Raw genomic sequence first — 61,078 nt, forward strand, 5'->3', positions numbered from 1 at the left:
CTGGGCCTGCACACACCCCGGCCAGATCTTCTCCACCCGGGCCAGTGGTCGTCGGGGGGGCAGCTCCACAGGGTACAGGTGGAGATTACACACCCGGAGTGGCACCTTCCCATTCCGAATACGTGCCACCGCCCGGGCCACACACCACTCTTGCTGGCCCCCACGATAATCCTCCACCAGGACTTGGTCCCCGTCTCGCAACTGACCCCGGGGCACATCTGCCCATACCAGTTCTTCCGTTGCGGGGCGCAACACCCGTGGTCCCTCCGTCCGCAGCCGGGCCGCTTGCTCCCGGGTCGGTCCTTCCTCCACCACCTCAAGACGCCGACAGATGGAAAAGGCCTGGTCCCACACTCGCCGGTCACTCTGCGGGAGGGCAGATCGAAACACAGACACGCGAGACCCCCCTTGGTTCTGCAGCACCTCCCAGCAATGCCTGATCACATTCATACCCAAAATCCCATACGGGGCCGGGAGGTGCTGGTCCTCCACGATCACCACTCCCCGCTGGGGAATCTCCACCCCAGCGACCGTGAAGTCCAGCACCACATAGCCCACGTACGGGAGGGACAGTCCATTCACCGCTTTGAGGGCCAGCCATGGAACCTCCGCAGCCCCCTTAACCTCAGCACCCCTCACACACCGGGTGAAGAGGCTATGGCTAAACAGAGTGACCTGCGAACCTGTGTCCAAAATACATGGGACCGGCCTTCCTGCAGCCAACACCTCAAGCACCGGGCTATCCCCCACCAGTGCCTCCCGCAACCCGGCTGGCGCCATAGCCCGGTCCGCTTCAGGCCGCACCCCTCGGCTACTTGCGGCGTCCGTTTCCCTGGGGCAGTTCCTCGCAATGTGCCCCACTTCCCCGCAGCGTAGGCAGATTGGCCGTCCATGTTCATCCCACCGGGGCCCTCCTAAGCCCAGGGAAGTACGACCCCGCCGGCGAGATGGGGGATTGGACGCGGCAGCCCCTACTGAGGGCATAGCATCTTCCCGAGCCTGCCTCAACTCTGTCACCAACACCTCCCTCAATCCTCGCATCTGCTCCCGTACTTCGCGCTGAAGTTCCTCCTTCAACGAGACCCGCAGCGCCTCCACGTCCGAGGGGGAGCTTGTGGTGGGCCCTGGAGCGGCGGCAGTGGAGGGCAGGAAGGTTCGTCGTACTTCCCCTCCCTCCAATGTCCCTCCCGCCAGATCTTCCTTCTCGACCTCTTTCGCCTCACGACATGCCTCCGCAAACGTCAGCCGACTGGCCCGTCGAATAAGCCGCTGCAGCTCCTTCTTAGCTGAACCAGCTAGAAGGCCTGCCACCAACTGACTCCTGAGGGTGGCATCGTCATCCTCTTCCCGGGCAGGTTCCTTCCTTCGCCACCTGGAATGACATTCGCGAAGGCGGAGAACAAATGAACCCACCCCCTCCCCAGGCTGTTGTTGACAGGTAAAAAAATCAGCCCTCAGCTTGGCCAACCCGGTATCCTCCCCATACAATCCCTCAAGAAAGGTAAGAACCTTATCCGCAGTGTCCCTTTCCTCACTTTTGAGCAATTCCACCTCCCGCCTTGCCTCCCCCTCCAAGGCACTCAACACAAAGTCTACCTGTTGCACCGCCGACAACGCTTGAGCCCGGATGCCCACCCCAATGGACCGCTTCCATTCCTCGAACCTTACTTTAGCCGACCCATCAAAGCGGGCCATCCAGGCCCCCCCTAAAAACCAGGGAAGTGCCCCCGGCAACCCCTGCGCCGGCTGTACTGCCCCGTCCATGGCCTGCCCGAGGAGATCCTGCCGACTACGCCAAAACTTACGGTGTGGTAACCCAGGGTAAAAGGCCCCACCCGCCGTGTACTGTTATTTTTGCACTGAGGAATACCCCTTCGGATCTCCTGGAGCAACGACCCCGACAAGGCAGGACACCAAGAATGTTGTTAGTTTCCCACAGGTTTATTTGGGCGCCCAAGGTAAGTACACCTTCCTTCCCCAGCTAACAGGTAAGACCCCCTGTGTTAATCACTCCCCCACTGCAAAATAAGCATTCCACTCATACCGAAAAACAAAGTGATTCACACAACACTCCACCCCACAACACTGCAGCCTATCCCTTGAATGGGCACTAAAGGAGGACAAGCTCACCCAAGGACAGGAAACAATACTTCCCCCAAATAAACCTATTGAATAAACACATACACAACATTTTACAAACAAGAAAAAAACAAAAACAAACTCAGTCCTGGGCCCACACGCTGCCCCGTGTGGCCCACAAAAATAACCCAAAAAAAATAATAAATAGATTCCGGCTTATCTGGCGAAAGTCCCTTCCAGGCAGCGCCACCACAGCCCGCCCGATATGCACTCTCCGGACGCTTGCTCCTCGTTCTGTAGAATCCAAGCGGCCGCCTCCAACAATCCAGCGCTCCGCTGCAAATTCGCCGGCTCTTGCTCTCCGCGCCTTCCTTCGGCACCTTTCCAGCGCTGGCAACCTCTGCTTTATGACGAATGCCCCATCGTTGTAATCAGCTTGGCTGTACCGCTCGCTCACCTCCGTGTCGCCTCCGCTGGACTGGAGTCAGCCTGAGAGCGCCGCAGCTGTCTGTCTGCTTCCCCTCCAAATATTCCGGCTCTCTCCCAACGGGGACCTACACCTGGAGGCAACCAGCAAATCACAGCGGCGGCTCCCGGCGGCGCCGCTACTCCTGCTGCTGACACCACCGCGCTCCGTGACTCAGTCCATGGTCTGCTCGCCGAAGCGCCGGCGTCCTCCCCAGCACTCGCCTCTCAGTCGCCGCGAGTCCGTCCTCGTAGCCAACGCTACCCGGTCACCTTACCCCCCGCCGGTCTCCACCATACTGGGGGCAGCCATCTTTAAACAACAAAGTCCCACCTTCCACCCCCAATCAGCCTATCCCAGCCGATTGACTGCCACCCAATGGGTAGCACAAGATCCCCATAACTGTTCACAGCGCTGCCTGGGGAAAATACACCATACTAAAACCAAAAACCCCATAATCAAAGAAAATAAAAAAAACAGAAATACCAATTCCAAAACAATTAATCAACCCACTAATCACCCCAAAATATTCCCCGTCGTGCCGACCACGACATTTACTTATATGACTCATGATTCTTATTAAATCTGGCCAGCAGATCAATCTTCCGTTTTCCACAGAACAAAAAGTGGTGTAACATTATTCTGCTAATAAGGGCTGGCAAGTTTCACCGCCACACCTGCCATGTTAGATGATAATGTACTGGTTAGTAACTGGGCCTTAGCCAGGAATTTTTAAAATACCAAGGTCAAAACTGTTAGGCCTTCCTAGGTGCGTCTCCTAAGGGATCATGGTTATTGGCATTGCAGAAAAAATACTGAGGACTTCACCTTGGTGTCCTCAATGCTAGGTAGGGACATGGGGCAGTAGCTTGTAAGCCATTGCTGTACAAGCAACTTCTTGGAGCCCCAGAATTGTTGGACGGAAATCATCGGTACACTCCACAGCGGTGCAGTTATTGCCGTTGATTCAGGCTTAGCCATGCAATATCGGCCACAGTTCTTTTTTTTGTGTGTGTTTTTGCATGAAACAAACCTTAACGGAGATGTATTGTCTGATTATCAGATCTATGGATCTTATTGGTGATTGCCTTTGAATTGATTTTATTGCTCAGCCTTCATATTTTTGTGATACTATAGTATTTCACCCGATGTTGTACCTGCATGTGGCTATGGGAGGTATTTTGGTGCTATTTCATTGTAATATTAATTTTTGCAGGAATTTTGCGCACAGACTTTGGACACTAAATGGCAAAGTGGAGATTGTATTTTCTTTTTATCATTTTGAACAGTTTTGACCTTGGTATTTTAAAATTCCTGGCTATGGCCCAGTTGCTAACCAGTACACTTTAGTCAAATATCGCTGGTGTGGCAGTGAAACTTGCCAGCCATTATTAGCAGAATAATGTTACACCACTTTTTATTCTGTGGAAAACGGAAGATTTATCTGCTGGCCAGATTTAATAAGAATGGCAAAGTGGAGATTGTATTTTCTTTTTATCATTTTCATTTTATTTTTTGCCGAAAATACCTCCCATATGCGGCAGCCTGTGTTCTTTTATCAGGCCAGTTCTAACGTGGGGTATCCATTTAAAGGGGTATAGTTTGTTGGTTAGCAGTAGCTATAGACTATTGCAAATCTATTAGTCTGGCATTCATTAGTTGGAAGCATACATCTATAATTCACTGTGTATGTCTAAATATTGTGATACTGCAGGACTGGTCAGCAAAGACTTAATTATGCTGGTTACCAGCATGCCTTGCTCCACACCGCAGTTGTGTTAAATGGTCATTTAATACGTGTGCATTTTCATTGTAAAAAGTAAGTGTTATAACCATTGAATGTTTCACAGTGGAGTATATGTGTGCTAGTTAGTGTCTGCCCCAAGTGTGATTGTTGGTTTCCTTGTCTGTGACACTGCTGGTTGCCACTGGAATTTGTTTTCACAGTTTTGTCATCTCCTGTATTTAATGCATTTCTAATTCACAACAATGTCATGGTGTTTTAGTTTCTAATTTTGGGATTATCTTTTACAGTTTGATGCCAATTCTAAAATCAAACAGTAACACGCCAATTTAAACCTCCTAAATCTTCTGATTTAAAAAAAAATAATCAAAAAACAATGGTTAACATTTGGCTCTGGGGACCAAGTTGCATAACCGGGAACTACCTTCTGATTGGTCCGTAAGGGATTGCGCAAAGTGTCTGGGAATGTTCACATCGCAATAAAAAGCGATGCTGCAGTCAAACTAACCATCCTGAAAATTGAAGATTTTCTGTATTAAAATTTGCTCAACAACACTGAGAAGATGAATGTAAGTATATATCTATATATTAGATTTTCGATACCTGCCTTTCCAAATTAAGTCTGTCATACAAATGATTTTGTGGGAATGGATTAAAACTAATCCAGCTGGATTTGAGCTGGATTTGAAGGATAGAAGAGCTTCTTAAAGAAGAAGTAACAGGTCTGTGAGGGCCAGAATTCTTTCCTGTTTATAGGTGCTAAATACTTATTTTCTGCACCATTATACAAATAAATTCTTTAAAAATCATACAATGTGATTTTCTGGATTTTTTTTACATTCTGTCTCTCACAGTTGAAGTGTAACTATGATGAAAATTACAGACCTTTTTTAAGTGGGACAACTTGAACAATCGGTGGCTGACAAATACTTGTTTGCCACACTGTATATGATCTACAGTCTAGTTCACACCAATCCGTGTCTGGGGCTTGGACCCAAAATGCTATTTTCTGAATATTTACTGCCCAGTAGTAGCATCTAAGGTTAGGGAGGCCAGCCCACCTTCTGTCCTTTGTTGCTGAAGATATTCTTTCCTTATTCTAGGAGTATGACTGCTCCATTTAAATCTTGGTATTAATTTATCTAACCCTTGGAAAAAGGATTTGGATAGGGTGATCATTGGATAGGGTGATCATTGGATAGGGTGATCATTGGATAGGGTGATCAGAAGGCACTGAAACAAAAACAAAAATCTCGGCAGGACATTCATTTTGATACAGTTTACTCTTCCTGCTAATGTCAGGTGTAAGATATTCCATTTTTGGAAATCAGATTTAAGACGGGTAATGAGTGGAATAAAATTTCCTCCAAAAAGATCTTTAAATTCACATGTAATATTAACTCCAAAATATTTAAAACCGCTATTTGACATATGGAACGGAAGGTTATGGTCTGGGATACATGCCGCAAGTTCATTAACTGGTAAACATTCACTCTTTGATAGGTTAAGTTTATAGCCCGAGATTAAACCAAACGTTTTTAACTGTGTAACGACTTTGTTAATACATGAAAGAGGGTCTGAAATATAGAGTAAAGTGCATAAAGTGATAGCTTATGCACCATCTGTTTACTCCTTGTATCGTGGGTGTAGCTTTTAGGGCCAGAGATAATGGTTCTATTGCCAGTATAAATAAAACTGGGCTATGTGGGCAACCCTGTCTCGTACCCCAAGATGAAGGAAAAGATGCTTTTGGAGAAGAATTAAGGAGCTGGATCCACTGCTGATACGTATTTTTGATGAAAACACATTTTTATTCTTTTGGACTGATGGTGATATTCTCGTATCATTAATACATTATAATTAGCAAGACACTTCAATAACTACTTCTGAAATGGTCTTGAACATTATATACCAGACTTCTTTGCTCACTATCATATGTCAGATTCAAAAACGGTAAAGTCAGGATAGCGATAATTAACCAGTGCTCCCTCACTACGTACTAGCGAACATAACATGCAGCTAGAAAAGCTGGAAAATTAAATTTCACAGTCCATTTTAATCTAGGCTTGTTGGGCCTGTCATAATACTACTGTACGTACAACTAAATACTCTAGATAACTTCTGGGTTGGCTGACTGGGTAACACTGCAACCTCATGTGTCTGGGGTTGGTGGTTTGAATCCTGCTGTGTATGTCAGCAGTTTGCATGTTGTCCGTCTTTCACGTGGGTTTCCTCAGAATGCTCATTTTTTCCTTTCACCAGCTGACGCTGAGAGACATGACTGTGCTGCAGACAGACCAAATGACGATCACAGGGATTCCCAATGCCAACGCCGAGAGGTGAGTCATTTCCCCTCCTATTGCTTTGAGGGTTCAGCCTATGATTGGCTTCCGTCTTTCCCCTACGCTGAACTGTCACTCAGAGCTATCTCCCCCCCTCCAGATTCACCATCAATATTGGCCACGAGGAGGGAGACGTTGCCCTAAACTTCAATGTCGACTTTGTCGGTAAAAGGGTCGTCATGAAGACCCTGCAGGGTGGCAGCGGGAGCCATGAGAAGACGTTGGAATGCTTCCCCTTTGATAAGGGGCAGGTGTTCAAGGTGAGGCCGTCTGTGTTTGTGTCACCAAGGTACCAAGTTCCATTCCTTCGTGTTTCATGTTTTGTTGTCACATGTATTTGGAAGAACATAGTAAAATTCTTCTGCCACAGTTGCAGGGGAGGGGATGGTGCAGGGGGGGGGGGGATTGGACAACAGTGTAATACAGGTCAAACAGCAGGAACGTGTGGGGGTGGGGGCTGGGGGTGCCTGAGCCCTGAACTATTTAATGTGAATTCGTGCATGAAGTTTAAAGGTACTGAGTCCCTCTTTTTAACCTTCAAGCACCTACTCCTTAAAAAGTCTCTGCACAACCCAGATGAACAGCAATCCAATTAAGATCAAGACATGAGCAATCTCATAAGGAACTCCATCACTTGTTTGTTTAAAGACTAAATTATTTTAATCATTAATGATAATAATTTAGCTTAATGCACCTCACTCATTCGTAGAACCATTGTTTAATGAGTCCACTTGTCATGAAAGAAACTCGTTAAATTCTTGCCAATTCATGTTGTCATAGTGGTTATAACATACCATTGCCGTTTTTCTTTTTAATCCGCTTCATACATTGGGATGTATACCTGGCTTTAACCTGTGGTTTTTTACAGAATATAGTAATATTGCATTTCAAAAAATAAGCAAAAACAATCTTTAAAGATAACAGAATAGCATATTGAAGCTGTCTTTTGCGGATATCTAACTATTCGTCGAGGAAAAAACGGACCTGTTCAATCATTGCAGCTTCGTGTTATCATTGTGACCTCTAGTGGTTAAAATATAGCATTACATCGTATTCCTATGTATTCTCCTGTACAGTACAGTACACCTACTTTATTAATTAATCTAATGGCCCTCTTCTGCATGATATGTATTGTTTGCAGATTACTTTTATATGTGTTTCCCCACACCTCTACACAATAGCTCAAATATGGTAAAAATATAAAAATATAAGGTATATAGTGATTTCAGATGTAAGATATGCCTTCTTTTCCCCTGGATGGCCAGGTTCCATGTCAGATTCCCCCAAACATATTTAATGTGTGGTTTCCAGCAGATTTTGTGGTCTAACATCACACCGAGGAATTTAATTTTATTTACCCTTTCTATGTTTACATTATAAATACATATTTTACTTCCATATTTCTCTTATAATTTCCAAATAACATAAATTTAGTTTTATCTAAATTTAATGACAATTTATTTATATCAAACCATTTTTAATTTTATTTATTTTCTTTGTGATCACCTCCAAAACCTGCTGCACTTCCACCCCAGAACAAAAAACACATCAATACATTCTGTTATTTCTTCTACCAAGTCCATCAATGCCAAGGCTGTCGATCTGTTATTCCTAAATCCATGCTGGCTGACTGTCAACAAATAATGTCTCAACAAAACTATCAAATCGTTTCATAAATAGTTTTTCTAATATTTTTGAGAACTGGGAAAGTACTGATATCGGCCTATAAATAGTAAAGTGGTGCTTATCTCCTGCTTTGGAAATGGGAACAATTTTTGCTATTTTCATTGTGTTCGGAAAAAACCCTAGTTTGTAAAGACAACTTAAAAATATACATTAAAGGTTTTACAATACCATCAGTAAAACTCTTGACTGTCACCATATCAATATAATTCCAGTCTGTACTGGTTTTATTCTTAAAGCCCTTTACAATATCATAATTTCTTTCTCTTCCACTGCTCTTAAAAACATCGAGCTATCATTTCTTTCAATATAATCTGTTGTAGCCATTTCTGTCCCATTAACCTTTATTGCCTCTGCCAGTCGTATATTTACAAAGAATGTATTAAATCCATTTCAATGCACCACAACTGTTGCTTATGGTACTTAGTCCACCCCGTTTGAGTTTCTTCAATGAATCCCCTGGTATTTCTGGCTCTTTCATACATGCCTGAAATTTCAAGTAATAACGTTAAGACTGTAGTTTGTCACCGTACTGCATGTTTTTAGGTACTAGAGAAAGTACTGTACTTAGTGAATCAGCACCCGAATCATCTCTTTCAGCAAACATTTTCCATCTCACATTTTTCATTTTTATTCTTTTTTTCACAGGTAGTCATCAGCTTCAGCAGTGAGAAATTTACTATCAAGATGCCTGGTGACAAAATCACAAATTACACCAATAATTTTGGTGCTGACAAGTTCAGGTTCATCCAAGTATTGCAGGATCTCAAAATCAAGGGCTTCAAAATTGATTAAGCACGTCTACAGGCACTGGATCTGCCCTGTCTGGCTGCTGATTGGCTGTGATCTGTGCCCTATCCTCTGTGAAGCTTAACCATGATGCTTATTGTTAACCCTGCTAATGCAGTAGTGACTATACCATGTGTTCCTTCTTGCTATTTGCCTCTGTTTGTACAAACACTGTGAACCTGCACAACTTCCCCAGCTGGCAGACATTTGAATCTGAAAATGTGAAAATTATTTTGACATAGGCCTGGACGATATGGCAAAAATTTATATCACGATATATTTCCTAATTTTGGTCGATACGATATAATTCCGATATCGATATGGACAATATTAAAAAGCCTCAGGAAAAAACTGCCGAGGACACGCACAATGGTTGTCTGCAAACTGAATTTGCAAAGTCTATAATACCTCCAGGCTCCTCCTATTAAAATTATATAATTTTTTTTTTAAATAAAAACAGTACAAAAAAAAAAGGTTCACTTTTTATTTGTATTTAGCCTTTACAAACAAGAAATGTGAAATAAACTATCAAATAAATAAAACTCTCAGACTCAGCTTATTAACAATAATATATTTCCATTTAAACTAGAACAGGCTGATTATTCATATACAGTCGAACCCGGTTATGTCGCCGGCCTAGGGGGTTGCCAAAAAGCGTCGAGATAACCAATGATCGAGATAACCGAAAACCAATATGGCAGCAATATATTAGCATGTGCTTGAAATGTATTTATGTGCGTTAATAACTGAGAATGTACATGCACGGGTTTTTGGCATTGCCGCGATTTGTTTGACGCGATCGGCATGCTATAAATATGTACATACATCGGGGCCGGTTCTAGACATGCATATATGAGGGGGCAGACAGAAATGTGAAGGGGGCACATGGTGGTGACAAAGGCGGGAAAGGGGTGGGGTGGTGCTCTGGATAACTGTTTTTGTCATGTAATTGGATTGCACTTTGTCAGGCCTCTGCCCTAAGACCTGTCCAACTTGGGTGTCCCACCTGAAGGCTAAGCTTCTGCTGGTGTAGCTCTTAGGGTCACTGAGGCACGCAAAGCCCCTGACCACAGTAAGGTGGCAATCCCTCACGGGGAAAACTGAAAAGTAAAACAAAAAATAAAATAAAATATTCCTCATCAGATTAAAAACAAGACATTTACCTTAATTGGATGGCCTATATCAAACATATTTGAACCCAACAAAACACTTTTCACTATTGCCAATATTACCAAAACTAAAAAGGGTAGGCTAAGTTATGAAAAAGAAAAAATCAATTCACCGAGTCTTGAAATATAAAACTGAAAAATAGGATCGGTCAGGGTTCATTTCACTACATGTTGTACTTGTTATAACTATGTATGTGACGAATAAAGAATCTTGAAATCACAACGAACAAGTCGCTCAATGAGAATGAATGACGTAACCGACTGGCTAAGCTGCTTCTAGCGCCAAGGTGGTTCAAATGGTACGATCCACACTAGGGGTGTCTAAAATCGTTTTACATAAAATTTTCCTACAAGGTGAGGTTCCTTCTTAAAAAAAAAAAAAACAACAAGGAAAATGTTAATACCCCCCCCCCCCCAAACTGCTATTTTTGTCTATTTGGGGGGGGGTCTTGATCGGGGGGTACTGGGGGGTACAGTACCCCCCGATCAAGACCCCCCTAAATAGACAAAAATAATTCGAACCATGATCTCACTAGTCACTATGATTTTGACGAGAGAGATTGCTGTTTCCTCCAAACCTCCCGCAATCACGCAGCTCATTTCGCTTTGCCCTGCCTACTGAGAAACTGGCTCATTTGCATACTAACAGTGATTGGATGTTTAGCTGGGGGGAGGGTGAGTGGGGGATCTGCCGAGTGCTGCGTGAGCCCGCGCACAAACAGAACGCGGAGGGAAAGAGCGAACAAGAAGTGAAACTTATCATCTCGTTTGTGCCTTTTTCAGTGGATTTTTCAGCTACTGTAGTAAATCTTGTCCATATTCAGTTTGTGGGTAATTATTATTTTCTTCCTCAACTTCTAAAAGTTTGATTTAAGGGGGCAGGACGTTTGCTTAAGGGGGCGTTGCCCCAGCGTAGAGCCGGCCCCGACATACATGTTGGCTAACAAAAGGCATACCACCAACTAACAGCAGAGATTTACCAGTATACAATAAAAACCACCGTCGTTTCTTGATACAAACCTTTAATTATATTCTCCAACATTGAAAACACAAAGATCGCTCACAAAATCACAAAAAACCTGCGGGGTGTACTGTAGTTCGTTTTCACAAAAAGCTAACCAGTGTCAAAATTAAATTCACGAGTCATTTCCCTCTGACGCAGCTCTGAAAAGTATCATACACGTGGTTACTATGGTTTCTTTACAAAGTCTAAAATGCTTTGTTGCTTTTGCTTTTAACAGTCTGCTTGAAAACAAATGCTTCAATATTATTTATGCTGTCTAAAAAAGTTTTACCTGGATCACGTTTCACAGCTGCGTTGTTCAGCAAATTACCATGCAAATGCGATTTGAATACGCGCTGTTTAGCACTTGTGATACATTTTTAAAGCCGGTGAATATATATAATATTCAAATGTATATCGAAATATCGGAAATGTGTTTAAAAATCGTGTCACCGTTATCGAAAAAAATTATACCGCGATATATATTGATATCGAATTATTGTCCAGCCCTATTTTGACATTTCAGATGTTTTAATAAATCTCTCTGCATTTTGCATTGCTTTCATTCTGCAATCAGTGGTGATGTCTGGTTTTATTTTGCAGTCTCCAGCACATCTCTAACATATACATACAGTTCAGCATTGAATACAGGTACAGCAGCACATCAGTCAGATTACATGATTAGAGAAGGAAATAGAACAATTTCAGAGACGTAGGAACCAAAGCAACTAGATAAACTGTTCCCAAATCCGTTAAACTAACGTTGCACAGTCTGGTCATGTCTTCACCTATACAGTGGTACCTCGGTTCTCGAACTCACTAGAACTCGAATTACTTGACAGTCGAACAAACCAGTTTGACGTAGAACTCGATCTGAATATCAGAAGTCAAACCCTGAACGCCGACCTAATATAAATTGTACGCGCCAGGAAATGAGTCATACTACAATGCAATTCTTACTTCTTCACACACTGGACGATTAACCAAATAAAGCAGCGCAACATTACAGTAACTAACAATAAATAAACCACTAACTTACGTGTACTATTAGAGCATTCATGTCATTTATTTAAACTTTATTTTACCAGGTAAATTATCTGAAAACCAGTTCTCACTGCTGTACGTGATATTCGGGAGAAATAGCGGATTATGCATCGGAACTGCCTGGGATACAAACGTCATGCGTGTAATTAAACTCTTCAGCCAATAAGGGCAAAGGTGTGTTGTCACGGAGACGGTTCCAGTTTCTACAGCCGGGTGAGAGATCGCGATGCATCTAACCGTAATGCATGATCAGAATGCGTTGCTTTAAACCAGCGCTGTAAGCAAGTCGAACGCACCCAATGACCGGACTGGGGAAACAAACTGAAACGCGGACTTAATACAGAGGACTAATGACAACAACCAGAAACAGCTGATCACATGGGGATGCCACACGAGGTTAACGAGGGGGCGTGGCACACGGAAGGAGCGGACGATCGGGGCAGGACAGGGGTAATGTTGGGATAAGATCTTTATCGTTTTGGCAGCCATTAAGAAAATGCTCTTCTTGTTTTATCCTGTTCATTTTGTGTTTAAATGCTAAAAAAAAAAAAAAAAAAAAAAAAAAACATATTTAGGTGTAATTTTGGATGGCCGGGAACCAATTAATTGGTTTCCATTATTTCTTATGGGAAAAATTCGATCAGAACTCGAACTTTTTAGGATTCGATCCGGAGTCCGGAACGGATTAAGGGTCTCTACGTTGCATTGCTTAAAATTCCTCTTCTTGGTTTGCCTGGCAGCTGACTGGCACCACATCTATGGCATTCCCCTGCCTAATACCGGGAACAGGGTCCAGCCCACAGCCCCCCTGTAAAACTTAACGACATCACCAAAAAGACAACGCCACCCAGGGTAACTGCATTTTCTCCTGCTGTACCAAACCATAGTGCGCTCTTGGATTAGATGTATAACACAGTCCCAGTGACTCATATGGTGAACACAGGTGCTCATCCCACTACCAACACCAGTGAAACAACGTCTGCAGGAGCAGGCCATGACAGGCCTCGAACCCCAGTCTCTCACGCCAAAGGCAGCAATATTAATCTAGGCTTTAGAATCGTTACAATAGTATCAATAAGGAATCTAAGAGCAGTACTAGGCAATTTTTGAACAGAATTAAACAGCTAAATGTAGAAGAAAATGACATCTTTATGCAAGTGCAACACACAGTGAATGTGGGTCTGCTGGGAGATGCTGTATTTGCAGACTATACCACCTAGAATTACTGTATCAACAAATAAAACATAATGAATAGTAAATTTTAGTCTCTCCTTGTCTAACTCTCTCTAACTCTTGTCTCTCTCTCTCCACTGATAATCTTCTGCCTCAATTTCAGCATTATGTAAAGGATGTGGTAATACAGTTATTATAATAAATTTCTATTTTACATTTGTACATCAACGCAAAATGCTAAGCTCTACTGCCACCCTGTGTTGATTTTACGTATCACGTTTTACTCTACTGACCGCACTTACCTGTATGTCTTATGATATTTAATATGTCGTAATAACAGTATAAAACAAAGAAAATTGTAAAAGAAATCCATATTATGGAAACCCACATTTTTTTAAACGTGTTTGTAAATTTAACATTATTCATCATGCTAAGCATGTATTTCAACCCCTGTATTAGCTTAGTCATATCATCTTGTTTTGTTTGACTCATCTGCCGGCCCCTGGAGGATGGGCTCCCCCTTTGGGTCTGGTTCCTCCCAAGGTTTCTTCCTCTTAGGGAGTTTTTCCTTGCCACCGTTGCCTTTGGCTTACTCAATGGGGGGTCCTTACGAGGCAGAAATGTAAAGCGCATTGAGACAATGTAATGTTGTGATAATGCGCTATATAAATAAAATTGAATTGAATTGAAAATATATGTTGCTAGATAGAAAATTCCCCTCATTCTTCCTAGTTCTGTCACCCAACGAACCTAAATACCATTACAGCGCATGTGCGTAGTAGCAGCTGATCTTGCATCAGCGGCGGTCCGGTATGCTACGTCATCACGCCCACACAAACAATGTTGTTTGTGACTTTCGGTAAATGTAGTGCGCATGCTGATCGTACGTACCACGAATGCATTAACATCCATGTAGAAGTTAACAATTAACTGGAAAATGGCATTTACGCCCAAGGTCTAAAACAGACGCTAAGCTCTGCTTTGAAGAGATGGGCAACTAAGCAGTGTGCGAAATACGGGGGGGTCCGACCCATGAGACCCCCTGAAGCCTCAAAAGCAAAATTTTAAGGGGGTCTCAAGATCGGTATTGTGCAACAATAGGGAGATGGGGACCCCCCCGAATATTGACGGGTATTTCTCACACTGGAACTAAGTATTCGCTAAATAGGGTATACATATAGTAGACATGTGTGGTATAAATATATTTTACGCCAAAGGGGGCGTGGAAATTCAAAATATTACTATTGACAGTAATAAGCATTACAGTTTTGACCATAATACTTCATAAGCTCCACCATCACAACTCCTCATAATCATTCTACCAATTCTACATAAAACATTAACAAAAATGTATATATACTCAGCAAAAAAAGAAACGTCCCTTTTTCAGGACTGTGTATTTCAACAATAATGTTGTAAAAATCCAAATAACTTTACAGATCTTCATTGTAAAGGGTCTAAACAATGTTTTCCATGCATGTTCAATTAACCATAATCAATTAATTAACATGCACATCCGAATATCACACCTACGTGACAGGTACAGGATGGCCACAACAACTGCCCGAGTCACACCAGGAACACACAAGCCCTCAGTCCAGCCTCTCTCAGCCTATTGCGGACAGTCTGAGCACTGATGGAGGGATTGTGTGTTCCTGGTGTGACTCGGGCAGTTGTTGTGGCCATCCTGTACCTGTCACGCAGGTGTGATATTCGGATGTACCGATCCTGTGCAGGTGTTGTTACACGTGGTCTTCCACTGCGAGGATGATCAGCTGTCCTTCCTGTCTCCCTGTAGCGCTGTCTTAGGCGTCTCACAGTGCGGACATGGCAATTTATTGCCCTAGCCACATCAGCAGTCCTCATGCCTCCCTGCAGCATGCCTAATGCACGTTCACGCAGATGAGCAGGGACCCTGGGCATCTTTCTTTGGGTGTTTTTCACAGTCGGTAGACAAGTCTGTTTAGTGTCCTGTGTTTTTAGAACTGTGACCTTAAATGCCTACTTTCTGTAAGCTGTTAAGGTCTTAACGACCATTCCACAGGTGCATGTTAATTAATTGATTATGGTTAATTGAACATGCATGGAAAACATTGTTTAAACCCTTTACAATGAAGATCTGTAAAATTATTTGGATTTTTACAACATTATTGTTGAAATACACAGTCCTGAAAAAGGGACGTTTCTTTTTTTGCTGAGTATATATCTTGCTTCTGTTTGTTGTCAAACAGCATAAAGACTGTGGTTGGTTATAGTGTGCCATGATGCATTTGTAAGAGTTCATTACAGCTGCTAGTAAAGCAAGGATACATTCACATCTACAATGTGTTTATAGCTAGCTATAATATGTTTGAAACAGGTGTAAGTGACGCACCACAAAATGTACCCCCCTAAGGTTGGTCTGGGGTGGGACAAATCCAGGCTGAAACTCAGTCCCACTCCGGCCCTGGTTCACTGGTGCAGTCCATCCATCTTTGAACCACTTATCAGTACTCAGTGCCTATTTCAGGTGGCACTGAATACTAGGCAGGGGAACACCTTAGAGGTAGTGCCAGTCAGTCACGCTCTAGTGCCAGTCTATGACACACTATGGGCAATTTACAGATGACATTTCTTTGGCAAACAGAAAACAAAGTACTATTTCCTGCAATTATTTGTTCTCCTGTTTGCTGTATGGCAGAATGTCCCCATTCATCCACTCCCTGGCTTTGGATCTGTGCACTAATGACCATGTTTACTAAGCTCTCAAAATATGGAAATGAGTGTCATAATTACATGTATACATTTCCTCAGCAAGTGGTATGCAGCCTGTTACCTGAGGGTAGCCTAATGCTGCTGGTGTATACAGACCATGCTGTATATTATCATTCATTCGTCTTTGTTTGTTTCACTTATCCAGTAAATGTAGTCTGGAGCCTGTCCCAGGAAATGGATCACAAGGGACATGAAACACTTACTGATGAAGAAAACGAGGCTCTTTAGGTCTGCAGACAATAAAGAGATTCAAGAGGTGAAGGTGGAAATGAAGATGCAGCTTAGCAAGGGGACAAAGCACATCAGGGACAAGCTGGAGCACTAACTACAGTACAAGAGTGTGAAGGAGGTATGGCTTGGGATGAGAACCATCATCGGCTACAGGCAGGCTGGATACATTGTGTTTGATGGGAGCGCAGACAGTGCTGAAGAGCTGAATCTGTTCTTCAGCACAATGCCTCTCACTGGTCAGTCTCCCCTTCCCTCCCTCAACACTGCCAGCCACAACTTGCCAGCTGGGGTGGGGGGTGTGGCTGCACAAGCCTGAGATCCTGCTCAGTTGTTGCCTACAAATAACCATAAGTGCTCCCTGCCATTATGTTCACATATTATGCAAACCAAGTCTTGCTAATTGAAATTTCTGACCATGGTGACAGAAAATAAACATACCAAGATGATGAATTTTGAGCAATGCAAGGTAGAGGCCCTTCTGTCAGAGGTAGAGACATGAAAAGTGTTACATTTGGAGGCCTAAGCACAGGAATAACAAAAAAGAAAAAGTACGCTGAATGGCAGAATACTGAGGTTAAGTCCATCAGCTCTACCGAGTGCAAGGTACCAAAGAAGAAGGGGTCAGATCTGAAGATAGAGGTGGAAAAACAACTTGCTTAACAGGCAAGGTCATGCCAAATGTGGGACAACCCACATCTTTGCCCTGAGGATTTGAAACATATTTTGCATCTATATATTATAGGGGATGTTGTGCAAGAGTATTTGGGAGATACCAAACAGCGTTATTATATTTCTTGAGAACTTGCAGGAAAACAATAAAATGCATGTGCAATCATTCTTATAACAGGAGGAAATATGATTCCAGCTTAAAAGCCACTACTCCAGCCAAAAAGGTGCGGACCTTGCTTATACTAGCTGCTTATGTTAAACTATTGAAAAGATTGTCAACAACCACCTTGTTTGGTACCTGGAGTCAAACCACCTCCTGAGTGACTCCCAGTGTGGAGTTAGACATGACAGGAGTACACTTGACCATCTTGCTAGTTTGGAAGCCTATGTATGGAACACCTTTATTAAGAAAGACCATGTGAATCTATGGTAGAGAAGCCTTATGATATGGCATTGAAGCACAGCTTATTGAAGGATCTTCATCAGTTGGGTTTTAGGGGACTGTTGCCTGTCTTTCTATTGAGATTTATATCTAACCGCTGCCTTAGCGATAGAGTGAACATTGCCCTCTCTGATGTTCATAAACAAGGCTTGGGAGTATTCCAGGGAAGCATTTTATCATTTACACTTTTTAGTGTGAAAATAGACAATATTTCAAACGTGATTGGAGCTGGTGTTCCATGTAGCTTCTATGTCAATTACTGTATGTCTGCATTTGCTACAGAAGGAATAACATGGATGCCGTTGAATGGAACCCTCACTTAATTATAAACAGGATGCACAGTTGGTCAGATGTTATTGGTTTCAGGTTCTTTAAGACAAAAAGCACTCTGTACACACTTCAATCAGCTAGCAAATTACATACTGATCCAGATTTGTTTGTGTAAATAAGTTATGCAGCTAAAAATATCTAAACACAAATTCTATATCAGTGTGTGTGTGTGTGTCTGTCTGAGAGAGAGAAAGAGAGACAGAGTGAGAGATTGAGACAACGAGAGACTAATTAAAAAAAAAACACCACCTACTTTGGAGCCAATACAACGGTTAGAGACAAATCCTTGAGTATTCTGGGGTGTTCCCCGGATGTTGTCATAACCAAAAAGTGACTCTGCTCCCAAGTGAAGCTTTATCTAAGGCTCCTTCAAAGGTAGAGCAGGCCCTGAGTCAGTGTCCACACAGGCCAAGAGAAGAACAGGAACCAATCATGTATAACTGGTCACCTGACTTTGCCCCCGTCATCACATCCTAGCAGACCCCCATCTACTGTGTCTTGCACTTGCATAAAATGTAGTTTTTTACACTTAGATATTTAATTTTGTTCAAAAATTGCCTAGTACTGCAGTTATATTCCTTATTAATACTATTATAATGATTCTAAAGCCTAGATTAATATTGCTTCCTGTGGCGTGAGAGACGGAGGTTCGAGGCCTGTCATGGCCTGCTCCGGCAGACGTTGTTTCATTGGTGTTGGTAGTGGATGAGTACCTATGTTAACCACCTGAGTCACTGGCACTGTGATATACATCTATGGCAAGAGCGCAACATGATTTGGCATAGCAGTGCGCAGTACAATTACCCTAAATGGCTTTGTCCTTTAGGTGATGTCGTTAACTTCTGGGGGGTGGGGGGTCTGTGGACTGGACCCTATTTCAGGTGACACTGAATACTAGGCAGGGGAACACCTTAGATGTAGTGCCAGTCAGTCGCAAGGAGCACACAATGCCACACTTTCAAAAAGAACCATATGGGTAATGGGAGGTAGGGGGGCCTGTGCCCCAGTAGAGCTTCATGTCTAGCAAAGATCCTGCTTCATGCTGAGCATGGTGTATGGAATCTGGGATTTTAGAGCAACATTCAGTGCTTTGAATGTGAGAACATCACACAACCGCATGGACACGCCTGTTTCAATGAACAAATTAACCAGAGTGTTTTCATGTTTCTTGCATTCATTGGAGCTGGTCGGCCATATTTCAAAGCTTTGGAGAGAAGATGTCAGGGTCTGCTGCCTCTGTGCCGGTAGTATACTATCAGACCTTTTGCTTGCACTGGGCCTCTTTCTCGATCATTCTTTATCCATGTATGATTTGTACTCCTCTCGATGATGATGATAACTTTGTAAATGTACTTTGAGGTTGGTTGGATTTTTCCTTTGATCTCTATACTGCATGGGGTACGATCTGACATGACAATAACTTGGCTTTTTGAGGTTTCAGGATTATATTCAAAATAATCCCACACAGGGCTCAGGCGCTCCCTACCAGCCATACCGACTTCTGTGGAACAGAAGTGCGGCCAGTTTGTAAAATTCACAAACTGCATTCTGACTGGCTGATGAGAAGCACAGTCATACAGACATTTCTTCAGTCTTTTTGATCATGAAAAAAACAACTTTAAGAACAGCTTTAACTATTTTATTTTACAAAAAAAATGCATAAATCAATGGTTTTAGTGATAGTCTCTGTTTTTGTGTATGGTAACCCTGTTGATTACGCTCACAACTCCCTGCTCCTCTCCCCCACTGGGTTACCCCCCTTGCAGTAGGTGTTGTGTCACCAACCACCCCTGTGTATTTGGGACACCAACACCACTCAGATCCCGAACGCTGATGACTGAATGAGCAATGAAGTTGCCATGCTCCATTCGGATAGCCATTCAGCGCTTCCATCGCCAGGCCGATAGGCGGAGGCGGGATGCACCTGTGTTTTGGCTGGGAAATGCAGTTCCTGAGGTCCCTAGGCAGCCACCACTGGGTTGTTGGGGCTGAAAGAACAAGGAGCTTTAACAGCAATCACACTCAAGAAAAAAGACAGGAAACAACAGGACCGCGAGGGGTCTAAGCCAAGGCAGGTGAATAATACTGGGATTAACTAATGTACACAAGGTAGGTAAAGCACATAAAGTCCACAAAGAAATCCATGAATAAGGCACATGGCACATACTGTATAAAACTCTCAAAGACACAGAGGGACAGGGCAAGGGGAGGCACATATACAGACAGGTAGCAAGGGCATAACCAGGGACGGGCGAGAACCATCACAGTTAACTCAACACTAGAAGCTTAAGAACAACTAGGAACAGGTGAGAGTAATAAACAATTAACAAGCACTAACGACTAGGAAACGGAACAGGATGACCAGCGACACCTGCTGACCAAACAGGGAAAATGACAGCCAGGACAGGACAGAGACCTGATGATATGTACTGTTTGGCAACTTTACCAATGGCCTGCAAAGAGAGAGAAGGACCCAGCATGGGCACAGGTAACACGTACAGTTATTTCTGAGTCACCTGTAGTGTGAAATGGAGGCTGGGGGAAAGAAGTAGCTCAATCTGAAAATTACCATCAAAAAAAGGATTGCAGCCCACGGATCCCACATCCGTGCCACAGGGGGTGGCCGAAGCACCATGTCAGTATCACCTCTGGATGGTAACATAGCTGATGAAAATGGGTGAAACAGGAATCATTCCAGATAGTGACACTGACATTGCAGCTCAATCATCCATGGATGAGGTCAGGCCATCAGAAATAGGGTAAGATACTTTTGTGTTGGGTTTAACTGGAGAGTAATATGTGTCATACACCACAGTAGACTAAAAGGTAATTATTACTGAAAATGAATTGTGTTAGACACGTCAGTTGTCTTATAAAGTGCATATTTAGTGACAGTGGTATTTTACTCGGTCACTCCTTCATGTTCGGTCATGACCAATGGGTAGCCTATCAGAGCCTCTTGATCACCCACTGACTCATAGAGAGAGGCAGTCTCTAATTCAGAGTTTGTTCTTTAGGGCCAGGGTAGTTTCCAGCCAAACAGTTGCTTGCTTTAAGCACGCCCTAACATGCTTCACTGGCTCTCACTGGCCATAGTTGAGTAGGGACGCAGCTTTCAAGTCACAAGCGGAAAAACAAAAAGAATTAATCTGTGCAGGGAAGTAAACATGAGTGTATGGTTCCTGTAAGGGACTCATTTCCTGGGAAGAATCATTCGCGAATGTCACAGCATTAGTTTACGCAAAAAATTATTCAAAGGAAACCATGTGTTTTGAGTTTTGCTGGCAAGGAACATTTATTTAGGTTAAGAAAATCAACAGATATGAATTACAGTAAATGTGACAATATGTATAAATTCTTATAGATTATATTTAAGTAAGTGAACAATTATGTATAATGAATTCATCATCTCAAAGAAATCTAGTAATATTTTCATATTAAAATATCTTCAGAAGACCAGCTGGGGAAGTTGTACAGGTTCACACTGTTTGAACGAACAGAGACATATTGCAAGAAGGAACACATGGTATAGTCACTACTGCATTAGCGGGGTTAACAATAAGCATCATGGTTAAGCTTCACAGAGGATAGGGCACTGATCACAGCCAATCAGCAGCCAGACAGGGCAGATCCAGTGCCTGTAGACTTGCTTATTCGATGTTAAAGCTCTTGATGTTGATATCCCCAAATACTTGGATGAAGCTGTACTGATCATCACCAAAACAATTCGGGAATGATATAGGGTAGTCATCAGGGATTTTAACATGAAATTCATCACGGTTGAAGGTGATTGTTATCTGGGGAAAAAAGGAATTAAAATGAAAAATGTGAGGTGGAAAATGTTTGCTGAAGGTTATTCAGATACTGATTCACTAATGAGCTTCCTCTGAAATTATCCAGAATGACCTCCTATAGGTATACATATACATAGGCTACCCATTCGTTTCAATACCTTTATGCTTATGCAACTGAAATCATCAGCTAAAAAAGTTCCCCTTGGTTAGTAGGTTAGATAAGCAAAATTTTGGAAAATATTGGGTGGGTCAAACACCACTGCCCCCCATGAGTAATGAAAATGGTATTGCCCATTCCTAATATTGAAAACTGGTGGTTTGCGAAAACAATTGCTTTTGTTAAATTGACACAGTTTAAATATTAATAAATCCATATAAAAATATTTAATCTTATAATTAAAGGTATATCAAAGTACAATTTATGGACTAATACATTTAAAACTAAAAAGTTGTCACTGGTACTGCATGGACATGTGCAATTATTAATAAAAACAAAAGGTTTATGTCGCATTGGGTCCCGGAAGTGATGGCTAGTTTCGGGTGTGTGCGTGAAATTATCAGGCACACACATGGAAGTATGAGCATTTTAATATTTTGCCATTGTTCCATCAGGGGTTCCGTAGATTTTCCCTAATGCCACAAGGTGGAATTCTTTACAGTGTTGCCAACTTAGCGACTTTGTCGCTAGATTTAGCGACTTTTCAGACCCCCTTGACGACTTTTTTTCAAAAAAGCGCCTAGCGACAAATCTAGCGACTTTTGGACAAACCTTAGCAACTTTCCAAATGTCGCCAGTACTGTCCTGTAAGCGCGAGGTCTTGCTTTCCCGGTACAGTTACTCATCTCCCTGTGTCTGCTCTGATCAGTGAGCGCTAGCTCCGGCTGAAAGGAGCAGCATATTCCCGTGACCACACGGCAGCTGACATAGATGTGAATGAGCTGCGCATGTGCAAACGGTGTTACCACGGACCAATCACTTACCTGCTTCTCCTTTGCTTGAAATAAAACTATTTAATTTGACCGTTTCTTCTTATTTTTTCTTCTGATGCACTTATATTACTCACTGTCACAGAGCTTAAGTTCATTCCAGTTTCTGAACTCGTCTGAGATCGTTTACTGAGCTACATCTGATTGACTGTACGTGATTCTACTTACTCATACACAACGATAAACTTCATTAAACTTATTAAAGTCATATACACATAAAAAACATATATACGTATAATATAAATGTGTGACAGAAAATATGTAACGTAATTGATAGTTTTATATTGGACACGTGAGGAAGGATTAGGGAAAACACGCAGAATGCAAATATGACGTAATTACGTCATCAATATGCAAATATACGCATGATGTCATCTAGCGACATTTGGCGACTTTTCCAGCAGACTTTAGCTACTTTCCATTGAAAATAGTTGGCAACACTGATTCTTTATTTATGGCATTTGAGAGCATAGATATGGTTGAGAGGATAACCTCGGACACAGCGACCTCCATCCCTGCGTAGCCGAAGAAAATCAGAGAAAATTTCTGAAATTTGACTGATTACCAGTGAGACTCTAGGCGGCAGCACCTGTCCAGCATCTCAGTTCTCGGGATTTCCCTTGTGTGCGTTCAAACGCAGTTTTCCGAGAAGCGATTAAAATTTTCGAATATTGCTTCAATTGACCGTGAACACTGACTGACGTGCCTTCCATTCACAGAAACCTGTTCATCCCTAATCATTCAGTAAGTACTAACAGTGGAGACGGTATATTGTTGTTGGATGGACCTGAAACTAATTATAATTTTCACCTTAAGAAATATTGCAAAAGACCTCCCAGTATTCCAGTTTCCTCTGTTTGAGGCGTTTCTAGCAGCCAGTTACGCTGGGGTAAGGCATAGGTGAACATGCATGGGGATAAATGGGAAAATGATGCAATGCTATATTTCAACCACTAGAGGTAACTTCACGAAGGTCAGCTTTTTCCTTGAAAAGTTTGATATCTACAAGAGTCAGCTACAATATTGTTATCTTTAAAGATTTTTATTCCCTACTTTTTCTGCAAATTTAAATGTATTATTCTTCTTTGTGAAGAACCAGCAATACAACAAGTAGATTAAAAGGAAAAACAACACAATGTATTCTTTTCACAATACGAAGCTGTAGTTTAAGTTAATTTCTTCCTTGACAAGTGGACTCATAATTATTCTACACAGGGGAGCTTCATTAAACCTAAGTTATAATTATTAAAGTTTTTTATTTAACATTTAAAACCCCTACATATTTCATTTAAGGTCTCGTATTATTTAGAGTTTAAACAAAACAAAAGAAGTGATGTCATTGCTCATGAGATTTCACATGTCTTGATCTTTATTGCATTGGTATTTGTCAGGGTTGTGACTTTTTGACGGGCAGATGCGCAAAGGATGAAAAGGGGAAACTTAGTACCTTTAAACTTCATGCACGAGTTCACATTAAATAGTTCGGGGACTCAGGCACCCCCAGCCCCCACCCCCACACGTTCCTGCTGTTTGTCCTGTATTACACTGTTGTCCAATCCCCCCCATGCACCATCCCCTCCCCTGCAACTGTGGCACAAGGATTTTACTACGTTCTTCCAAACACATGCGACAATAAAACTTGAAACATGGAGGAATGGAACTTGGTACCTTGGTGATACAAACACGGGCAGCCTCACCTCGAACTCCTTTGCCTCCTGAAATAAGAAGTGTTTCTCCTTCTTCTCAGTGGAATAGGAGCCATTGCGCATGGAGTTTAAGATGATGACGCGACGGTCCCCTTGGTGGTTGAAGCGGACATCAAAAATCAGGGCAGTGGCATTCTCCTGGTACCCGACACTGATCATGAACCTGGGGGAGGGTAGGTGAGAAGGGGGGTGAGGAGGGGAGGTCCACAGAAGACCCAGTGGCAGTAGCTGAGTGACAGTTCAGTGTAGGGGAAAGGTGGGAGCCAATCATGGGCTGAACCCTCAAGGCAATAGGAGGGGAAATCACTCACCTCCTGGCATCAAGGTTGGGTATAGCTGTGATTTTCAGCTGTTTTGTAGCCTTCAGAGGCATGCCCGTCAGTGTCAGCTAAACAAAATAAGCAGTACTCTGAGGAAACCCATGTGAAAGAGGGACAACAAGGAAACTGTACACATACAAAGCAGGAATCAAACCAGCAACCCTGGACACATGAGGTTGTAGTACTACCTACTGAGCCAACCCACAAGTTACTTAGAGTATTTAGTTATATGTACAGTAGTATTTTCACAGTGCTAACAAGCCTAAATTAAAACTTTTCTCACGGCATTTTAATGTTCGCTAGTACATAGTGAGAGAGCACCAGTTAATTACTGCCATCCTGACTTCACCATTTTCGAATTTGATATATGAGAGTGATCAAAGAAGTCTGGGACAATCTTCCACCAAGACCTTTTCAGAAATAGTTAATGAAGCATCTTGTTAATTATAATGTACTAAATCAGTGGTCCCCAAACTTTTTCCAGCCACGTACCCCTTGAGACATGTCAGCCTCAGCCGCGTACCCCCTGCTACCAACGACTCTTAATTAGTGTCTATAAATAGATTGCAATACCGCATGCATAAAAATAAATACTGAACAGTCGATTATTTCTCACCACCAAATGAATTTATTAATATATTTTAGTAATAGATTGTTGCTATCCGGTGGGAGAATTTCACAGTAGGGATGGGCACGGAAAAGGTTTTTGGTTCCCATCCCATTCGCGTTGGAGGGTTTCCGTTCCCATCCAATTTAACCGCCAAATCTTCAAAACCCATTCCCATCCCGTTCAGTCCCGTGGGATGTCATTCCCGTACCGTCCCATTCCCGTCAAATTTCAAAAAATCTTCTACCGCTCCCGTGTTTTTCACATATTTCCGTTAGCGCTTGTTTTCCGCGACCAGAGTGGCAGATATTTTTTGACTAGGGTCCTGGGAAAGTTGCACCAGCATCATACTGGTGCATGCCATGGCAGAATTTCAGAATAGAAAAATACGCATGCAGGACTTTATTTAATGTGCGATTAGACGCTGTTAGAGACAGTTAAGTTATCTGTGCACGACAAAGCTCTCCAGTGAGTGTCATGCCCCGATCGTCCGCTCCTTCCGTGTGCCAAGCCCCCTCCTTAACCCTGTGTGGATCCCCAAAATTAACCTCCTGGACCGGACAAATACACATTAACGAATGATTAAACATTAGGCTATATGCGTCTCTTTTTGTATGTTATCTAAATAAGACCGCGTGCCCATACACAACTGTAATAGCGATTAAAGCGATCTATTCTTTTAGTAGCCTATTTATGTTAAAGACATTTATTTTATTACTGTTGTGGGATTAATCTATAGAAACACTTAAATTTAATAAGCACAAAAACATATGACATAAACTTGACTGTATTTTGTGTTTTACGGCTTTTTTTGGAGGTCACCAACTCCGCTGTTGTGAGAATTACTGACTGTCTCGTTGTTCGAATTCGTGATTCCCCCCGCTCCCTCGCGAACCCCCTACAGCCTCTTGCGTACCCCAGGGGGTATGCGTACCCTAGTTTGGGAACCGCTGTACTAAATGATACGAATATACTACTGTCAGACCAAAAGAGTAAAAATGTGTTTTCATCAAAAATACATTTCAGTTTTCAGTCGGACTCTCCTTTTTACATACTACATACACTGGATAATAGCCTACCTTCTGCAAATAATATGATTATCTTGTGCAAAGAAGGTAATATTTTGTGTGCAAAAGATAATCAGGGTATCGATCACACTTCTGAGAACATGGAGCAGCAAACACAACTCATAAACTCCTACTTAAGTCTTAGAATGTGCGATGGTGGTGCAGGAGGTAGTGCTACCGTTCGAGCCCCGGGTCCTCCTGACCCCATCGAAGTGTCCTTGAGCAAGACACTGAACCCCAAATTGCTCCCGGTGTGCAGGTTGGTGCCTTGCATGGCAGCCTCCGCAACCGGTGTGTGAATGTGTGTGTGAATGGGTGAATGTGAGGCATACATTGTAAAGCGCTTTGGTAAAAAGCGCTATATAAATGCAGTCCATTTACCATTTAGAATGTCTTACACTTGTTACACTGTGATTATGTTCTCATGCTTTATAGTCAGTTTTCCAGCTGTAATAGGTTTTAACAAAAGTAAGCCAGGCAGACAGTGATGTACACCAGTCATTTTGGCAGTTCGAGTCCTTTCATTATTTGTGTTTAATCCTGTTAATAGCTACAAAATCAGGATATTTCAACTGTGAATTTCTCTGGTGCAAAATTATTGATCAAATTCAGCCATGACTCACCAGCAGTGACTAGATCATCATCAGGCTGATCATAGTTAAATTTATGTCTTGTGATATAATGACATTTAGTTGTTATTTAAATAATTATTTGAGAGGATTACTAGCTCAAATCCAGCTGGGTTAGTATTAATCCATTTCCACGCGATCAATGTGTATGATTGGTTAAGCTAGGAAAGGCAGCAACTGAAAATCTAATATATAGATATATACTTACATTCATCTTCTCAGTGTTGTTGAGCAAATTTTAATACAGAAAATCAGTAACGTCCAAGAGGGTTTGTTTGACTGCAGCGCCGCTTTTTATTGCAATGTGAACGTGGCCAGACATAAAAACCCTCGTGTACATATATTTATTTATATATATATATATAAAAAATATAAATGAAAATTTATAATCTCGAGAATAAAGTCATAATGTTACGGGATAAAAGTCGTACCTTTTTGTAATAAAGCAAAAGCCCGCAAATTGATGAACGGATCATCCCTGTGCAGGAATCTGCATCATCCTTTGCAGATCACCATCAGTGGACAGGTAGGCTAAATTCACTAAACGTTCAATGGGCTTAACAATGCTTAAAATACGACGGAGTTTTGTATATTTTATTGTGATGTGGAGTTATCATATCGGAGGTGTTGCAATTATAAGCAAATGGACCGTCATGCGAACATGCAACTTAGCCAGGCAGTGGGTGTACAGTACGAAGAGAAGCAGATACAAAGTGCAGAGCACGTTTGTTAAGGTTGTCATTGTCCGGGGAGGTAGGGGTCACAAATGATAAATTTAGAAGTAATGCGTCACATAGAGTAGCCTAAAAAATAGGCTAGGAACAGTAACATGCTTTAGGTTTGTTGTTCATGTATATTCTTTAATAGGCTACAATAAGAATGTAAATATGGTTTGTGTATTCCACAGTTCAATAATGGCAGAGAAACTGCCCGATGTAATAACCTTTCTAAGAGACAGGGAAGTCATGAATTTGACTGAAGAGCAAAAAGTATTATCCTGATTAGAACATGTTCAGTCATTTTTTATTTTTATTTTTTTGCTGTACCGAAATTCCAGTTTAATGGTAAGAGTATGATTGTCAAATTGTTGTCATTTTCTGACTGTTCATTTGAATGCTTATACTGGACTAGGAAGAGAAATTTATTGGTACGTCAGCCCCACCAATATTTTTTTTCACCAGCCACCACTGGTCTTGGGTACTTTCCTGCAGTCTCAGATCTGAATCACTGGTTTTTTGAAAGTGGTTAAAAGTAATGGAGAGAACACCAATGACTGTTGTGTGTTTGTATTTGTTGTTTCAGACAAAATAATCAGTTTCATGTGTGAACAGTCTGTCCAAAATGTCTATAACTCAACAAAGTACATCTTAACCATTTTGGGTCCATTTGCCTGAAGCCATATTATAATTATACTAAAACATGGACTTAATCAATACAATTACATAGTTATATTTATTACATTTTGTGTACGACTGAGTTTTAGGGCCACTATTAATAAAAATATAAAACCTCAAGAATAAAGTCGGAACTTCCAAGATTAAAGTTGTACTGTTGTAACAAGTTGTAAAGTTAAAATAAAATCAAAGTTACGAGAAAGTAAATGCATACCTTTCGAGAATAAAGTCATAAAGTTACGAGAAATGTTCAATGTTCAAGAATAAAGTCATTCAAAACTATGCGAAAAGGTTCAGAATCGTGTAAGGACTTTTGTATTTCATTTGTATGACTGGTTGAACTAGGAAAGGCAGCTACTGAAAATCTAATATATAGATATATACTTACATTCATCTTCTCGATGTTGTTGGCAAATTTTAATACAGAAAATCAGTAACGCCGAAGAGTGTTCGTTTGACTGCTGCGCCGCTTTTTATTGCGACGTGAACGTGCCCAGACACCTTACGGACCAATCAGAAGGCAGTTCCCGCCTACGCAACTCGGTACCCAGAGCCAAATGTTTGCCATTGTTTTTAGCTTTTTTTTATCAGAAGATTTCTAGGTTTTTAAAAATTGGCGTATGTCTGTTTGATTTTTATGGAAGCCCATTTCTATGGAAGCCCATTTCCGCCAGTAAAAGAAAAAAAAAATGAAATAGAAAGTCGAAATAACGAGATGTAAAGTCGTAATTACGAGATTAAAAAATCGAAATTACGAGATAGAAAGTCGAAATTATGAGATGCAAAGTCATAATTACGAGATAAAAAGCCGAAATTATGAGATTAAAAAATCGAAATTATGAGATAGAAAGTCATAATTACGAGATAAAAAGCCGAAATTATGAGATACAAAGTCATAATTACGAGATAAAAAGCCGAAATAATTATGAGATAGAAAGTCGAAATTATGAGATAGAAAGTCATAATTACGAGATAGAAAGTCGAAATTACGAGATACAAAGTCATAATTACGAGATACAAAGTCATAATTACGAGATTGATGCCAATGAGGCGAAGACAGCTCTTCAACTGGACTGGAGCGCATGCGTACTTCCTATCTCGTAATTATGACTTTGTATCTCATAATTTCGACTTTCTATCTCATAATTATTTCGGCTTTTTATCTCGTAATTATGACTTTGTATCTCATAATTTCGGCTTTTTATCTCGTAATTATGACTTTCTATCTCATAATTTCGATTTTTTAATTTCATAATTTCGTCTTTTTATCTCGTAATTATGACTTTGCATCTCATAATTTCGACTTTTTATCTCGTAATTATGACTTTCTATCTCGTAATTATGACTTTCTATCTCATAATTTCGACTTTGTATCTCATAATTTCGACTTTCTATCTCGTAATTATGACTTTGTATCTCATAATTTCGACTTTCTATCTCGTAATTATGACTTTGTATCTCATAATTTCGGCTTTTTATCTCGTAATTATGACTTTTTATCTCGTAATTATGACTTTCTATCTCGTAATTATGACTTTGTATCTCGTAATTTCGACTTTCTATCTCGTAATTATGACTTTCTATCTCATAATTTCGACTTTCTATCTCGTAATTATGACTTTTTATCTCGTAATTATGACTTTCTATCTCGTAATTTCGACTTTTTATCTCGTAATTATGACTTTCTATCTCGTAATTATGACTTTGTATCTCGTAATTTCGACTTTCTATCTCGTAATTATGACTTTACATCTCGTTATTTCGACTTTCTATTTAATTTTTTTTTTCTTTTACTGGCGGAAATGGGCTTCCATAGTAATGGGCTTCTATAATTTTGTGTTTGTGTTAGTCTTGTTTTTCTTTTTTTCTTCCCTAAATTGGTTTTGTTCTGGCAGCACCCTGAACAGCTATGTGGGTCCGTGGTAGCTTTGCCTTAGGCAATCGATTGGCCGGCTCCATGACAACGAGCTGGCGGGGCGGGACTTGGGACTTTTAAAGATGGCAGCCACCATTGTTTAGGGGTTCCGCGGCTCCGCCTGGGAAGGACGTGTTCCGCAATGTAGCAGGAAGACTAGACCTTTGGGACTCCTGGTAATGTGGTTTGCTGTTCGCTGCAAAGACAACGACGACGAACCGGAGGCGAGTGGATCACGGCGCGGTGGTCCAAGTCCCGAAGGGGAAGCGGTGTCGGCGGCAGGAGCAGCGGCCACGGGATCTTCTCTCTTCCTCTCCGGTGTGTGCAGGTTTGTGAGTGCAGCGGGTGAATAAAAGCACCGGGGCTGCTTGGAGCAGCACCGAGAGAGAGATGGGGAGTGGGACCAGCTTGGCGATCTGAGCAGCGAACGGACTGGATGGAGAGAGAGCGACCCAGACCCACTGTGATCTCCAAGCCGGCATGAAGGGAAGTGGCTGCAGTTAATCCAGCGTGCATTTTGCCTTATGGCTGAGGGGGGAATAGAGAAGGGTCTGAGGGTTTTTTGCCTGTTTGGTGTTGCCTTTTTGCCATCGGGTCCGTGAGGCGACAGAGGCGAGGGGCCGTCGGCGACGTGAAGCAGTGACCGGTACGGACTGAGTGGAAGGAAGACGCCGGCGCTGGGGGCGGTGCCGACGTGAAGTGAGCCAAGCTGGAAGATCGGGATTCGAGTCACCCAGGATTGAGCAATGGAGTACTAAGGGTGTGGAGTGCTGTTGGAAAATTTGTTAGTTTGGTGATTTATTTTGGTTTAGCGAGGGCCTCGCGGTGAGGGCGCAGAGGCCCCCGGCTATTAAGTTTGTTATTTACGTCTTAATTTTGTACACTATTTATTGAATGAGGGTGTTTATTCTTTTTTCTTCCTTGTCTGGTGATGTGCCTCTTGTAGTGTCCCCCCCCCATCCCATAGTGAAATCTTAGGTGTACTGTGCTTGCACAGAGGGTGTAGTGTTGAGTGTAAAGTACTAATTGCTGTGTATATTGGTGTGTAGTGCTGTGGTTTAAACGAGGCTGTGTCGATCACTGTTGTGTTGGGAGGGGGGTGTCCAAACAATGGAGGATTGCATCCGGGCTGAGAAGCAATACCTTTGTGTATTCAATAAATGTGCTCGTAACAAACCTCACTACTACCTGTGATTGTTTCTTCTCTGTTGACCGTGCTCCAGGAGATCCAAAGGGGGTTAAAATAAACTTAAGAGTAAAACCAAAATAAATAACTGTTGGGGTCTTTTACCCTGGGCCACCACATTTACAATGTAAATGCACACATGTTAAATTACCATTTAACACACACTGGTGGTGTGGCGCAAGGCAGGCTAGTAACCTGCATAATTAAGTCCTTGCTGATTGACTGTCACAATATTTAGACATACACAGTAGATTATAAATGCGGCCTACATAACGTATGCTTCCAACTAATGAATGCCACACTAATAGATTTGCAATAGTCCATATTGCTAACCAAAGAACTATTCCCCTTTAAATGGATACCCCACGTTTGCTAATAGAACGCAGGCTGCTGTATGCAGTTACAATATCAGGTGAAATACTACGATATTATAAATAAAATGAACGCAGAACAATAAAAATCACCATTAAGGTCCATAGATCAGATAACACAGGACAACAAACTTTTTTTAAATCATCAGAGACCAAAGCACATTTTTCCAAATCAGTTTTTCATGCTGATTCCATATTTGTTTTCAGTTTTTTTCTGTCACGTCAACTTTTTGATTTATGAGTAATGCTAGTTAATACCATAATCGCAAGTATTGTGTACTAAAACAAAAGCATCACTGTAGTATAGGGTAAAATGTCTTTATAGCAAAATCAAATAAACAGACAGTGGGCATAAAGAAATTGAAAAGTGTTTAACCACCATTGTTTCTTCAAAAACGCTTTGAGTTTGATTTTCTTGTGTACACCATGCAGGGCTCTCAAGTGTCACGCACTGAGAGTGACAGTCACTCTTTTCAGTCTTTTGTCACTCACTCCCGCCACACATTGTATTTCTCACGCGGAAAAATAATTTGTAGGCTAATATGCCGCAGAGCCCAATTTTTCCCCAGACCGCAGCACAGTAGCGCCTCACTATAAAACAAGTGTGTCTCCACTGGAGTCTAATGGTGCGTTCGGAAATTCTGAGTTGAGTGACATTATGGTGCGTTCGATTATTTCTCTCCAAGTCGGAACTCGGATGAAAACGTCACGAAACGTCAAGAAAAACGTCGCTTCCCGTCGGAAACATGCCTCTTTTATGAAATCGGACAAGATTTGCCCCAAGAGCCTGTCACTTACCAGCCAATCAAAAAAAAAAGGGCCTACACAATAGCCAGAAAATAGTACTACTGTATCTGGGTAAAATACAACACAACAACCAATGAAAAGGCATCCTGTGGAATGTCACTCTTGCCTGTCTTCAAAACTTGACAGCCCTGACCATGTCTGGATTGTCGCAGTACAGCATTCAGCGGTAGTCGGCCATCATGCTTTCACTGTAACCAGCTGCACCTTCTCTGTACTCCTCATCACCTTCTACAGAATCAAGACCATCAAATGGTGGTACAGGAACAGGCAATGAATCGTCATGAGGAACAGGCCTGATTGCAGAATCTCGGCTGGGATATACAATTTTGTGCTTAGTTTTAGCTGAGAATCCACTTGTATTCATGCAACAAAAGTAGCAGTCATTGAGATGATCTCGCGGTTCCCTCTACACCATTGGAATTCCAAATGGCATCGCTGCCTTTCGCCGATTTAGCCAGTCACAAAGACCATTTGAACAACTGGTACAGATGACATGTGGAGTCCAAGATTTATCCTGGTCTCCAGGTGTTCTGCTTTCTTAATCTTGTGCAGGTATCACAAAATTCGATTTTACACATATAATTTCTCATTACCAAGGACATAAATGAATACCTAATAAATAAAGTCTTAAAATATTATTAGGTGTAACTGGAAGATTTTCTCTGCATCAAACCTCTTGAACAGTGCTGAAGTTGAATATTCTTCACTGTACTATGCTATATATGCTGAGAGGGTGGTTGATCAGGTTGTAGCACATTATTGATATTTGTTTTCATGCAGGATGAACTAGATGACGTTGTGAGGACATGGAACTCTCATAAAATAATTCCAAAGCCAGCCCAAGGAGTTCCTGGAAGATGCCCAATTCTAATGTTTTGTGTTCCGCAAATTTATGGATGGGGGAGAACAACCTAAAATCTGTTCTCCCAGGAGAGGTAGATATTTGCAAAGAGGAATGCACCCCAAAGGGTCAGTACCCCTGTGATGAAACAGTCTTTGAATTCTGTGCCCTTCTCATGGATGAAAATGGTTGGACTGCACCTGAAGATGCATACCATGCAGCTGAACTGTACACTCACTTAAGAAATGAGATACTAGACAATATATAGAAAGACAAACTACTCTTAAATGTGTCAGGGTCAGCCCCTGCTGTGGTCCTTCCGTGTCCCTTCCCCGTTTGACCAGCAGGTGTTGCTGGTCATCCCGTTCTTTATGTTAGTCTTTGTTCTCCGCTATTCCCTGTCTGGTCATGTGGCTCAATGTGTTGAGCATGTGGTTGTTTGTGTACCCTTCTGTCCTGTGTTCGAATCCCACCTCCTGTTTTTGTATTTTGCTCCCTAGTGTTCCATTTGAGTTTCGTTAGTCCTTGTGTCTGATTTTGTAGTTGGTTTTGGTTTTGTTCCTTGTGCCCCTGCTTGTGTCTTTACCTATTTAGTTCCCTAGTGTTGGTTTATGTTTCCTTGGTTAGTTCTTAGTTTCCCTGTTTTTTAGTTCCTTTGAGTTTATTAGTTTCACCTGTGCCCTGTTTCCCTGGTCTTTGTTAATTAGTCTCACCTGTCCTGTGTTAGTCTCGTTACCCCTTTAGTATTTTAGTTCCTGCTTCTGTTCAGTTTCCCAGTGGTTCATTATCTATGTGGGTTGTTGCTTGTCTTGGTTAGTTTAGTTAGAGCTGCATCCTGTTTTCCTTCCTAGTTTTTGTTTTGTAATATTTACTCATTCATTCATTCATTGTCCAACCCGCTTTATCCTATTGGGTCGCGGGGGGTCCGGAGCCTATCCCGGAAGCAATGGGCACGAGGCAGGGAACAACCCTGGACAGGGGGCCAGCCTATCGCAGGGCACACTCACACACCATTCACTCACACTCAACCTCCTGCAACTACCCTCCAACCGGCCTGCCCTTGGCTCAACACGATGCCTCGCCATCGTTCCCTGCGGCTGTGCCTCTATTAATCCTGCCATCGTGCATCAAGCACCCCGCGCCTGCACCGGTCTTGCCGCTGCATTGAGACATATATTTCAACCCCTGTGCTCCATGTTCACAGAAGTGTGCTCAATGCCCTGATTGTCTTTTGCACACAAATTATCCTGTTGTCTTGAACGCACATGACTACATGGCTCCATAGTATATAATACGCAATTAGAAAAGCTGGAAAATTAAATTTCACAGTCCATTTTAATCTAGGCTTTTTGGGCCTGTCATAATACTACTGTACATACAACTAAACGCTCCAGATAACTTCTGGGTTGGCTGACTGGGTAGCACTATAATCTCATGTGTCTGGGGTTGGTGGTTTGAATCCTGCTGTGTATGTGAGCAGTTTGCATGTTGTCCGTCTTTCATGTGGGTTTCCTCAGAATGCTCATTTTTTCCTTTCACCAGCTGACGCTGAGCCAATCCTGCTGTGTATGTCAGCATTTTACATGTTATCTGTCTTTCACGTGGGTTTCCTGAAAATGCTCATTTTTCCATTTCGCCAGCTGACGCTGAGCCAATCAATAACGATCAGAGGGATTCCCAATCCTGATGCCAAGGAGTGAGTCATTTCCCCTCCTATTGATTTGAGGGTTCAGTCTATGATTGGCTTCTGCCTTTCCCCTACACTGAGCTGTCACTCAGCTACTGCCACTGGGTCTTCTGTGGACCCACCCCCCCGGCCCAGTTTACCATCAGAATTGGTTTGTGCCACCAAGGTACCAAGTTCCATTCCTCCATGAGAGAGAGTATGTGGCACTTTGGGCAGAGCTTAGCTTGCCCATTAGGGGCTATGATGTCATAACCGGGAGGGGGCATGTCATGCATTCTGATTGGTCCAGGGGTCATGTCCATATATAGTATCAGATGTGCTTGCCCGTTAGGGGTCACGTGGTGTGTATATGTTATGTTGAAGGGGAAGATGTGGTTTGTCAGACAGGGGGCCGTTAAACTTTGAGAACAAAATACATTACATGTATTTATGAATGTGTTATTTTTAATTACATTTAAGGAATAATAAAAATGTATAGTGTGTATACATAGGATGAATGTAAACTAGTGCACACATGTCCAGCGGGGGTCCGGCCGCAGCCACATGCTGTTAGGAGCAGGCACACGCATCCCGCCTTTACACATTTTAAAAGAAGAAAGCACTTAAATTTATATATATAATATTGTTGGGTACTTGATATGTACTGAGAAGATCATATTTGCCTGATTGGGCATATTTCCGGGTCTGATTGGGAGTGGAAAGACGTTTGCATTTGTCTCATTTTCTGATAAAATACACACATACTACTACTGAATCTGCCCGGATATGTACTTTCCTCAAAGTGGTAACAAGTCAGTAGAATCGTGTTCAGTTAATACGAATCGAAAGCCAAATGAAGTTCTGAAGGTAAGCCTTGCTAAATGAGTCCCCCTACAGGCGCAATCGCATCATTGCATTCGGCTGTGCAGCATTCAGGTGGACCGGAAAATCCGGAAAAGCCTCGTATCACTTAGAATTAAGTGATCAGTGGTCATTGTCAACACACCACAGCACACAGTGCGCAACAACGAAATGTGTCCTCTGCATTTGACCCATATGTGACTTTCGTGACATAGCAGGGGGCAGCTAATTCAGCGCCCGGGGAGCAGTGCTTGGGGACAGTACCTTGCTCAGGGTACCTCAGTGGTGACTTGCTGGTGGGGGATTCGAACCTGCAATCTTTCAATTACAAGTGCGCTACCCTAACCATCAAGCCACCACTGCCCACTTTACTACTCCATGTTGAATAATGCATTGTTTGTTGCTACATGCTTGTTTGTGTACCCTTCTGTCCTGTGTTCGAATCCCACCTCCTCTGTTTTTGTATTTTGCTCCCTAGTGTTTCATTTCAGTTTCGTTAGTCCTTGTGTCTGATTTTGTAGTTGGTTTTGGTTTTGTTCCTTGTGCCCCTGCTTGTGTCTTTACCTGTTTAGTTCCCTAGTGTTGGTTTATGTTTCCTTGGTTAGTTCTCAGTTTCCCTGTTTTTTAATTCCTTTCGAGTTTATTAGTTTCACCTGTGCCCTGTTTCCCTGGTCTTTGTTGTCCTGTGTTAGTCTCGTTACCCCTTTAGTATTTTAATTCCTGCTTCTGTTCAGTCTCCCAGTGGTTCATTATCTATGTGTGGGTTGTTGCTTGTCTTGGTTAGTTTGGTTAGAGCTGCATCCTGTTTTCCTTCCTAGTTTTTGTTTTGTAATATTCATTCATTCATTCATTCATTCATTCATTGTCCAACCCGCTTTATCCTATTGGGTCGCGGGGGGTCCGGAGCCTATCCCGGAAGCAATGGGCACGAGGCAGGGAACAACCCTGGACAGGGGGCCAGCCTATCGCAGGGCACACTCACACACCATTCACTCACACATGCACACCTATGGGCAATTTAGTAACTCCAATTAGCCTCAGCATGTCTTTGGACTGTGGGGGGAAACCGGTGTACCCGGAGGAAACCCCACGACGACACAGGGAGAACATGCAAACTCCACACACATGTAACCCAGGCGGAGATTTGTTTTGTAATATTAAGTCTTTAATTTTCCCCTTTAGTTTTGACCCCTCGTGGTCCTATTGGTTTCATTGTGTTTATAGTGTTTTCTGTTATATTTAATAAACCCCCGTCTGTCTCTGAGCCGCAAGTGGGTCGTCCACCATCCTTTCTGTGCCTGCACCATGCCTCGTTCCCGTGCCCAAGCCGCTCGCAATCATGACAAAATGAGCATGAACAGGCAAAGGTAGCCTAATCCAAAATGAGACAACTACCTAATAGAAGTTACATTTATGTATACTATATATTATTTATGGGTTAAGATTTTAGCGAAACATTTTGAATTCTTCACAAATGCATTATGTTTACGGAAAAAAAAATGAGCCAAACAAATATGTTTTGTATATGCAAAACGTTTATTCAAAAAGCTCTTTATACACAATGAACGTGTAAATATTTTGAAGTAAACTCCCTATTTCAAACTAATTTTTACCTATTAATTCAATTACTGCTACTTTAGAAAAATACTTATAACAAATTTGAAAATGTTTTGAACAAAGCTATAATCAGAACAATCTTATCTTTCAGAAAAGTGAACATTTGTCATGTCTGTGTGTATACAAACATTTATGTGGTGCTGTGTGCACATGCATCTGTGTGTGTGTGTGTATGTGTATGTGTCTGTGAGTGTGAACATGTGCATCTCTTTGTGAAATGGTGGAGCAAGCTTGATTGGGAAGTATTTGCAATCTTGAAGCCCTTTGAGAAAAATTCGACAAACTGCCTTCCATTTCTCCACATTGAAATCATGCCTGAGGAAAGGTGCTTTCAAAGTTGTCCCAAGTGTACATCTTTCATTGAATTCTGTCCAGAAGCTACTGTAGACAACCCTGAGAACACCTAACCCAGCTGCTGCTTCTTCTGAGTTGTCAGAAAGCAGACGTTTCACTGACAATGATGATTTCATAATTTCTGGGTCAGAAAATGCATCTAAAATGTCATTAAAGCTATTTGAGTAACAAATGACTAATGTTTTTGTAAAGAAAGGAGGAGGAACAATTTCAGGTAGCTCACCTGGCTCGTAAATTAGTGTGTCACTCAGAAAAGTCAACACCAATGACTCTCTGTGCACCAAAAGTGATCTCAGGGTCAGAGTTATGTTAATACAGTATCTGAAATGGTTTCTTCAATAGCATGCTCCACATCCACAGACAGATTAATGGGATCAGTAATAAAGCTGACATAAGTGTTTGTAGTGTGTTCTGTGTTAACTGAGGATTGTGTGGTTTCAATCTGATCTGAAACAATGAAGACCGCTGGAAGGAAAGCCTGAGATCTGTCTCTCTCATACCGCTCCCCTGCTCTTTCCGGTGTAGACTCAAATGTAAGCCCATCACAAAGTGTTGATGAATCAGTTGCTGAGACAGAAATAGATTGTTCATCAACAGATTTTTCATTCAGGTCTGGTTTTGGATGGGTTGCTATGTAGAACCGCAGCATGGGGAGTTTGACAGTGTTATGTATCATTTCAACAGATACACCTTTAGGGAGAGGATTTTGCTTGAAGTCCCAAACATCAACCTCAAAGTTAGATTCATGACCTTTGCTAGATTCTCCATTTGGAAAAAAATAAGCCCCTTCTTAGAATATCTCATTAAAGTCGCCCTGTATGTTTATTGCAAGTTTACATCATACGTTCCCAATGTCTCCGTTTACCTCCGTTGTAGACACAGTAAAGTGCACCAATTCCTATTAGCCTACACGTGGCTTTAATCTCTTACAAGATGACCTACCGATTTAACCAAGGATAAATAAACCAAACACGGATGTGCTTTCTAAAACATTTAATTCAAAAACAACTGTACTTGGCGCATTCTGCTTGTATTCTGTCGTTACGTGTTTTCAGTCCTGAACAAGTTGAGAACTGAGATACCAGGATGCAGTTGTGGTCACACGGACCAACTCGGTATGCAATACATAAAAAAGCAACTCGGGGAAAAACAAAGATCTGTCACAGTGTCCTTTGAAATGGCAAGCAACGAAAGTAGATGTAAATACTAATACAGTAGGCTTAATCTATAACAAGCCTGTGTTGGATGCAATTGTCAACATAATTTTCCTTCATCTCTGACAGTCTAATTTATGTTACTGGAACCAGGAAAACGACTTCATCCAAGTTTGACCTAACTGTTGTGTCCGGATGTCGACGGGCGAACAAGCAGGCGAGAGAGCCGTGAATACAGGTAAAACGGGGTTTATTAATGCTGACAGTACATAGGGAAGCACACGGCGAACTCACGTTAATGACAGACCTGGGGAAACAGACTTGAACGCGGACTAAATACACAAGACAAGCAGAAAATAACAGGCAACAGGTGATCACAATCGGGGTAGCACGCGTAGGTAATGAGGAGGCATGGCACACACGAGGATCGTACGAGCAGGTCATGACACTAACGTTAAATTATGCTTGTTAGAATAGAGCTATAAAAGAATGAATGTCTCCACACATAATAACATTAGAGTATACTGGGGCTCAGTAAATTTAAACTTGCACCATATTTTAAAACACCAAAACCAAGGAGATGATAGTGGACTTCAGGAGAGCCAAGCGGGCTGAGCATAGGGTTGCAAAGGGCTGGAAAATTTCTGGAAATTTTCCTGAAACTTTCCGTTCCATGGGAAGTTAAGCTGGGGAATTTTGGAAATATTCCACATTAGAAACTTTCCATGGGAATTAACGGGAAAGTATGGGAATTAACAAGAATATTCCTAGAATTTTGCAACCCTAGCTGAGCACTCTGCTCTCTACATCTCTACAGGCTGGGAAGGCACAACAAAGATTGTACTTCCTCAGGAAGATGCGTCAGGTTCACCTCCCCCAAAAGCTACTAACCAGTTTTTACTACTTAACCATCGAGAGCCTCCTGACCTACTTCTGCACAGTGTGGTTCAGTAGTTTCACTGAGGAAGACAGGAAGAACCTGCAACATGTGGTAAGGGCAGCAGAGTGGGTAATCGGAACGGCACTACCCCCACTCAAGAACATTTACACTGGCAGACTCCAGCGAAGAGCCAGTAAAATCATTAAAGATTCCTCACACCCTGGAGGTGTATGTTGTTGCTTCCATGTCCCACTCTCGCTAGTGTGGGGAAGCAATAAAAAAAGGCCAATAGAATGTTGGGTTATATCTGTAGGTGTGTGGAGTTTAAGTCAAGGGAGGTGATGTTACATTTATATAATTCCTTGTAAGACCCCACCTAGAATATTGTGTGCAAGTTTGGTCACCATACCATAAAAAGGACATTGCTGCCTTGGAAAAGGTTCAACGTAGGGCTACAAGAATGATTCCTGGTCTTAGAGGAATGTCTTATGAGGAGAGGTTAGCGGAACTGAATCTGTTTAGCCTTCAGCAAAGGAGACTAAGGGGGGACATGATCCAGGTCTATAAGATTCTAACGGGTCTGGATGCTATTTCAATATTAGTTTAAATACTAGAACTCGTGGCCATAAGTGGGAAATTAGCGGGAGAACATTTTAAAACAAATTTGAGGAAGCACTTCTTTACATAGCGTGTAGTTAGAGTATGGAATAGTCTTCTTGCTAGTGTAGTGCGAGCTAAAACCCTGGGTTCCTTTAAATCAGAGCTAGATAAGACTCTGAGCTATTAGTTAAGTTCTCCCCAAACGAGCTTGATGGGCCAAATGGCCTCCTCTCGTTTCTAAATTTCTTATGTTCTTATGGACACTATCTTTTCTCCCCCCTCCGCTCTGGCAGACGTTACAGGTCAATCAAAGCAAGAACAACTTGTTAAACTCATCTCTTAGTCTAGGATATGTTCCTAAATCTTTTAAAATGGCTGTTATTAGACCAATCCTAAAGAAACCAAATCTTGAACCTAGTGACTTAGGTAACTATAGAGCCATCTCAAATCTTCCATTCATTTCTAAAATTCTAGAGAAAGTTGTTGCTCACCAGCTGTCTTCCTTTCTTCAAAATAATAATGCTAACGAGCTATATCAGTCTGGTTTCAGACCCAATCATAGCACAGAAACGGCCTTAGTCAAAGTGATAAACGACTTGCTTATGGCTTCCGACCGTGGCTGTATATCGCTATTATTCTTACTGGATCTAACTGCAGCATTCGATACTGTAGACCATAATATTCTTTTGGACCGGCTTGAAACATTGATTGGCATTAAAGGGACAGCACTACTGTGGTTTCGTTCGTATTTAACTGATCGTTACCAGTTTGTCCATGTAAACAATGAGTCATCCATAGCCACTAAAGTAAGATATGGTGTCCCGCAGGGATCAGTGTTGGGCCCACTACTGTTCAATCTATATATGCTACCGCTTGGTAACATAATTAGAAATTACAGTGTTAATTTTCATTGTTATGCTGATGATACACAATTGTATCTATCTGTCAAACCTAGTGACGCATCCCAGCTCTCTTCTTTAGCCGACTGTCTGCTAGACATCCGTTGTTGGATGGCTAGGAATTTCCTCATGTTAAATACCGAAAAAACTGATGTTCTTTTAATCGGTCCTAAGGAGGCCCGCAATAAGTTTGTAAACCCCAACCCTAGCGGCCTCCCTACTCAATTTAAAACAGTGGTCAGAAATCTTGGTGTCCTGGTAGACTCGGACCTATGCTTCAGTGCTCACATAAATAGCATTACCAGTACGGCATTTTACCATCTACGGAACATAGCCAAGCTTCAGATGCTTTCCTTTCAAGATGCAGAAAAACTAATACATGCCTTTATAACTTCTAGATTGGACTACTGTAATGCCCTCCTTTCGGGTTGTCCATCTGGATCCCTACATAAACTTCAGTTAGTACAAAATGCAGCTGCCAGAGTTCTCACAAAAACTAAAAAATTTGATCACATTAGCCCTATCCTGTCTTCCCTGCACTGGCTACCGGTCAAGTTTAGGATTGATTACAAATTATTGCTATTGACCTACAAAACTCTGAATGGCCTTGCACCACAATATCTCAATGATCTTCTGGTCCCTTACAACCCTTCTCGCCTGCTTCGTTCACAAGGAGCAGGATATCTATTAGTTCCTAAAGTAGACAGGGCTACGGCAGGCTGCAGAGCATTCTCTTACAGAGCTCCGCAGCTGTGGAATGGTCTCCCGGCGGATGTGCGGGATTCAGGCACACTCTCGCTTTTCAAGTCCAGATTAAAAACGCACTTGTATAGCTTAGCGTATAGGAAACCTAGTTCTGGTTCAAGCTAGTCGCTCACTCCCAGTCAGACTAACAGTATGAGGTGATGAGCTGGGTGGGGATCGGTGTCATTGGCTTTGGATAAACTGATGCGTCAGTGCTGTCACTCTAGCTTTACACTAGAGTGCTGATGTTCAGGGAGTCCCCATGCCTGTGTTCCCGCCTGTGTCTCCCTCTTTCTCATGCTGCTATACTCAGATCTGCCGGAGCCTAGACGAATATTGCACTCGATCATTTTGCTTGCACTGCCTCTGGTTTCCTCAACTCTGGCTAATGCACAATTTTTCTTACTTCCTCCCTCACCCCTTCTGGGGTGTGCTCCCTGGAGCACAATGTCATTGAAGAATTTATGCCTCTGCTGCCTGCAAGACAACTACCTCCACCTCCGGCAACTACCCTCCAACCTGCCTGCCCTTGGCTCAACACGATGCCTCGCCATCCTTCCCTGCGGCTGTGCCTCTATTAATCCTGCCATCGTGCATCAAGCACCCCGTGCCTGCACCGCTCTGCCGCTGCATTGAGACATATATTTCAACCCCTGTATTAGCTTAGTCATATCATCTGTTTGTTTGACTCATCTGCCGGCCCCTGGAGGATGGGCTACCCCTTTGGGTCTGGTTCCTCCCAAGGTTTCTTCCTCTTAGGGAGTTTTTCCTTGCCACCGTTGCCTTTGGCTTACTCAATGGGGGGTCCTTACGAGGCAGAAATGTAAAGCGCATTGAGACAATGTAATGTTGTGATAATGCGCTATATAAATAAAATTGAATTGAATTGAACAAAGAGACTTAATAAAAGCTTTTACCCACAGGCAGTCAAATGCGCCCATCCCCCACACCCCTCTATGACTGTCTTCTATACGGACTAACATACTGCGCTCATTGCACTAAGACACTCATTCTATAATAGGATGGTTGTCTCTTTTTGTGTGTTTTATTCTATTATTTATTACTTCTATGCTGCTAAACTGTTTTTCACTATTTCTGTAATAGTGACAATAAAGATCTATCTTATCTTATCTTAAATTTTAGAGAAATCTGTCGTTTGTGCTATTTTCCAGTAAGTAATTTCTGGGTGATTAGCAATTCTGTACCAGACAATACTGTAACAATGTATCTAAGTCGGCCAGTGTCAAAATGTTTAGTATAGCCTCCTAAATCACGCAGAACGCCTCACCAAACAGCTGGATAAGCTTTAGAGTTGAAACCTTTTGCTTACTATCTGGTTCCCCCCCTTCAAACATTTCTCTGGCGCCTCTGGCTTGGCTTGCATGTATCATTTATTGCAACAGACAGGGTCACTTAAAAGTTACATGAATCATATTGTTTCAATGCAAAATAAGAATCACCCAAAAAGTAAAGAAACAGACTGTGTGCTGTCCTTTAAATATAGACAAAAATTAAATAGGCATATTACGGAGCCCGGAAAGGCCTGAAAAATGACTGTATGTGCCTGTAAAGAAATCGGGAAACACAAGGGGTGTGAGTCACCATTAACTCTAAATGCTGAACTAGCATCTCGGTACAGCTGAAATAGCCCATGTCCATAGCAATTAACAACATTAAACAGAAATAATGAAGGGGCTTGAATCACAGAAACAATTGGTGTACATCGCTGTCTGTGTGCTGTGATTAAAAGCCGCCTGGCTTGCTTTTGTTACAACTGATTACAGCTAGAAATCTGAATATCAAATATGAGAACTTTATTGCAGTGTAACAAGAATGACTTAAGAGATTCTAAGATTGAAATAGAAGTTTGTGCTGTGTTCACTGCTCCATGTTCACAGAAGTGTGCTCAATGCCCTGATTATCTTTTGCACACAAATTATCCTGTTGTCTTGAGCGCACATGACTACATGGCTCCATAGTATATAAGAGTCGGATTGAAAACAGAAATGTATTTTTGATGAAAAAACATTTTTATTCTTTTGGACTGACGGTGATATTTTCGTATCATTAATACATTATAATTAGCAAGACGCTTCATTACCTATTTCTGAAATGGTCTTGGTGGAAGAATATACTAGACTTCTTTGCTCACTATCATATGTCAGATTCAAAAACGGTAAAGTCAGGATAGCGATAATTAACCAGTGCTCCCTCACTACATACTAGCAAACATAACATGCAGCTAGAAAAGCTGGAAAATTAAATTTCACAGTCCATTTTAATCTAGGCTTGTTGTGTCATGGTTCCGGACGGTTCGGGCACCGGAAGTGAGTGAAAACGTTTAAAAGCTTTGCAAGGAAGAAAAGCCAAAATGCAGAAAACAATTCTTTAAATGTTTAAAAGAAAAGACAGAGATGATGAAAACGCAAATGCTAAAGTCAGAAAAACATGTATGGAAAAACATACATACATTTTCCATACATGTATTCTTACATGTATACGGAAAAACATGTAAGAGAGATATAAAATGATAAAGTGATTAAAAGATTGTAGTACCGGCAAGAAATGACAACTACTTTCACCCCTGCATACAACTAAATATTCTAGATAACTTCTGGGTTGGCTGACTGGGTAACACTGCAATCTCATGTGTCTGGGGTTGGTGGTTTGAATCCTGCTGTGTATGTGAGCAGTTTGCATGTTGTCCGTCTTTCATGTGGGTTTCCTCAGAATGCTCATTTTTTCCTTTCACCAGCTGACGCTTAGCCAATCCTGCTGTGTATGTCAGCATTTTACATGTTATCTGTCTTTCACGTGGGTTTCCTGAAAATGCTCATTTTTCCATTTCGCCAGCTGACACTGAGCCAATCAATAACGATCAGAGGGATTCCCAATCCTGATGCCAAGGAGTGAGTCATTTCCCCTCCTATTGATTTGAGGGTTCAGTCTATGATTGGCTTCTGCCTTTCCCCTACACTGAGCTGTCACTCAGCTACTGCCACTGGGTCTTCTGTGGACCCCCCCCCCGGCCCAGTTTACCATCAGAATTGGTTTGTGCCACCAAGGTACCAAGTTCCATTCCTCCATGAGAGAGAGTATGTGGCACTTTGGGCAGAGCTTAGCTTGCCCATTAGGGGCTATGATGTCATAACCGGGAGGGGGCATGTCAAGCATTCTGATTGGTCCAGGAGTCATGTCCATATATAGTATCAGATGTGCTTGCCCGTTAGGGGTCACGTGGTGTGTATATGTTATGTTGAAGGGGAAGATGTGGTTTGTCAGACAGGGGGCCATTAAACTTTGAGAACAAAATACGTTACATGTATTTATGAATGTGTTATTTTTAATTACATTTTAAGGAATAATAAAAATGTATAGTGTGTATACATAGGATGAATGTAAACTAGCGCACACGTCCAGCGGGGGTCTGGCCGTAGCCACATGCTGTTAGGAGCAGGCACACGCATCCCGCCTTTACGCATTTTAAAAGAAGAAAGCACTTAAATTTATATATATAATATTGTTGGGTACTTGATGTGTACTGAGAAGATCATATTTGCCTGATTGGGCATATTTCCGGGTCTGATTGGGAGTGGAAAGACGTTTGCGTTTGTCTCATTTTCTGATAAATACACACATACTATTACTGAATCTGCCCAGATATGTACTTTCCTCAAAGTGGTAACAAGTCAGTAGAATCGTGTTCAGTTAATACGAATCGAACGCCAAATGAAGTTCTGAAGGTAAGCCTCGCTAAATGAGTCCCCCTACAGGCGCAATCGCGTCATTGCATTCGGCTGTGCAGCATTCAGGTGGACCGGAAAATCCGGAAAAGCCTCGTATCACTTTACTACCCCATGTTGAATAATGCATTGTTTGTTGCTACATATCTCGTATTAGTTAATATTTCATAATTAGACTACACGACACTGGAAAATTTCGAGTACCAAGTGTTTTTTAAAAGGTTGACAAAACCAGGAGTATGATCAATAGCTTTTAATACTGTATGTGACTAAATACGTTTTTGAAACTCCCCAGTCATCACCTCTCTAAAGTCTCGAGCTTGCGCTGCATCTTCCGCAGTTATTCAGCCAATAAAGTCTTTGTGTTTTATAAAAAATATGTAAATTATATAATTGTTTAATTGGCATCTTTATTTCAAAGACCTGACCGACCGCGACCCGAATATTATTAAAAAATATATTTTTTTAGTGATTGGATCAATTTTTGCATCACTGGTGCGCTGAGACGTTGGATTTTCTAACCAGATCCCGGATCGTGGGCTCTTAGTGGTGGTTGCAGCTCGGACAAATAATAAATGACTCTTCAAACTCAAAACATTCTTGTGATTGGTTCGTTATCACATGTTTCACTCAGGAAGTGAGTGAAAACGTTTAAAAGCTTTGCAAGGAAGAAAAGCCAAAATGCAGAAAACAATTCTTTAAATGTTTAAAAGAAAAGACAGAGATGATGAAAACGCAAATGCTAAAGTCAGAAAAACATGTATGGAAAAACATACATACATTTTCCATACATGTATTCTTACATGTATACGGAAAAACATGTAAGAGAGATATAAAATGATAAAGTGATTAAAAGATTGTAGTACCGGCAAGAAATGACAACTACTTTCACCTCTGCATACAACTAAATACTCTAGATAACTTCTGGGTTGGCTGACTGGGTAACACTGCAATCTCATGTGTCTGGGGTTGGTGGTTTGAATCCTGCTGTGTATGTGAGCAGTTTGCATGTTGTCCGTCTTTCATGTGGGTTTCCTCAGAATGCTCATTTTTTCCTTTCACCAGCTGACGCTGAGCCAATCCTGCTGTGTATGTCAGCATTTTACATGTTATCTGTGTTTCACGTGGGTTTCCTGAAAATGCTCATTTTTCCATTTCGCCAGCTGACGCTGAGCCAATCAATAACGATCAGAGGGATTCCCAATCCTGATGCCAAGGAGTGAGTCATTTCCCCTCCCATTGATTTGAGGGTTCAGTCTATGATTGGCTTCTGCCTTTCCCCTACACTGAGCTGTCACTCAGCTACTGCCACTGGGTCTTCTGTGGACCCCCCCGGCCCAGTTTACCATCAGAATTGGTTTGCGCCACCAAGGTACCAAGTTCCATTCCTCCATGAGAGAGAGTATGTGGCACTTTGGGCAGAGCTTAGCTTGCCCATTAGGGGCTATGATGTCATAACCGGGAGGGGGCATGTCAAGCATTCTGATTGGTGCAGGAGTCATGTCCATATATAGTATCAGATGTGCTTGCCCGTTAGGGGTCACGTGGTGTGTATATGTTATGTTGAAGGGGAAGATGTGGTTTGTCAGACAGGGGGCCCTTAAACTTTGAGAATAAAATACGTTATATGTATTTATGAATGTGTTATTTTTAATTACATTTTAAGGAATAATAAAAATGTATAGTGTGTATACATAGGATGAATGTAAACTAGCGCACACGTCCAGCGGGGGTCTGGCCGTAGCCACATGCTGTTAGGAGCAGGCACACGCATCCCGCCTTTACGCATTTTAAAAGAAGAAAGCACTTAAATTTATATATATAATATTGTTGGGTACTTGATGTGTACTGAGAAGATCATATTTGCCTGATTGGGCATATTTCCGGGTCTGATTGGGAGTGGAAAGACGTTTTGGACTGACGGTGATATTTTCGTATCATTAATACATTATAATTAGCAAGACGCTTCATTACCTATTTCTGAAATGGTCTTGGTGGAAGAATATACAGTACTAGACTTCTTTGCTCACTGTCATATGTCAGATTCAAAAACGGTAAAGTCAGGATAGTGATAATTAACCAGTGCTCCCTCACTACGTACTAGCAAACATAACATGCAGCTAGAAAAGCTGGAAAATTAAATTTCACAGTCCATTTTAATCTAGGCTTGTTGGGCCTGTCATAATACTACTGTACATACAACCAGGGGTGAAAGTAAGCCGGTACGCCGTACCGTTATAAGATTTACAGCCGGTACGTAGTACTGGTAAGAGTAGAGGGTCTATGCGGTCTAAAAAAACACATTTACAATGAGTAACGTCCGCTGTTTAAGTTGAAATCACATTTACCCACAAAATGTAATTTGAGACATGCATTCGATGAAGAGAATAGCGTTTAGGCTACTCGAAATACCTATTAGTCTGTGGTGCACTTGCACGCGTCTGCTACAGACAGGTCTTTTATTTGCGCTCTGTCGGATTTTGGCAGGGCGTTTGTTCTGAAGAATCCCCTCGATAAAGATGTGTTCCTCTTTTGTGGTGATTTGTGTTTATTCCGACATCACAGAGCGCTGCACAGGTGTTTTCTGTCAGACAAACTATTGTCATGACTTAAATGTTTCCTATGCGCGCATATTAGGCTACTTTGAAGGGGTGCGCTGCAGGGACGCTCAAATTCATTATACGAGGATTTCACACTACAAATTTTATTACAGTAGGGCCTGGGCTTAAAAAGAAGGCTAAAAGGTACCAAGTGTTTTTTAAAAGGTTGACAAAGCCAGCAGTATGATCAATAGCTTTTAATACTGTATGTGACTAAATACGTTTTTGAAACTCCCCAGTCATCACCTCTCTAAAGTCTCGAGCTTGCGCTGCATCTTCCGCAGTTATTCAGCCAATAAAGTCTTTGTGTTTTATAAAAAATGTGTAAATTATATAATTGTTTAATTGGCATCTTTATTTCAAAGACCTGACCGACCGCGACCCGAATATTATTAAAAAATATATTTTTTTAGTGATTGGATCAATTTTTGCATCACTGGTGCGCTGAGACGTTGGATTTTCTAACCAGATCCCGGATCGTGGGCTCTTAGTGGTGGTTGCAGCTTGGACAAATAATAAATGACTCTTCAAACTCAAAACATTCTTGTGATTGGTTCGTTATCACATGTTTCACTCAGGAAGTGAGTGAAAACGTTTAAAAGCTTTGCAAGGAAGAAAAGCCAAAATGCAGAAAACAATTCTTTAAATGTTTAAAAGAAAAGACAGAGATGATGAAAACGCAAATGCTAAAGTCAGAAAAACATGTATGGAAAAACATACATACATTTTCCATATATGTATTCTTACATGTATACGGAAAAACATGTAAGAGAGATATAAAATGATAAAGTGATTAAAAGATTGTAGTACCGGCAAGAAATGACAACTACTTTCACCCCTGCATACAACTAAATATTCTAGATAACTTCTGGGTTGGCTGACTGGGTAACACTGCAATCTCATGTGTCTGGGGTTGGTGGTTTGAATCCTGCTGTGTATGTGAGCAGTTTGCATGTTGTCCGTCTTTCATGTGGGTTTCCTCAGAATGCTCATTTTTTCCTTTCACCAGCTGACGCTGAGCCAATCCTGCTGTGTATGTCAGCATTTTACATGTTATCTGTCTTTCACGTGGGTTTCCTGAAAATGCTCATTTTTCCATTTCGCCAGCTGACGCTGAGCCAATCAATAACGATCAGAGGGATTCCCAATCCTGATGCCAAGGAGTGAGTCATTTCCCCTCCTATTGATTTGAGGGTTCAGTCTATGATTGGCTTCTGCCTTTCCCCTACACTGAGCTGTCACTCAGCTGCTGCCACTGGGTCTTCTGTGGACCCCCCGGCCCAGTTTACCATCAGAATTGGTTTGTGCCACCAAGGTACCAAGTTCCATTCCTCCATGAGAGAGAGTATGTGGCACTTTGGGCAGAGCTTAGCTTGCCCATTAGGGGCTATGATGTCATAACCGGGAGGGGGCATGTCAAGCATTCTGATTGGTCCAGGAGTCATGTCCATATATAGTATCAGATGTGCTTGCCCGTTAGGGGTCACGTGGTGTGTATATGTTATGTTGAAGGGGAAGATGTGGTTTGTCAGACAGGGGGCCCTTAAACTTTGAGAATAAAATACGTTATATGTATTTATGAATGTGTTATTTTTAATTACATTTTAAGGAATAATAAAAATGTATAGTGTGTATACATAGGATGAATGTAAACTAGCGCACACGTCCAGCGGGGGTCTGGCCGTAGCCACATGCTGTTAGGAGCAGGCACACGCATCCCGCCTTTACGCATTTTAAAAGAAGAAAGCACTTAAATTTATATATATAATATTGTTGGGTACTTGATGTGTACTGAGAAGATCATATTTGCCTGATTGGGCATATTTCCGGGTCTGATTGGGAGTGGAAAGACGTTTGCGTTTGTCTCATTTTCTGATAAATACACACATACTATTACTGAATCCTCCCAGATATGTACTTTCCTCAAAGTGGTAACAAGTCAGTAGAATCGTGTTCAGTTAATACGAATCGAACGCCAAATGAAGTTCTGAAGGTAAGCCTCGCTAAATGAGTCCCCCTACAGGCGCAATCGCGTCATTGCACTCGGCTGTGCAGCATTCAGGTGGACCGGAAAATCCGGAAAAGCCTCGTATCACTTTACTACCCCATGTTGAATAATGCATTGTTTGTTGCTACATATCTCGTATTAGTTAATATTTCATAATTAGACTACACGACACTGGAAAATTTCGATCTCTGTAATAAGCACTTGTATGGAAGTAAAATACAAAAAAAGTAGTGACAAGTTACTTGCGGAAAACGGTAAAACCGCAGGAACAAAAGCTGTTCCTGCGGTTTTACCATTTTCCGCAAGTAACTTGTCACTTCTTTTTTTGTATTTTACTTTCAGTTTTGAAATACGAATGAACGAATGATAAACGGATTTAACTGAATTGGGAAAGGCAGTTACTGAAAATCTAATATAAAGATATATACTTACAGTCGTCTTAGTAGTGATATAACGGAGAACCTAAAGCAGCCGAACTTGCTTTCAAAAGTTGTGTGACCCAAAACGCGGGTCTGTCTGTACCTTCCTTCCTTCTATTTTTATTTCAGCTAATGACAATATCTTTTGCTTCGTTTTTTGTGACAGTTTTTGCGACAGACAATGCTCTGGCACAACATCCCCTATTAAAGATGCCATATGTATGTCAAACTCTGAGGGCAAAGAGGTGGGCTGTCCCCCAATGGCCGCCCAGGGTAACTACATTTCCTCCTGCTGGACCAAACCATAGTGCGCTCTTGGATTAGATGTATATCACAGTGCCAGTGACTCATATGGTGAACACAGGTGCTCATCGCACTACCAACACCAATGAAACAACGTCTGCTGGATCAGGCCATGGCAGGCCTCAAACCCCAGTCTCTCATGCTAAAGGCAGCAATATTAATCTAGGCTTTAGAAACGTTACAATAGTATCAATAAGGAATCTAAGAGCAGTACTAGGCAATTTTTGAACAAAATTAAACAGCTAAATGGAGAAGAAAATTACATCTTTATGCAAGTGCAACACAGTGAATGTGGGTCTGCTGGGAGATGCTGCATTTGCAGCCAATTCCACCTAGAGTTACTGTATCAACAAATAAAACATGATGAATAGTAAACATTAGTCTCTCTCTCTCTCTCTCGCGCTCTCTCTCTCGCACACACACACACACACACAGTTACATAGCATACATTTGTTTACATAGACTGACAGAGTACTCCAGCCATTCAAAACTCTCAAACCATTTTTCTGTAAGGACCTTCTTTTCAGTCCAAAGTTGGTGAGAGGATAAATTTCTAAACTGGGGGCTGTTCCACGAAGCGAGCTTATAAAATCGAGGATTATTTGTAATAGCCTCGCTTGAGTTAGCCTAACAGTTCACTTCAGGCTCATTGAGTTCCACGAACAAAATTCAGGTGTATTTAATCTCCGCTAATTCAAGCCAAGCTTGATAAGCGAGGCTCTGCGCGTCCGTGCGATATAAAAGGCAGCCTTGTTAATCGATGCTGGATAAGTAAGAATGGAAACTTAGGAAAGAGCTGCGTTTCCCCCCCAGGCAGAGCAAGAATTATTACAAGCCTATGAGGACTACAAAGATATAATAACTAGAAAGGGGAACACGAGCTGTATTATCAAAGCTCGTGAGGCTGCATGGCAGAAAATAGCTGACAGGTTAAATGCGTAAGAATATGATTTAAGTAACCTTTGTGTTAAGGATGTCAAACTATTTCACAACTAAATGAGAACAGTGTCAAGCCTTCAAAATGTATAGTCATTAAAATTTCCTTTTACATATGCATTTTGTTACCAGTTGTAAGGTACTTTAAGGTTATTTTAACACATTGATAAACAGGACAGCATGTTAATTATATGGGTCCATCTTGATTAAAAAGTGATATATAATTGTAATTATTAATAATGCTTGGTTTCAGGAGCAACATGAGTGGAATGAAAAGGTCCTGGCAGCAAGTGAAGATTAAATACAAAAATATTCTTCAGAATGGTAAGTAAATCTAATTAGAACTACATTTTTAAAGAATTAACTTAAAGGCCACTTTTGCATTGTATAATTTAGCCACCAAAAAGAGAGCTGCGGCTGCTGTAACTGGTGGGGGCCCACCGCCAACAGCCTGTACCCCAGCCGAGGTGATGGCCCTTGCACAGAACCGTGCACGGCCTATTATTGAGGGGATTGAGGGAGGAACATCCTCAGATGTTGTTCCTTCTAGTAATGTGCAATCGTATGTTAAAGGTATGGTAGGTTTTTACTCTGTTTCTCCTCTCTGCCTTGCTTTCTGTTAAATGTCTTAAACAAATATTCTAATGCATTACAGTAGTGGATGGTGTCTTGACCCTCTTGGATCCTGAATAAGTCATTAGAATCTGTTGTGAGTATTGTATTTAATCATATACTTTAATACACTGCAATAACTGTGGGTTTTATATTTAATGTTCCAGTCCAATGCCTTTCTGCTGCTAATTCTTGTCATGTATTGTGGTTTTTGTTCACTTACTTAAATTCTGTAAGTTAAGTCCCGCTTCTAATGGAAATAGCTTTACTTGTACTGTTAATACTTATGGTCAGGCATTGTACAGCAATAAGCATACCACTGCATGTCGTACTTTGTATGTGATAAGTTGAATTTTATTGCATTGTGGCCATGGTAAATATAACCAACAAATGTTCCTGTCACGACTGGTGGGCGGGCGAGCAGGAAAGCAGGCGAGCTGAGCCGAGAAGTCGGACAAACTGGGTTTAATGGGGATAGGGTGGCTGACAGGCACGGACATCGAGACAATACAATGACAAGTCTGGGGTACATCGACTGAGACACGGACTAAATGCACAAGACTAGGCAAACGAAACAGGAAACAGCTGGGCACAATCGGGAAAGCACACGTGGATAATGAGGGGGCATGGCACACATCGGGAGCGGACGGAGCGGGACGTGACAGTTCCCTTTTTGCAGATCGCGGGGCCATCCATGACGGAGGAGGATGAGGAAACTGTTTCTGTTTGCTCTGAAATGCTAGCCGTATGAACTTGAAACTGTTTTGCAGCGAATAACATTTGTCTCTTCCTTATAAACCATGGAGTATTTGCTGTGTACCTGAGTCTGAAGACCCAGGTGGCCAATGCTCTCAGGCCTCATCAGCACAGCCCACATGTACTCAAAGACCGTCAAAGGAAGAAGGTAAGTAATAAACTGTTTAATGTAATTAATAAGAATGAATGAATAATTATTTTTTCCTTCTAATGAGACAGATATCCGTGCTATTTACAAGAGGTATTTGATCCAGGAAATAGAAGTCCGAAAAGCAGACCTCGAATATAGACAACTGAAAATAAAAAAACTGAAGCTTGAAATTAAAAAATTGGAGAGAGATGTAAGTGGTTAACATCACTTTATTGTCTACATTTAGTGTTCACTGTTGTAAATGCTTCCCCTTTCCCCCAACAGGATATGAAAGATTAATTAATTTCTCTAATTGTTCTTTGTTGGGGGAAAACAATAAATGAAATTTGCAACAGAATCAACCAAAATATGTGTTTGCTTACACATCTCTCACAGCTCTACCGTCCATGTGGTCTTCCACTGCTAGGCCCTCTTCCCATTGCTCATCCTGCATCAATATTGGCATACACTCCTGCTGCAGTATTGCCACATTATGCAAAACTGCACAGGCTACTACAATGTCACACGCTCTGTCTGGTGTAATTCTGAGATGCCGCAGGCAGTTAAACCTGGATTTTAACTGTCCAAATGTCATTTCAATGCGTGCCCTTGTCTTACAATGGGCATGGTTGTAATGTCTCTCTGCTTGTGTTGGAGGATCTGTATATGGTGTGAGAAGAAACGGTAGGCATGGTATCCTCTGTCACCAAGCAGCACACCAGGAAAAATCCCTATAATAGAAAGACACATTAGACTGTAGTATAATAAACTATAGTATATTTGTGAATTTTAGTTGACTTGCCTTGTGTGAGGCTTTGAGCCAGTGAAGACTTGCGAAAAATTCTGGCATCATGTACTGATCCTGGCCATTTTGCCACAATGTTTGAAATTAGATGTTCAGCAGTGCATGCCATCTGAAACATTTTAGGAAATGGTAATGACATACATTGCTAATGTTGGACGACTACACTTTTCACCTCTCATATATAAAATGTGAGGTATTATCAGTACTTACCTGTACATTAATACTGTGATATGATTTGCGGTTTATGTAATCAGGCTCTGTTGGACCTGCTGGAGCCTTTATCCTTACGTGTGTACAGTCAATGGCTCCAATTGTCACGATCCGCTCCGTTCGATCCCAATGTGTGCCCGAGGCGCCCCCTGCTGGCCGCGTGATGGCGGCGCCCGCCGCGGCGCCCCCTACTGGCCGCGTGATGGCGGTGCCCGCCGGGGCGCCCCCTGCTGGCCGGGAACTGAGGGTGCCCGCTGCAGCTCCGCCCGAGGGCCTGGCTTCGCCTCCGCCTGCAGCGGAGGAAGCCGCTCTGCCCGTGGCGCCCCCTACTGGCCGCACGGCCGAGGCACCTGCCAAGGTGCCCCCGCCTGATCTGCCTGTCTCGCCTGTTCTGCCGGCGCCTGATCTGCCCGGCTCTCCCGTCCTGCCCGGCTCTCCCGTCCAGCCCGGCTCGCCAGTCCTGTCTCCGGCTCCGGCTGCACCGCCTGCGGCCACGCCCCCTGTTTGGCCTGAGCCTCTACCCTCGGGGACCTCCCTCATGACTCCCTCGCCCTTGCCTCGGCGGGGCCAACACCCCCCAGGACCCCGCCTTTCTGTGACGGGGACACAAGCGTCGGGCCCGGGTCCAGCCCGCCCTGCCCCCTGGGTCGCCCGTTCGGCCCCTGGCTGTGGCTCGGTGGCTGCCTGCGGGTCCTGTGGCGCCGGTTCGGCTCTTGCCTCCGGGTCCCCCTCCAGTGCCTCGTCGTCCACCTGCGGTCCCTCCGTCGGTGCCTCGTAGGCCACCTCCGGGCCCCCCTGCTCCGGCTGGGCGTCGGACGGCGCCTTCCCTGGCTCCAGCTGCGCCTTCTCCTGCTTCGGCTTCCCCCTCCTGCCTGCCTGCACTGTTGTTGCCTCCTGCTCCCTCCTCGTTTCCTTTGTCGGTCCCTCCGTCTGTCTCCTTGCCCACTGTGTGGTCCCCTCTGGCTCCGGCCTCCCGTCCGCCTGTGGCCCCTGCGGCTGCCTTCCCTCGCCCGCCTGGGTTCCCCCGGGCTCCCCTTTGTCCTCTGTATGTTCCTGTCTGGTCTCCCCTGTCTGCTCCTGGTCCCTTCGTCCCTCCTGTCTCTGCTCCTCGTCCCTCTGTGCCTCCCATGTTCACTCCTGGTCCTTTTGTTCCTTCTGTTTCCACCCCTTGTCCCTCTGTATCTCCTTTCTCTGTCTGCCTGTCTGCGTTTCCTGTTCTTTGTCAGGTCCTGTCTTTCTGTTGGTCCTTGTTCCAGTTCTGTGTCTCTGTCCTGTTTCCCTGGTCTCGTTGATGGTTTTGTTCTTGTTTTCCAGGTCCTGTTTCCCCGGTTTGGTCTCCTTCGTCGCCTCCCTTTGGGGCGCGCCCGGGGTGCGCGCCTTTTTATCTGTCACGATCCGCTCCATTCGATCCCGATGTGTGCCACGCCCACCTCATTACCGCGTGTGATTCCCTGATTGTTCTCACCTGTGGCTCGTTACCCGTAGCTTGTCTTTTGTATTTAGTCCTTGTCTCAGTCAGTCTACCCAGATCCGTCATTGTAGTGTCAGTGGATGTTCGTGTCTATCTACCCTCCGTTCCAAATAAACCCTGTTTGCCCAAACTCACGACTCCGCTCGCCTGCTTTCTGGCTCGCCTACCCCGCAGTCCTGACACCAATGACGTTAGGAAAGCCTGACAAATTAAATTCAGTTACTTATCAGGTAATGATTTGTGTTGTAAATGAGTAGATGTTTTTTTTTTTTTTATATATTCCCTCCTCCACCCCCCCTCTGCGGGGGACTACTTTATCTGTATCTATTTATTTATTTATTAATTTATTTTATTATTATTATTATTATTATTATTATTATTTTATTATTATTATTTTTTTTAATTATTTATTAATTTATTTTATATTTTATTTTATATTTTTATTTACTTCCTCAAAAGAAGGAGAGGGAGGGGGGGGGACAAAGGAGAAGGAGGGAAGAGAGAGAGAGGGAGAGAGAGGAATGGAAAGAAAACAGAAAAAAAACAAAGGAAAAAAAATAAAAAAAAATAAAACAAAACAGATAATCTGCTTCCATGTCTGTTGAAAAGAGAAAGACAACATACAACATCTGTACTAATCACAACGACCATCAAACATTAAATGTTTGAACAGCACACACAACCAGCCTTACAACCCATGCCCAGAAACAACAGCCGATCAAGACAGTGTGTGTCCGTGAGCACGTGTCCGTGAGCACCTGTGTACACACCTGTGTGTGTCAGCGCGCTGGTGTTCCTAAGGTTTCTCCATGTAATTGTCTAGTAGTGTGTGTGGGGAGCCACAGCCCCGCCCACCCAGGACATGAAGTCGACACGGAGGAGACCCGGGCCCCAGATATCCAGAGGCCCCCCAGGGCACGGGAACCCCAGGAGGACCACCGCAGGGACAATTGCAGCCCCCACCGAGAAAAGGGCAGAGGAGCGCTCCGGAGGGGGGCCATCCGGCAGCCACATCGCAGGAGCCCCAGGGGGCCGTGGCAGCGAGCACGCAGGCCCCGCCAGCGGCCGGCCACACCAGGGCAGACCGGACCCCGGGCCCAGAGATCCAAGGGCCCCCCCACCCCCCAGCCAGGGCCCCGACAGAGCCGGAAGGACCAGGCCCCGGCAGGCAACCGCCGAGAGTGAGCCAGCACACACCAGAGCATCCAGCCCCGGACATCGAGAACCACCAACGCATCGGCAGCCGGGGGCCTCATCCACCAGCAGGGAGTGTGGCGGGGGGGAATAGAGCCTGAGATGTTATTTCAGGTGGAGTCTAAGACCCAACCTGACACATACGTATAGACAAACAGGCGTACACATACACAAGCATACGTTCCCACCCTCATGCACACATAAACAAATATTCACCCATTCGCCCAACATGAAGACACAGAAATGAACGCCGTACACACATTCACACTCCCCATATATACTCTATACTCCGAGATCTAGGCACCACCGCCCCCAGAGGGGCAATCCGCCACCAGACCTCGGAGATGGATCCCTTTTTTCCTCTGGCATGGGGACAAGAAGACCACCCCGGACCCCACAGCAGCCGAGAAGCCCACCAGCCCAGACCCCGACCGGACGGCCAGCTCCTCCCAGCCCCCGGCCCCAGATGGTGAACAGAGAACGGGGGTGTGAAAAGACCCCATGCTTCCCTCCGCCCTCTCATATGTGGTGTTGGTGCGTGTTGTTCTAAAAAATGAGTAGATGTTTAAAGATTAAGCACCATTAATTCCAAAGAAAGTTTCCATAATGGCAAGAATTCCTCGGTGGCCAGGAAAGGTAATGAATATATTTAAAAAGGACTTTAATGCAACGTAAACCTTCCTGATTTCACGGCACACTGTAGCTTTGCTTAAATGTTCAGCATCCCCCACACTGTACAGAAATGAACCACTGGCAAAATAACGCAAAGCGATACACAAAGACTGTGCAACCGTAAGGGCTTTAGAGCGACGTGTGTTTTTAGAAATGTAAGGTTCCAATAACTGACACAAATATGCAATACTGTGTCTACTAAATCTATAGCGCTTGTATAAATAATCATCCGGAAAATGCAATGGATCTATCCTGGCCTGAAGTAATTGTGGAACCTGTTGCCTTAAAGTTCTACGAATGCTCGAGCCTCGCTCCCTCATCAACTGGATTATGAATAAATGGGCACGCCATGGTTATTCATGTAAAAGCCTTCAATGCACTCCTTGTCATTTTATACTTTCTGAGTAATTGGAATCGTCTGCATGTAATCTGTAATAATTTTATATTGGAGGGTCGATGTGTGCGGAATAATCCCAGAATAATCAGAATGTCGTGCTGTGACATCACATGGCTTGTCCAATCATATTCATCAAGCTAAGCTAAGCTTCACAGCTAACCTGCCACGGAGCGGTGGCCTGTACTACGAAGCGGGGTTACTGGCTTATCGGGGTAACTTGTTGGATTTAAGGTAGTCTGGGCAAAATGTAAGTGAGCGAATATGAAGTCCATTTAAACTGTGGTACCTTAAATCCGACAAGTTACCCCGATAAGCCAGTAACCCCGCTTCGTAGTACAGGTCACAGGTTTGTCCAAGAGCATATGTTGACATAGTAACTAAGCGGAGCTTCAGGTTAGCCTCGTTCGTGGAACCGAATTTGGAAAAATTAAGCCGGGATTGTCGAAATAAGCCTGGATTTTGAGGTTAGCTCGCTTCGTGGAACAGCCCCCTAGTGTGTTTTGGTCCTGTTTTCTAAACTGCCTCTCTGCCATGCTCTTCCAAATCCACCTTTGGCCTCCTTGACTGATCTGAAATGCAAAAACAGTGCAAACAAACCATAATATACAGTAAAATACTATAAGTGCCTTATGCTGATATTCTATATCAGTCATGTAGATAAACCTGAGAACAGAGTGATTTCCAAATCAAAATGAATGCATTTATCAAAATGATCCTTTTCGTATATTAATGTTGCATTTCTGAATAACCTGATGGCTGACCCTGGGTAGGTTGCCTGTTTAAACTCTTTACGAATTCAATTTCAGCTACAGTGAGAAAATGTAGATCAAATTGACCTTGATTATGCTCTCCTCTTCATGTCATATTTACAGCAGTATTTCTCTCTCTCAGAAACATAAACATGTGCTCCCCTTTGCCACTGATCATCTTCTGACTCAGTTACAGCATTAGGTAAAGGTAATACAGTTATTAAAATAAATTTGTATTTCACATTTGTATAGCAATACATACACTCACCTAAAGGATTATTAGGAACACCTGTTCAATTTCTCATTAATGCAATTATCTAATCAACCAATCACATGGCAGTTGCTTCAATGCATTTAGAGGTGTGGTCCTGGTCAAGACAATCTCCTGAACTCCAAACTGAATGTCACAATGGGAAAGAAAGGTGATTTAAGCAATTTTGAGCGTGGCATGGTTGTTGGTGCCAGACGGGCCGGTCTGAGTATTTCACAATCTGCTCAGTTACTGGGATTTTCACGCACAACCATTTCTAGGGTTTACAAAGAATGGTGTGCAAAGGGAAAAACATCCAGTATGCGGCAGTCCTGTGGGCGAAAATGCCTTGTTGATGCTAGAGGTCAGAGGAGAATGGGCCGACTGATTCAAGCTGATAGAAGAGCAATTTTAACTGAAATAACCACTCGTTACAACCAAGGTATGCAGCAAAGCATTTGTGAAGCCACAACACGCACAACCTTGAGGCGGATGGGCTACAACAGCAGAAGACCCCACCGAGTACCACTCATCTCCACTACACATAGGAAAAAGAGGCTACAATTTGCACAAGTTCACCAAAATTGGACAGTTGAAGACTGGAAAAATGTTGCCTGGTCTGATGAGTCTCTGATGATTTCTGTTGAGACATTCAAATGGTAGAGTCAGAATTTGGCGTAAACAGAATGAGAACATGGATCCATCATGCCTTGTTACCACTGTGCAGGCTGGTGGTGGTGGTGTAATGGTGTGGGGGATGTTTTCTTGGCACACTTTAGGACCCTTAGTGCCAATTGGGCATCATTTAAATACCACGGCCTACCTGAGCATTGTTTCTGACCATGTCCATCCCTTTATGACCACCATGTACCCATCCCCTGATGGCTACTTCCAGCAGGATAATGCACCATGTCACAAAGCTCGAATCATTTCAAATTGGTTTCTTGAACATGACAATGAGTTCACTGTACTACAATGGCCCCCACAGTCACCAGATCTCAACCCAATAGAGCATCTTTGGGATGTGGTGGAACGGGAGCTTCGTGCCCTGGATGTGCATCCCACAAATCTCCATCAACTGCAAGATGCTATCCTGTCAATATGGGCCAACATTTCTAAAGAATGCTTTCAGCACCTTGTTGAATCAATGCCACGTAGAATTAAGGCAGTTCTGAAGGCGAAAGGGGGTCAAACACCGTATTAGTATGGTGTTCCTAATAATCCTTTAGGTGAGTGTATACTGCGTTTCAACAACGCAAAATGCTGAGCTCTACTGCCACCTTGTGTTGATTTTACGTATCACGTTTTACTGTACTGGCCGCACTTATGTCTTATGATACTTAATAATATGTAGTAATAACAATATAAAGCAAAGAAAATTGAAAAAGAAATCCATTATATTACGGAAAACATAAAAAAAAAAACTATACGTGTTTGTAAATTTAACATTATTCATCACGCTAAACATGTATATATGTTGCTAGTAAATTCTCCACATTCTTCCTA

At 42.6% G+C, this 61,078-nt stretch overlaps 2 protein-coding genes across 2 annotated transcripts; one reads left to right on the top strand and one right to left on the bottom strand.

Moving 5' to 3' along the window:
* The first annotated feature begins 4,781 nt into the window (after window positions 1–4,781).
* On the top strand, window positions 4,782–9,989 carry LOC140590972 (galactose-binding lectin l-1-like). The gene is made up of 4 exons (XM_072712815.1): window positions 4,782–4,858; window positions 6,552–6,628; window positions 6,732–6,891; window positions 8,963–9,989. The coding sequence occupies exons 1-4, from the start codon at window positions 4,853–4,855 to the stop codon at window positions 9,107–9,109; spliced, it is 390 nt and encodes a 129-aa protein (XP_072568916.1). The 5' UTR covers window positions 4,782–4,852; the 3' UTR covers window positions 9,110–9,989.
* An 11,198-nt stretch (window positions 9,990–21,187) lies between these two features.
* LOC111845267 (beta-galactoside-binding lectin-like) lies at window positions 21,188–28,905 on the bottom strand. Its single transcript, XM_023814576.2, has 4 exons — window positions 28,811–28,905; window positions 24,717–24,793; window positions 24,397–24,568; window positions 21,188–21,715 (listed from the first exon to the last, which is right to left on the bottom strand). The coding sequence occupies exons 1-4, from the start codon at window positions 28,814–28,816 to the stop codon at window positions 21,569–21,571; spliced, it is 402 nt and encodes a 133-aa protein (XP_023670344.2). The 5' UTR covers window positions 28,817–28,905; the 3' UTR covers window positions 21,188–21,568.
* Between the last annotated feature and the right edge of the window lie 32,173 nt (window positions 28,906–61,078).

This window comes from Paramormyrops kingsleyae, chromosome 5 (genome assembly GCF_048594095.1).
Source record: "Paramormyrops kingsleyae isolate MSU_618 chromosome 5, PKINGS_0.4, whole genome shotgun sequence".
In the NCBI taxonomy this organism is placed as follows: Eukaryota; Metazoa; Chordata; class Actinopteri; order Osteoglossiformes; family Mormyridae; genus Paramormyrops; species Paramormyrops kingsleyae.

Excerpts from the sequence above, each read along its gene's own strand:
- LOC111845267 (XM_023814576.2), bottom strand. Across the intron at positions 24,569-24,716 it reads CCCAACCTTGATGCCAGGAG|GTTCATGATCAGTGTCGGGT; the intron begins GTGAGTGATTTC and ends ACCCTCCCCCAG. Across the intron at positions 21,716-24,396 it reads AGGAGGCAAAGGAGTTCGAG|ATAACAATCACCTTCAACCG; the intron begins GTGAGGCTGCCC and ends TTTTTTCCCCAG.
- LOC140590972 (XM_072712815.1), top strand. Across the intron at positions 6,629-6,731 it reads CCCAATGCCAACGCCGAGAG|ATTCACCATCAATATTGGCC; the intron begins GTGAGTCATTTC and ends CCCCCCCTCCAG. Across the intron at positions 6,892-8,962 it reads ATAAGGGGCAGGTGTTCAAG|GTAGTCATCAGCTTCAGCAG; the intron begins GTGAGGCCGTCT and ends TTTTTTTCACAG.